Source organism: Phocoena phocoena, chromosome 3, assembly GCF_963924675.1.
Source record: "Phocoena phocoena chromosome 3, mPhoPho1.1, whole genome shotgun sequence".
NCBI classification, from domain to species: Eukaryota; Metazoa; Chordata; class Mammalia; order Artiodactyla; family Phocoenidae; genus Phocoena; species Phocoena phocoena.
Genome location: NC_089221.1, coordinates 43,377,796 through 43,449,684, shown reverse-complemented (window position 1 = coordinate 43,449,684; position 71,889 = coordinate 43,377,796). Strand labels below are relative to the sequence as shown.

At 43.2% G+C, this 71,889-nt stretch overlaps 1 protein-coding gene across 1 annotated transcript; it reads right to left on the bottom strand.

Moving 5' to 3' along the window:
* Window positions 1-41,650: 41,650 nt before the first annotated feature.
* Window positions 41,651-70,917, bottom strand: IL31RA (interleukin 31 receptor A). The gene is given in 12 exon segments (XM_065873646.1): window positions 41,651-42,100; window positions 43,409-43,490; window positions 44,676-44,769; window positions 50,638-50,778; window positions 52,801-52,874; window positions 52,876-52,945; window positions 53,891-53,992; window positions 54,969-55,151; window positions 59,420-59,591; window positions 59,593-59,637; window positions 61,487-61,566; window positions 70,863-70,917. Coding segments are annotated over 12 exon segments (1,548 nt in total).
* Between the last annotated feature and the right edge of the window lie 972 nt (window positions 70,918-71,889).

Below are 71,889 nucleotides of genomic sequence, written 5' to 3'. Positions count from 1 at the left end.
GGGAAAAGTGAGTTGGGCTTCCAGAGTTTAGCACTAAACTCACTTTCGCATTTATGTTATTCCCTACCCACCACGTTTGACAAGGAGGCAGGGGCTAAAAACTAGGAGCTGAGTAAGTAAGAAGAAATTGTCATGTGGTTGACTACTGCTGTCAAGTAAGTTTGTGTTGTTTTTCTGTCATATTTAATTTACAGAAACCAAGCCAACTTAAAATAGTTTGTAGAGGTTATTGAAGAATAAAAGGCTGAGAAAAATTAGTACACATTTACAGTTGAGATGTAACTCAACTCATTACTCTCTCAATATTGTTCACATTAGACTTGCTGTTATGCTTTATCCCTTGTATTCTTGCCTGATACTTTTCAGAGTTCTTTCTCATATATGGTCTTTGCGAGACAGAGCAGATGCTTTATTCTGATATATCCTGTTCTACTTTAGGCAAAACCAACATGAGATTGGTAGAATGTCAGAATTAGTAGTAGATGAGGAAAATTAGGCACAGACAGGTCAAGTTGGAACAGAGAGACCCCAAACTCACACACACTACACACTACAAGGTAATAAGCATTACCACCGTTTAAGTTGGTCATCAAAGGCTGGTCCAAATCAGGACAAGATTTATCTTGCTAAACGTCAACAAATTTATATCTATTACATTTTTCATTTCCTCAAAATAAGTAGTCATGTTGTTATAACCATGTTTAGCTCTAACCTTCCTCCTAACAAATAGCAGTGATGTGGAGAACATTTTAGTGTGGAGATTGTACATGGGAGGTGGGCAGTTATAAAATGTGAACTCATGATCTCTGGGAATCAGAACAAATAGTTATTTAAGAAAGGATATCATATAAGCAAATTTGTATGTTGAAACTTGTATAGAACATGGTGCAGTGAGTGAATGCCCCCCAGCCACAAAAGCACTTTAGGCATATTAAATGGATATAGTTACTGTGCAAAAATTCATTCAGGAAATAAATATATTTATGTAATATACATCTTTGCCCCAAAAAAGAAAAGCAATCATGAAACTTAAGTACAAAATTACTTTCATAAGGCATGTCTTAGAATAATCTGTCTTGATATATGTAAATTATATTTTAGGTAGGCCCAGAAACAAATCCAGTTAATTTATGTGAAAATTAGACTATGTTTAAGATAGTGGATAAACTACTCATTAAATATATAGTATCCAAAAATTTGATGCAGTTGCCCTCTTGCAAGATTAAAAAAAAATAAGCATATGTTACATGTGTTGTTACTGTAATTTGATTGTTACTGGTGTCTTTGGTATCCTACCCTCATCCTTCATAAAGGCATGAGGCTAAATAACTGTTGGAAAACTATCAGACTTCAAACCCACTAAAATCTAAAAGTTTAATTCTTTTTTAACATGGATCATTCAGCACTAGGGAACATACCCAGCATGTGAGCAGAAGCAAGGGAAAAAGCAGAATCATTCACATGTTTTGTGTTCACATCTGTTCTGTGCCTAGTTGTTTGTTTAATTTCAACCTTTTTCTTTGATAAGAGATTTTTTTTTTACGCACGAAGTCATCCAAGACCCTAGTTTATTGTGAAGTTTAGGGTTAATGAAGTTGAAATATACTTTTAAAACATATATTTATGAAAAGTCAAATTTAAAGTGGAACATCTAAAATAGCACTATAAATAGAAATCAAATTTAAAAGATGTCTTTTTTCTACTCACGTAGTTTAGTTAAAATCATGACATAAATTTAGAAATAGAATAACTATATAGTAGAATTCCCTAAAATATTTCTGTTAACTGGCATGTACTGACCAACTATAAATTAAGTAGGAGAACTCTTCCTAGTCTATTCCGTTATATTCCACACCAACCTCCTCCTCTCTTTGGTGTTAGGAACAAATTTCTATACCATACATTTCTGTTTCAGTAGTTTTTTTGTTGAAATGGGTAAAATGTCAAAATAATAAGCTACATAAAACTTAAAGTTCAATTGTTTAAAAATATTGGGATAGCTTTCTGTTGGAGGTCGTGTTAGATTCTATTGCCCAGGTAAGATTACTTTAAAAATTTCTTTGCACTTTTGTAAATTAAAAGAATATGAAGCCATAAAATGGCAAGATATTTAGGTTTAAGAAATTTTAAACTAGCAAACTTACAGCCTAATTCTATAAACTGGTCCTTGGTAGCCGTTCCTTTTCAGGCTATTTATAAACAGAATTTAGATGTATGTCAAAACAAAACTTTCCAAAGCTAAATGTATATCTTTTGGGTTAATCTATTTTTTTTCATTGTATATACTACTTGTATGTGTATCCCCACGATATTCTAATATACATTGCATTAAAAATAAAAAGGCAGCTCTGGATGAGCTCTTTTGTTACCTATTTCTAAATTTTTTAACAAGGCTTTTTGTAGTCAGTTCCTTAAAACGGGTTAAACTTCATTACACAGTTCTTTAAAGTTGATAGATCATGATGAAAATGAATTTAAGGCCAATGGTGATAGATGTTACAGACCTTTTATCCCTTAAACATAAGCTTTGAGAATGATAACTACATGCTTCAGATGCTGTTACATGAATATCAAAATGTGATGTGTCAGAAATAAAGGGATAGTTTAAAGGTGGATATTTGAAAATTCTTTAGTCTTAGTATATATATATATATATATATATATTGAATAGTATACTCTAAAAATAAGTGTGCAATTTGCTAGTACTACAGTACAGTGAGTAGCATTAGGTATGTCTCCTATTTATACCCTATGTCCCATTTAATTGTAAGTGCAATCCTTTTAAGTTCACTTGCTCTTCTACCCCGACCTAATCTAACTTCATATAGAAGGCTTGTCTAGAAAGACTATTGTATGTATTTTCACTTTTGCACACTGAATTGCATGAGCAACTTGTAACCACAGCTATTGTTTTTATGTTGACATAACTCTAAATGTTCTCTTATATATCAGCTTGCATCCTTTAAGTAAATTTAATAAATTCTTAACTCAGTTTTTTTCTGGGTGTGGTCACTACCAGATGTCATTAAACATAATGTTTAAGGTAACAGTATTTATACGTGTTGGGCCTTTGTGTAAACTAGGTGCTTTTTGAGGGTTCTGTGGCTTTTTAAATGCTCATTTAGCATAATGGATAGGGTTTAGAAGAAAATCAATACCCTATCTCGGCCTTAATAAATACAGACTTGGAGGTGGCAAATTCATTTACCATTTTTCTGGATTTACTAAGATGATTTCTGGAATCCCAGCATCTTACCTCCCAATGGATATTTTTTAACTGGGTTGCCAGGGGACCAACCAAGTACAGAGGTGCTGTGCCATCCTGTGGCCTGTCTGTGCCCACACTCTACTAGAGTCTTGTCACAGTGAGGCACGAAGCGGATTGATCCATAGCATCCCACTGCTGCCCCCTGAGGTTGCTGAGTAGTAGTGTATGAAAGTAACAGTTCCACCTGGAAGGAAATCTGAACTACTAGATTTGTGTCTTCACATTGTGATTTTATCTTAAATATGCAGTAAATGAAAAATCCACAAACACACAAGTTAACTTCATCCCTTCACATATATACTAAAGGTTGTAGAAATAGCGTCTTGGCTTTGGGCTATGTGTTTGTTTAAAATCTTTGGCTGTGGCTCTTACAGGCTCAGCCTGACTTCTTTGTGTTACCTCTTGTCTTACGCTAATTTATATTATGGATCCAATCCATCCTACTGCAAAAAGATTACAGAGTTCCCTCGGCATTCAGTTTCCCTAGCCCAGAGACAGAGAAACAATTTTAACTTCTGGTTTAAACTTTTTTCTTTTTAAATTAATATAAAACATTCCTTCCATGCTTTCAAAATATAAAGAAGAGGACAACAAACTGTGCTCTTACATAGATGTTTAAGTCTAGTTAAACATGCTCTGGTTACTTAATAGAGTACAGGAGAGAAGGAGAAAAAGAGACCTGAGGTGGAAAGAGAAGTGTGGAGAAGCAGAGGGAAGCAGGTAGTGAGTGACCCCAGGTCAACAGCCCATGCCCCCATTGCTGCTCCTTTAGGTTGGCTGCTGGCCAACCTAGAAAGACCTTCGAAAGGCTACTTGGTTCCTCAACAGCTTAAAACAGTTCTATCTACTCTGAGGGAGAAAAACCTACCTTTAAATTCAAAGTTTAAAATTTTTTAGATTATAGTTATTTTTTCCCAATTGCTAAAGGTTTCAAACATGGGAAGGCATAGCTTAGTTTTAGAAATCTCTGGACATTCAAAACCCAGTTCTTTTACATTTATCCCTTGTGACTCTGATTTTGTCATTTTACATGTCAGAAAAGTATAACTAGAATTGTCTTTTCTCATTCTTGAACATTTTAAAAAAAACATTAAATGGTTTTTATTTATACATTTATGCATTTGTTGAAATTAGAATCCTTCCAGGATAATGTGGTGAGATACATAGTGGGAATCCTCACACACAAAAAAGGGGAAAAAGAAGACAACTCAGATCAAGCATTTCTCGCTCCGGCTACCTCATCAGCTAGGGCTGTGGATGGTCCTTTTGATAGAGTGGCCAGATTAACCAAGTGGTCAAAAGTGATTTATTCCTCAGAGCACTGCTTCAAACACTGAATGAGATCCCACCCCTTGACTCAGTCCAGGCTTCCTTTGCTAGAAGAATCTTTTTTTTTTTTAGCATCTTTATTGGAGTATAATTGCTTTACATTGTTGTGTTAGTTTCTGCTTCATAACAAAGTGAAATCAGCTATACGTATACAGATATCCCCATATCCCCTCCCCCTTGCGTCTCCCTCCCACCCTCCCTATCCCACCCCTCTAGGTGGTCACAAAGCACCAAGCTGATCTCCCTGTGCTATGCGGCTGCTTCCCACTAGCTTCCCACTAACTGTTTTACATTTGGTAGTGTATGTATGTCAGTGCCACTCTCTCTGCTAGAAGAATCTTAACGGTTAAAGATAAAACTCATAAGTACACACCTGGATCCTGTCCTTATAGGAATTTGTTTTCCCTACAGTTTTGGCTGAAGTCAGAAAAAGCCTGTTGACTAGTGATAGCTTTTAAATGAATTAATATCAACTTCTCTGGAATTGGTTCTGTACGCTTCCAGAAAGGGGATCATGGTTTTAAATAAATGGCCTGAAAGAGAATGTTTAAGTAAAAAGGTACTCTAAGGCACTGAGATTCTGACCACAGAAAGAACTCTGCAGGAACATTTAAAGAATGAAAAGGCAGGGACTCCCCTGGTGGCTCAGTGGCTAAGACTCCACGCTCCCTGGTCAGGGAAGCAGATCCCACATGCATGCGCAACTAAGAGTTTGCGTGCCACAACTAAGGAGCCCAAGTGCTGCAACTAAGGAGCCTGGGACCCGCAACTAAGGATCCCGCCTGCCACAAAAAAGGGGCCCACGTGCTGCAACTAAGGAGCCCGCTTGCCGCAACTAAGACCTGGTGCAACCAAATAATTAATTAAAATGAAAGAAACCCCCCCAAAAAAGGAATGAAAAGGCAGCCACTCTTCACTATAGGTCAAAGTCAGTGTGGATTTTGCCCAATGTTCAATCTAGACTGAGAAACACCTGAGTTACCAGCAGGCATCAGAGCTCAGGAAAGGACCTCTGAGAACATCTAAGTTCCACGTTTAGAACTGTGACTAGAAATTGTTGGCTGCTCATGTTGCTGCGGCGAGGGGCCCTTGCCCAAGACATTTCTGATCACCTACTGGGGGCCATGCTGGTGCAGGGTGTATACAGGTTAACAAATGCACACCATCTATGGAATGTTCACTTGGGGTCATTAAATCCTTGAAAAACTCTTAAGAGGGAGATACCAGAACCATTTAGACTCGTAGGCTCAGAAAAGTTGAACAACTCACTCAGGGTCTTATGGTTGACAGAGAGGAGAAGGGGCTCCAACTCCAGCCTGACTGCAAAGCCTATATTCTCTGCCATGTATACCAACTGTACCCAACCACTCTTAGCAAAACCCTGGATGGTGGGCATGCTGGAAGGCCAGCTCGTACAGGAATGCACTTCTGTTTCCCAGACCTTGCTAACTTCTTTCTGAGTTTCTGTCCCCCTCCTCGTCCTTTCCTCCCTACCCCAGCACCTCACGGTCACCCCCTCCCCGACGGACCACTTCAAAGCGTCCTAACTGGGCCTTGAGCCCAGAGTACAGTTCCTTAATCAGGATCTCTCCCCTTATGCCCTCATCTGAGTTAGCTCTGAAGCCTGCCTTCCCTCCCCACAGCACATGCATTTATAGGAACACCTAAAAGAGAGGTAAAGATGTCACACTTTCCTGAGCAGAATGCATGTTGACACAACTCCTACAATCTCATTATTTGGGGGCAGGGATGGGGGGGAACCTCTAACGGTGGGATCTGGCGACTGCAGCCGGTGACGAAAGGATCTGGGGGCAGGGCATATTTCCTGCCTGAGTGCTCAGATCACGTGTCCCAGGTGGTTCTGCCACAGACTTCCCGGGTCTGCTGCCGACCGCAGGGACCCACTTCCAGCCTGTCCACCTCTGGGGCCTTCCCTTTAACATGGTTCCCAGCGGCTCCTGCCCATCTCCTGCTGCTCCACTAGGGGGCAGCATTGGCAGCATGAAGGGCCTGCTGAGGTCCTGCTACTCTGACCAAACTGCCAACATTTGCATTTCAGGCTCCATCTTCTTTCCTGGTCCTGCTGGGCCTCTCTTTCCAGCCTCATATAGCCCCCTCTCCAGGTACACACTCCCTCGTTTCCGGACTATACTGTGTTTCTTCCTACCTCCCAGCCCATGCATATGATTTCCTCTCCTAAAATGTTCTCCTGCCCCCAGTCTGTAGCTCAGCTGGAAAACTTACCTACTCACCAGTAATAGCCTCAAACAGATCCTCCTGGGTGAGACCTTCCATTCTCCTCCTCTTTCCTTCCCTGCAGAGTTAAGGGCCTTCTGTGTCCTGAGACCAGACTAATGGCCAGTGTTTGTCTCTCTCTGACTTAGGAGCTGAACCCCCTGGAGGCAGGGTCCCTGTCTTATTCATCTCTGAGTCCCTGGCACCTAGCACAGTGTTTGGTATTTACAGGTGCTTCATAAATCTTGTTTATAGAAAGAGCTGGATGGATGAAGAGACAGAACAGACTTTTTAATTTGCTATTGAAACTTTTCTTTTTTTAATTTTTAGCATGTGTCTCAGATTTCATTTTACCCAGAGTTGCATAGTGCCATGGCAAGTTAGGAATCCGCCCTCTCTTCACCTCCAACATGAAAGCATCTCCTGATTCCCATCCCCAGCACACTTCCACCCCCACCAAGGGCAAAAGCTTTTTTAAAGCAACACATATACTTGGTGAGTCAAAAAACAAAAATTCAAGGACTTCCCTGGTGGTGCAGCGGTTAAGAATCCTCCTGCCAGTGCAGGGGACACGGGTTTGAGCCCTGGTTCGGGAAGATCCCACATGCCGCAGAGCAACTAATCCCATGTGCCGCAACTACTGAGCCTGTGCTCTAGAGCCCACAAGCCACAACTACTGGGGCCGTGTGATGCAACTACTTAAGCCCGCATGCCTAGAGCCTGTGCTCCACAACAAGAGAAGCCACTGCAGTGAGAAGCGCGTGCACCGCAACGAAGAGTAGCCCTCCTGCTCACAGCAGCTAGAGAAAGCCTGTGTGCAGCAACGAAGACCCAACGCAGCCAAAAATAAATAATTTTTTTTTAATTTCAAGAAAAATATTAAAGCCAGTATGGATCCTTACAAACTAGCTTATTCAATCTTATCATCCTGCAGACAAGGAAAATGAGAAGATGAATGAGTGAACATTCCAACACCTCAAGAGGAAAAAACTCGATCAGGAGGGTTCTAATAGAAAAAGAGGACAGCCCTGCCCTCAGAAGTCATTGTCTGGAAAGAAAGATGAAATAAACAGGCTTATCCTTAAAAAAGAACACATCAGGGCTTCCCTGGTGGCGCAGTGGTTGAGAGTCCGCCTGCCGATGCAGCGGACACGGGTTCGTGCCCCGGTCCGGGAAGATCCCACATGCCACAGAGCGGCTAGGCTCGTGAGCCATGGCCGCTGAGCCTGCGCGTCCGGAGCCTGTGCTCCGCAACGGGAGAGGCCACAACAGTGAGAGGCCCGCGTACCGAAAAAAAAAAAAAAAAAAAAAGAAGAACACATCAGAAAAGTCAATTAAATCCAAGCCATGCACCAGGCTCTGAGTTATCTCCTGGCTAAACGATGAGACAGCCCCAAATGTAAAGTAATACCCCAATTTCTAATGAGAAGATCCTAAAGAAAAAAATGTGGACACCTTGAATGTTTAAATTTCAGAGATGTTGATTAAATAGTCAGATGTCTAACTACAGTCCATATTTTAAGTCAGACTATATAGAATATAGGAATATAGACTATTGATTTTTTTCACTCATACCTTACGAAATAATTCTATCCAAATCTTTGTATGCTCTTGGACAGCAAGACCTATCCTTGTCATCACAAGCTCCCCTTTTTGAATCATCAGCATATTTTTCCAGAGCTCAGCCCATCTAGTTGTTTGAGACACCGCATGATGAAGCTGCCAATGGAAACAGCATTCCAAGCCCTAAGTACCACTTGTGTAATATTAACACAGTTTCCCCCAATTATCTTAGAAATGCCTATGTATCATCTCTAATGTAACCTCTTATCATTTTGTTTTTTAAAGGAGTCTTTTAAAAATTTGTTTACAATGAAATCTAACACATTAAAAATTGAGATCTTACTGCAGGAGTTACTTATTGCTAAATCTTTGGGGTTTGCCTTTGGTTCCTTTTATGGAAATTCTCCTGGTGATCTCCACATGCTTTCTAAACTAGTGTGAATTTTGATGAATGGGTTTTTCCTAAACATAACTTATTTTCAAAGTAATTGAGAGAGAACCTGTAAAATGAGAAATCTTATAAGAAATTTACTACTGGGGGATTCTTCCTTTTCTAGGAAATGATTTTAAGGGAAACACTCATTTTCTATTCAGGCAAAAAGCTGTATTCATCAGGCATGCCTTCCTGGAAGAAAATAATTTTCTGTGGAATTTTGAACAAGTAATGGGCATGAACTGGTGAAAAGGAGAGGGAGTAGTATGTGCAAACTGTTCTCATATTAATGTTGCCTTGGTTTTTGGGGTCAGATTGAACTATAATTCTTTTTGTGATGTATGATTTAAATTGCAGAATTGGGCAAAAGAATTTTTGTTAACCTCTCTGAGCAACATCCAGATATTACCTGCCCTGCTTCCAGCCCTTGGCCAAAAGTAATCAAGGATCCCAGTTGTCACATCTCCATTTTTCTCAGCCTGGCCACAGTCAGGTTGATCTACAACCCGCAGTCAAGTACTAGGGGGAGGGAATCCCAAGACAGAAATAGAAATGCCCAAGATGACATCTAATCAAAAATCTCTGACCTCGGGGCTTCCCTGGTGGTGCAGTGGTTAAGAATCCACCTGCCAATGCAGGGGACATGGGTTCGAGCCGTGGTCCAGGAAGATTCCCACATGCCGTGGAACAACTAAGCCCATGTGCCACAACTACTGAGCCTGTGCTCTAGAGCCCGCGAGCCACAACTACTGAAGCCCATGTGCCTAGAGCCCGTGCTCTGCAACAAGAGAAGCCACTGCAATGAGAAGCCCGCTCACCGCAACGAAGAGTAGCCCCCGCTCTCCACAACTAGAGAAAGCTTGCGCCCAGCAACGAAGACCCAACATAGACAAAAGTAAATAAATAAATTAATTTTTAAAAAAATCTCTGACCTAAATTAAGGAAAGTTCAATAGAAACATCCAATCACCACATTTTTACTGAATTTGAGGCAGCATGGAGCAGGTTTCTCTCTTCTCCAATAGAATCATGGAAAGCAAGCCATTCCCATTTCCAAACAAGGAGGGCTTGTGCAAACAGTCCTGCAGGTGTCAGATTCTCTCCTGATCCCATGAAAAATGAAATGTCATGACTCCATGATGTCAGAGACCTCCCCAGGGCCTCCCATAGCACAGAGGGAATAGTAAGAAATAAAGTGAGTGGGACAGACAGGAGCTTGGTGAGAGGGCTGATGCTCAGATGAGGCCAGCGAGGTGCCCAGTGCACAGAGCCAAAGGAGACATTCAGTGCACATGCTCAACCCTGGGGGTGAACCCCACCCTGCTTGGTGACCATGTACCCAGCTGGGAGCCAGGTTTCCTGTCATCATATGAGGTTGCAAGTTGTCCAGGTTCTCCAACTGGGCAAGTGGGATGACTGAGAAGATTATTCTAGCACTTGAGTGAGGAATGGACAAGAGAGGGTAAAGCCTGGAATGAGAAACTGTTAAGGAGAGTTTCTCTGATGCTCGTGAAAACTGAAGGGGGCTTAGACTAGGAGGAAAACAGGAAGGCAAAAGCAGCTCACAAGACATTTAAGATGCCACATAGCTGGTCAGGAAAGAGAGAAAGGAGCTATATCTGGATAAATGAGCCAGGGAGGCAAAGGAAAAGCTACCCTACTTTTGACACTGTCTCCAAAGAGAGACATCCTGCAGACACTTAGGGAAGCCTGAGGTCCTAGGTGCTTGTCATAAGACACCAGGTTCCATCCTCCCTCTTTAGGACTGGCAGATTTCTGTCCTGGGGAGGCCAATTTGTTGGTTTCAGGGCCCCATGTTCATGCCATGTCTCTGGCTGTACCTATGAGCTGGGGAGGGTGGGTCCAACAGCAAGGGAGGACTTCCAGGGTATGACTAGACAGGGAATGTCACAGGGGTGTCTCCAGGCAACTGCTAATGGCAAAGAGCTGAGAAATACCTCATTTCCACTTTCAAGACAATTGTAGTCAATACCACTGCCCAATCAATAAAGGAAGCCTTTATCCCTCCTTCCTATATTCCAGTGCCAACTACCTAAACTCCCCAGGACACTGCCCTGTGACTTCAGGCCTCATCTGAGGTTCTGTCTGTGAAGAGCATCGAGCACAATGGCACTGATAGGGGGTAGGAAAATGTGGGACTTCTGCCCCAGACCCTCTCCAGGTTCTCAGTAAAGCCAGGTTTATACCCCATCCAAGTTCAACTCTTCCCAATTACACAGATAGACCCACAGACAAATGAACAAACAATGCAAGGTTACCCATTAGAAAAAGCGTGGGCTTTGAGGGAAGACAAAACTGGCATAATTTCTGTGACCGTTATTTACCTCATCTGTAACAATAACAGCAATAAGCACACCACCAACAAATTGGACAACCTACAAGAAACTGATAAATTTCTGGAAACACACAACCTACCGAGACTAAATCATGAAGAAACAGAAAGTCTGAACTGATTACTAGTAAGGTTATTGACTCAGTAAACAAAAGTCACCCAACAAACAAAAGCCCAGGACAAGATGGTTGCACTGGTGAATTTTTTTTTTTTTCTTTTTTTTTTTTGCCGTACATGGGCCTCTCACTGTTGTGGCCTCTCCCGTTGTGGAGCACAGGCTCCAGACGTGCAGGCTTAGCGGCCATGGCTCACCAGCCCAGCCGCTCCACGGCATGTGGGATCTTCCCAGACCAGGGCATGAACCTGTGTCCCCTGCATCAGCAGGCGGACTCTTAACCACTGCACCACCAGGGAAGCCGTGCACTGGTGAATTTTATTAAACATTCAAAGAAGAATTAATACCAATTCTTCTGAAACTCTTCCAAAAAAATAGAAGAGAAGGGAATATTTCCAAACTCATTTTACAAGGCCTGATATCAAAATAAGACAAGGACACAAGAAAATAATATTACAGGCCAATATCCCTGATAAACATAGATGCAAAAATCCTCAATAAAATATTAGCAAACCAAATCCAATAACACTTAAAAAGGATTATACACCATGATCAAGTTGGATTCATTCCAGGATGCAAGGATAGTTCAACATACATAAATCAATGTGATACACCACATTAATGAAATGAAGGATAAAAAATCATATGATTATTTCAATAGATGCAGAAAAAGCATTTGACAAAATTCAACATCCATTTATGATTAAAAACTCTCAACAAAGTAGGTATAGAGGGAAGGTACCACAACATAATAAATGCCATACATCGCGAGTCCACTGCTAACATTATATCCAACAGTGGAAAGCTGAAACTTTTTCTACAAGATCAGGGAAAAGACAAGGATGCCCACACTTGAAGCTTTTATTCAACATAATATTGGAAGTATTAGCCAGAGCAATTAGGCAAGAAAAAGAAAAAAAAGGCATCCAAGTTGGAAAAGAAGTAAAACTGTCACTATTTGTAGATGACATGATATTATATGGAGAAAGCCCTAAAGACTCCACACACAGAAAAACTGTTAGAACTAATCAACAAATTCTGTAACGTTGCAGGATGCAAAATCAATATACAAAAAAATCAGATGTGTTTCTATGCAGTAATAACACTATCAGAAAAAGAAATTAAGAACACAATTTCATTTAGAATTACATCAAAAAAATAAAAAACCTAGAACATGGTTCCCCAGCTGCAGTGTCAGGGCAGCCTTTTGGCACTAGGAACTCTGGTCTGAAGGGCTAGTGCAAGGCCTCTGCATGCAGTCCCCTGTGAGCAACTGAAACTAGATGAAGCATGAAGGAAAAGAAGAAAAAGATGGGAAAAAAGAATACCAGAAGAGAGTGAGCAGCCTGCCCAAGGTCACACACAAATAATCAGAAAGAGAAAATTTCCAACCCAGATCTCCCCCCAATTTTTTAAAACATATATTAATGAAATAAAATAGAAGGGAGTTAAATTTGAATAAAAGTTCAAGGTAAAGAGAGGAGCAAGGTCCACCCAGACCTGGAACCTCCTAGGCAGCCTTAGCAGTAGTATATTAGTATAATGTCTAAAAATCAAAACAGTTAACATTTGCCCTCCTCTCACAAAAACACCAAAATCACCACTAACTGCTGAACAACCATCGACAAAAAGACTGGAACCTACCAAAAAAGATATTCTACATCCAAAGACAAAGAAGAAGGCATGATGAGATGGAAGGAGAGGAGCTTTTGCAATATAATCGAATCTCATACCCACCAGATGGGCAAGCCACAAACTGGAAAATAATTACATTGCAGAGGTTCTCTCATAGGAGTGAGAGTTCTGAGCCCCACATCCGACTCCCCAGCCTGAAGGCCTGGCATCAGAAGGAGGAGCCCCCAGAGCATTTGGTTTTGAAGGCCAATGGGGCTTGAGTGCAGGACTGGGGGAAAGAGAGACTCCGCTCTTGGAGGACACACAAGTTGTTCTTTGCACTGGGACCCAGAGCAAAGCAATGACTCCATAGAAGCCTGGGCCAGACCTACCCACAGATCTTGGAGGGTCTCCTGGGGAGGTGGGGGTCAGCTGTGGTCCACTGTGGGAACAAGGACAGTGGTGGTGGAGGCCCCAATAGTCATTGATGTGAGCTCTACCAGAGGTCGCCACTTTGGAACAGAGACCTGGCCCCACCCAACAGCCTGCAGGCTCCAGTGCAGGGACACTTCAGGCCAAACAACCAACAGGGTGGGAACACAGCCACGCCCATCAAAAGACAGGCTGCCTAAAGTCATCCTGAGTGCACAGATACCTCCAAACACACCAGAGGGACAAGACCCAGCTCCATCCACCAGTGGATGGGCACCAGTCCCTCCCACCAAGAAGCTGAACAAGCTCCAGGACCAACTTCACCCGCCAGGGGGACAGACACCAGAAGCAAGAGGAACTATGATCCTGCAGCCTGCAGAATAGAGACCACAAACACAGAAAGATAGACAAAATGAGACAGCAGAGAAATATGATCCAGATGAAGAAACAAGGTAAAACCCCAGAAGAACAAATAAATGAAGGGGTGATAGGCAATCTACCAGAAAGAAAATTCAGAGTAATAATAGTAAAGATGATCCAAGATCTCAGAAAAAGAATGGAGGCACAGACCATGAAGATACAAGAAATGTTTAAGAAAGAGCTACAAGATTTAAAGAACAAAGAGGGATGAATAATAAAATAACTGAAATGAAAAATACACTAGAAGGTATCAGTAACAGAATTAATGAGGCAGAAGAATGAATAAGTGAGCTGGAAGACAGACTGGTGGAAATCATTGCCATGGAACAGAGAAAAGAGAAAAGAATGAATAGAAATGAGGACAATCTCAGAGACCTCCAGGGCAATATTAAACGCATCAACATTCACATTATAGGGGTGCCAGAAGGAGAAGAGAGAGAGAAAGAGACGAAAAAAATATTTGAAGAGATAATAGCAGAAAACTTCCCTAACATGGGAAAGGAATCACTCAAGTCCAGGAAACGCAGAGAGTCCCATACAGGATAAACCCAAGGAGGAACACGTCTAGACACATATTAATCAAACTGACAAAAATTAAAGACAAAGATAAATATTAAAAGCAACAAGGAAAAAGCAACAAATAACATACAAGGAAACCCCCATAAGGTTATCAGCTGATTTTTCAGCAGAAACTCTACAGGCCAGAAGGGAGTGGCACAACATATTTAAAGTGATGAAAGGGAAAACCCTACAACCAAGAATACTCTACCTACCAAGGCTCTCATTCAGACTCGACAGAGAAATCGAAAACTTCACATACAAGCAAAATGTAAAAGAATTCAGCACCACCAAACCAGCTTTACAACAAATGCTAAAGGAACTCCTCTAGGCAGAAAAGGCCACAAGTAGAAACAAGAAAATTACAAATGGGAAAGCTCACCGGTAAAGGCAAACATACAGTTAATGTAGGAAATCATCCACACACAAGTACAATATCAAAGCCAACAATAATGAGAAGAGGAGAGGACAAATGCAGGATATTGGAAATCCCTTTGAAATTAAGAGACCAGAAACTTTAGAACAATCTTGTATACATATAGACTGCTATATCAAAACCTCATGGTAACCACAAACCAAAAATCTACAATAGGTACATACACAAAAAAGAAAAATCAATCCAACATAATGCTAACGATAGCCACCAAATCACAGGAGAAGAGAACAAAAGAGGAAGAAAAAAGACCTACAAAAACAAATCCAAAATAATTTTTAAAATGGCAATATGAACATACATATCAATAATTATCTTAAATGTAAACAGATTAAATGCTGCAACCAAAAGACATAGACTGGTTGAATGCATACAAAAACAAGACCCATATATATACTGTCTACAAGAGACCCACTTCAGATCTAGGGATGCATACAGACTGAAAGTGAGGGGGTGGAAAAAGATATTCCATACAAGTGGAAATCAGAAGAAAGCTGGAGTAGCAATATTCATATCAGACAAAATAGACTTTAAAATAGACTGTTACAAGAGACAAAGAAGGACACTACATAATGATCAAGGGATCAATCCAAGTAGAAAATATAACAATTGCAAATATATATGCACCCAACATAGGAGCTCCTCAACCTATAAGGCAAATGCTAAGAATCATAAAAGGAGAAATCAACAGTAACACAATAATAGTGGGGGATTTTAACAGCCCACTTACACCAATGGACAGATCATCCAGACAGAAAATCAATAATAAGGAAACACAAGCTTTAAATGACACAATAGACAAGACAGACGTTACTGATATTTATAGGACATTCCATCCGAAAGCAGAATACACTTTCTTCTCAAGTGCACATGGAACATTCTGCAGGATAGATCACATCTTGGGTCACAAATCAAGCCTCAGTAAATTTAAGAAAATTGAAATCATATCAAGCATATTTTCTGACCACAATGCTATAAGATTAAAAATCAACTACAAGAAAAAACCTGTAAAAAACACAAACACGTGGAGGCTAAACAATATGTTACTAAACAACCAATGGGGGGTCGGAGGGGAAGACGGCGGAAGAGTAAGATGTGGAGATCACCTTCCTCCCCACAGATACACCAGAAATACATCTACACGTGGAGCAACTCCTACAGATCACCTACTGAATGCTGGCAGAAGACATCAGACCTCCCAAAAGGCAAGAAACTCCCCACGTACCTGGGTAGGGCAAAAGAAACAACAGAGACAAAAGGATAGGGATGGGACCTGCACCAGTGGGAGGAAGCTGTGAAGGAGGAAAGGTTTCCACACACTAGGAAGCCCCTTCACGGGCACAGACTGTGGGTGGCGGAGGGGGGAGCTTCGGAGCCATGGGGGAGAGCACAGCAACAGAGGTGCGGAGGGCAAAGCGGGGAGATTCCGGCACAGAGGATCGGTGCCGACCGGCACTCACCAGCCCGAGAGGCTTGTCTGCTCACCCGCCGGAGTGGGCGGGGCTGCGAGCTGAGGTTCGGGCTTTGGTCTGAGCGCAGGGCGAGGACTGGGGTTGGCGGCGTGAACACAGCCTGAAGGGGTTAGTGCACCACGGCTAGCTGGGAGGGAGTCCGGGAAAAGTCTGGAGCTGCCGAAGAGGCAAGAGACTTTTTCTTCCCTTTTTGTTTTCCGGTGCACGAGGAGAGATGATTAGGAACGCTGCTTAAAGGAGCTCCAGAGACAGGCGTGAGCTGCGGCTAAAAGCACGGACCCCAGAAACGGGCGCAAGCCGCGGATGAAAGCACGGACCCCAGAGACGGGCGGGAGAGTCTAAGGCTGCTGCTGCCGCCACCAAGGGGCTATGTGCGAGCACAGGTCAACTATCCACACCCCTCTTCCGGGGAGCCTGTGCAGCCCGCCACTGCCAGGGTCCCGGGATCCAGGGACAACTTCCCCGGGAGAACGCACAGCAGGCCTCAGGCTGGTGCAACGTCAAGCCGGCCTCTGCCGCCACAGCTTCGCCCCGCACTCCGCGCCCCTCCCTCCCCCCGGCCTGAGTGAGCCAGAGCCCCCAAATCAGCGGCTCCTTTAACCCTGTCCTGTCTGAGCAAAAAACAGATGCCCTCCAGCGACCTACACGCAGAGGCAGGGCCAAATCCAAAGCTGAGCCACTGGGAGCTGTGAGAACAAAGAAGAGAAAGGGAAATCTCTCCCAGCAGCCTCAGGAGCAGCGGATTAAAGCTCCACAATCAACTTGATGTACCCTGCATCTGTGGAATACCTGAATAGACAACGAATCACCCCAAATTGAGGAGGTGGACTTTGAGAGCAAGATTTATTATTCTTTCCCCTTTTCCTCTTTTTGTGAGGGTGTATGTGTATGCTTCTTTGTGAGATTATGTCTGTATAGCTTTGCTTCCACCATTTGTCCTAAGGTTCTATCTGTCCGTTTTTTTGTTTTCTTAATAATTATTTTTTAATTTAATAAATTTATTATATTTTACTTTATTTTATTTTACTGTATCTTCTTTCTTTTTCCTTCCTTCCCTCTTTCCTTCCTTCCTTCCTTCCTCTCTCCCTCCTTTCCTTATTTCTTTCTTCCTTCCTTCCCTTCCTTCCTTCCCTCCTTTCTTTCTTTCTTTCTTTCTTCCTACTTCTACTAATTCTTTCTCTCTACTTTTTCTCCCTTTTATTCTGAGCCATGTGGATGAAAGGCTCTTGGTGCTGCAGCCAGGAGTCAGTGCTGTGCCTCTGAGGTGCGAGAGCCAACTTCAGGACACTGGTCCACAAGAGACCTCCCAGCTCCACATAATATCAAACGGTGAAAATCTCCCAGAGATCTCCATCTCAACACCAGCACCCAGCTTCACTCAACGACCAGCAAGCTACAGTGCTGGACAACCTATGCCAAACAACTAGCAAAAGAGGAACACAATCGCACCCATTAGCAGAGAGGCTGCCTAAAATCATAAGTCCACAGACACCTCAAAACACACCACCAGACGTGGACCTGCCCACCAGAGAGACAAGATCCAGCCTCATCCACCAGAACACAGGCACTAGTCCCCTCCGCCAGGAAGCCTACACAACCCACTGAAACAACCTTAGCCACTGGGGACAGACATCAAAAACAACTGGAACTACGAACCTGCAGTCTGCAAAAAGGAGACCCCAAACACAGTAAGATAAGCAAAATGAGAAGACAGAAAAACACAAAGGAGCAAGATAAAAACCCACCAGACCTAACAGATGAAGAGGAAATAGGCAGTCTACCTGAAAAAGAATTCAGAATAGTGATAGTAAAGATGATCCAATATCTTGGAAATAGAATAGACAAAATGCAAGAAACATTTAACAAGGACCTAGAAGAACTAAAAATGAAACAAACAATGATGAACAACACAATAAATGAAATGAAAAATACTCTAGATGGGATCAATAGCAGAATAACTGAGGCAGAAGAATGGATAAGTGACCTGGGAGATAAAATAGTGGAAATAACTACTGCAGAGCAGAATAAAGAAAAAAGAATGAAAAGAACTGAGGACAGTCTCAGAGACCTCTGGGACAACATGAAACGCACCAACATTCGAATTATAGGGGTTCCAGAAGAAGAGAAAAAGAAAGGGACTGAGAAAATGTTTGAAGAGATTATAGTTGAAAACTTCCCTAATATGGGAAAGGAAATAGTTAATCAAGTCCAGGAAGCACAGAGAGTCCCATACAGGATAAATCCAAGGAGAAATATGCCAAGACACATATTAATCAAACTGTCAAAAATTAAATACAAAGAAAGCATATTAAAAGCAGCAAGGGAAAAACAACAAATTACACACAAGAGAATCCCCATAAGGTTAACAGCTGATCTCTCAGCAGAAACTCTGCAAGCCAGAAGGGAGTGGCAGGACATACTGAAAGTGACGAAGGAGAAAAACCTGCAACCAAGATTTCTCTACCCAGCAAGGATCTCATTCAGATTTGATGGAGAAATTAAAACCTTTACAGACAAGCAAAAGCTGAGAGAGTTCAGCACCACCAAACCAGCTTTACAACAAATGCCAAAGGAACTTCTCTAGGCAAGAAACACAAGAGAAGGAAAAGACCTATAATAACGAACCCAAAACAATTTAGAAAATGGGAATAGGAACATACATATCGATAATTACCTTAAATGTAAATGGACTAAATGCTCCCACCAAAAGACACAGATTGGCTGAATGGATACAAAAACAAGACCCATATATATGCTGTCTACAAGAGACCCACTTCAGACCTAGAGACACGTACAGACTGAAAGTAAGGTGATGGAAAAAGATATTCCATGCAAATGGAAACCAAAAGAAAGCTGGAGTAGCAATTCTCATATCAGACAAAATAGACTTTAAAATAAAGACTATTAGAAGAGACTAAGAAGGACACTACATAATGATCAAGGGATTGATCCAAGAAGAAGATATAACAATTGTAAATATTTATGCACCCAACATAGGAGCACCTCAATACATAAGGCAAATACTAACAGCCATAAAAGGGGAAATCGACAGTAACACATTCATAGTAGGGGACTTTAACATTCCACTTTCACCAATGGACACATCATCCAAAATGAAAATAAATAAGGAAACACAAGCTTTAAATGATACATTAAACAAGATGGACTTAATTGATATTTATAGGACACTCCATCCAAAAACAACAGAATACACATTTTTCTCAAGTGCTCATGGAACATTCTCCAGGATAGATCATATCTTGGGTCACGAATCAAGCCTTGGTAAATTTAAGAAAACTGAAATTGTATCAAGTATCTTTTCCGACTGCAATGCCATGAGACTAGATATCAATTACAGGAAAAGATCTGTAAAAATTACAAACACATGGAGGCTAAACAATACACTACTTAATAACGAAGTGATCACTGAAGAAATCAAAGAGGAAATCAAAAAATACCTAGAAACAAATGACAATGGAGACACGATGACCCAAAACCTATGGGATGCAGCAAAAGCAGTTCTAAGAGGGAAGTTTACAGCAATACAAGCCCACCTTAAGAAACAGGAAACATCTCGAATGAACAACCTAACCTTGCACCTAAAGCAATTAGAGAAAGAAGAATAAAAAAACCCCAAAGTTAGCAGAAGGAAAGAAATCATAACAATCAGATCAGAAATAAATGAAAAAGAAATGAAGGAAACAATAGCAAAGATCAATAAAACTAAAAGCTGGTTCTTTGAGAAGATAAACAAAATTGATAAACCATTAGCCAGAAACGGAGAAGACTCAAATCAATAGAATTAGAAATGAAAAAGGAGAAGTAACAACTGACACCACAGAAATATAAAAGATCATGAGAGATTACTACAAGCAACTCTATGCCAATGAAATGGACAACCTGGAAGAAATAGACAAATTCTTAGAAATGCACAACCTGCCAAGACTGAATCAGGAAGAAATAGAAAATACGAACAGACCAATCACAAGCACTGAAATTGAAACTGTGATTAAAAATCTTCCAACAAACAAAAGCCCAGGACCAGATGGCTTCACAGGCGAATTCTATCAAACATTTAGAGAACAGCTAACACCTTTCCTTCTCAAACTCTTCCAAAATATAGCAGAGGGAGGAACACTCCCAAATTCATTCTATGAGGCCACCATCACCTTGATCCCAAAACCAGACAACGATGTCACAAAGAAAGAAAACTACAGGCCAATATCACTAATGAACATAGACGCAAAAATCCTCAACAAAATACTAGCAAACAGAATCCAACAGCACATTAAAAGGATCATACACCATGATCAAGTGCGGTTTATTCCAGAAATGCAAGGATTCTTCAATATACGCAAATCTATCAACGTGATAAACCATACTAACAAATTGAAGAAGAAAAACCATATGATCATCCCAATAGATGCAGAGAAAGCTTTTGACAAAATTCAACACCCATTTATGATAAAAACCCTGCTGAAAGTAGGCATAGAGGGAACTTTCCTCAACATAATAAAGGCCATATATGACCAACCCACAGCTAACATCATCCTCAATGGTGAAAAACTGAAAGCATTTCCACTAAGATCAGGAACAAGACAAGGTTGCCCACTCTCACCACTTTTATTCAATATAGTTTTGGAAGTTTTAGCCACAGCAATCAGAGAAGAAAAGGAAATAAAAGGAATCTAAATGGGAAAAGAAGAAGTAAAGCTGTCACTGTTTGCAGATGACATGATACTATACATAGAGAATCCTAAAGATGCTACCAGAAAACAACTAGAGCTAATCAATGAATCTGGTAAAGTAGCAGGGTACAAAATTAATGCACAGAAATCTCTGGCATTCCTATACCCTAATGATGAAAAATCTGAAAGTGAAATCAAGGAAACACTCTCATTTACCACTGCAACAAAAAGAATAAAATATCCTAGGAATAAACCTACCTAAGGAGACAAAAGACCTGTATGCAGAAAATTATAAGACACTGATGAAAGAAATTAAAAATGATACAAATAGATGGAGAAATATACATATATATATGTCCTTGGATTGGAAGAAGCAACATTGTGAAAATGACTCTGATGAAAGAAATTAAAGACGATAAAAATAGATGGAGAAATATATATGTTCTTGGATTGGAGGAATCAACATTGTGAAAATGACTCCACTACCCAAAGCAATCTACAGATTCAATGCAACCCCTATCAAACTATGACTGGCATTTTTCACAGAACTAGAAAAAATTCACAATTTGTATGGAAACACAAAAGACCCCGAATAGCCAAAGCAATCTTGAGAACGAAAAACGGAGCTGGATGAATCAGGCTCCCTGACTTCAGAATATACTACAAAACTACAGTAATCAAGACAGTATGGTACTGGCACAAAAACAGAAAGATAGATCAATGGAACAAGATAGAAAGCCCAGAGATAAACTCACGCACATATGGTCACCTTATCTTTGATAAAGGAGGCAGGAATGTACAGTGGAGAAAGGACAGCCTCTTCAATAAGTGGTGCTGGGAAAACTGGACAGGTATATGTAAAAGTATGAGATTAGATCACTCCCTAACACCATACACAAAAATAAGCTCAAAATACATTAAAGACCTAAATGTAAGGCCAGAAACTATCAAACTCTTAGAGGAAAACATAGGCAGAACAGTCTATGACATAAATCACAGCAAGATCCTCTTTGACCCACCTCCTAGAGAAATGGAAATAAAAACAAAAATAAACAAATGGGACCTAATGAAACTTCAAAGCTTTTGCATGGCAAAGGAAACCATAAAGAAGACCAAAAGACAACCCTCAGAATGGGAGAAAATATTTGCAAATGAAACAACTGACAAAGGATTAATTTCCAAATTTTACAAGCAGCTCAAGCAGCTCAATAACAAAAAAACAAATAACCCAATCCAAAATTGGGCAGAAGACCTAAATAGACATTTCTCCAAAGAAGATATACAGACTGCTAACAAACACATGAAAGAATGCTCAACATCATTAATCATTAGGGAAATGCAAATCAAAACTACAATGAGATATCATCTCACACTGGTCAGAACAGCCATCCTCAAAAAAATCTAGAAACAATAAATGCTGGAGAGGATGTGGAAAAAAGGGAACACTCTTGCACTGCTGGTGGGAATGTGAATTGGTACAGCCACTATGGAGAACAGTATGGAGGTTCCTTAAAAAACTACAAATAGAACTACCATATGACCCAGCAATCCCACTACTGGGCATATACCCTGAGAAAACCAAAATTCAAAAAGAGTCATGTACCAAAATGTTCATTTCAGCTCTATTTACAATAGCCCGGAGATGAAAACAACCTAAGCGCCCATCATCGGATGAATGGATAAAGAAGATGTGGCACATATATACAATGGAATATTACTCAGCCATAAAAAGAAACGAAATTGAGCTATTTGTAATGAGGTGGATAGACCTAGAGTCTGTCATACAGAGTGAAGTAAGTCAGAAAGAGAAAAACAAATACTGTATGCTAACACATATATATGGAATTTAAGGAAAAAAATGTCATGAAGAACCTAGGTGAAAGACAGGAATAAAGACACAGACCTACTGGAGAATGGACTTGAGGATATGGGGAGAGGAAAGGGTGAGCTGTGACAGAGTGAGAGAGAGGCATGGACATATACACACTACCAAACGTAAGGTAGATAGCTAGTGGGAAGCAGCCACATAGCACAGGGATATCAGCTCGGTGCTTTGTGACTGCCTGGAGGGGTGGGATGGGGAAGGTGGGAGGGAGGGAGATGCAAGAGGGAGGAGATATGGGAACATGTGTATATGTATGGCTGATTCACTTTGTTGTAAAGCAGAAACCAACACACCATTGTAAAGCAATTATACCCCAATAAAGATGTTAAAAAAAAAAAAAAACCAATGGATCACTGTAGAAATCAAAGAGGAAATCCCAAAAAAATTACCTAGAGACAAATGAAAACGAAAACACAAGGACCCAAAACCTATGGGATGTGGCAAAAGCAGTTCTAAGAGGGAAGTTTATAGCAATAAAATCTTACCTCAGGAAACAGGAAAAATCTGAAATAAACAACCTAACCCTACACCTCAAGCAACTAGAGAAAGAAGAACGAACAAAACCCAAAGTTAGTAGAATGAAAGAAATTAGAAAGATCAGAGCAGAAATAAATGAAGTAGAAGTGAAGAAAACAATAGCAAAGATCAATGAAACTAAAAGCTGGTTCTTTGAAAAAATAAACAAAGTTGATAAACCTCTAGCCAGACTCATCGAGAAAATAAAGGGAGAGAGCTCAAATCAATAAAATTAGGAATGAAAAAGGAGAAGTTACAACAGACACTGCAGAAATACAAAGGATCATAAGAGACTACTACAAGTGACTATATGCCAATAAAATGGACAACCTAAAAGAAATGGACAGGGCTTCCCTGGTGGTGCAGTGGTTACGAATCTGCCTGTCAATGCAGGGGACACGGGTTCGAGCCCTGGCCTGGGAAGATCCCACATGCCGCGGAGCAACTAAGCCTGTGCCCCACAACTACTGAGCCTGCGCTCTAGAGCCCGCAAGCCACAACTACTGAGTCCACATGCCACAACTACTGAAGCCCTCATGCCCAGAGCCTGTGCTCTGCAACAAGAGAAGCCATGACAATGAGAAGCCTGCACACCGCAATGAAGAGTAGCCCCTGCTCACCACAACTAGAGAAAGCCCGTGCACAGCAATGAAGACCCAACACAGCCAAAAATAAAAAAAGAAATTTATAAAAAAAAGAAATGGACAAATTCTTAGAAAGGTACAATCTTCCAAGACTGAACCAGGAAGAAATAGAAAATATGAACAGACAAATCACAAATACTGAAATTAAAACTGATTTTAAAACTTCCAACAAAGTCTGCGACCAGATGGCTTCACAGGTGAATGCTATGAAACGCTTAGAGAAGAAACACCTATGTTTCTGAAAGTCTTCCAAAAAATTGCAGTGGAAGGAAAACTCCCAAATTCATTCTATGAGGCCACCATCAACCTGATGCCAAAGCCAGACAAAGATATCACAAAAAAGAAAATTACAGGCCAATATCACTGATGAATATAGATGCAAAAGTCCTCAACAAAATACTAGCAAACAGAATCCAACAGCATATTAAAAGGATCATACACCCTGATCAAGTGGGAATTATCCCAGGGATGCAAAGATTTTTCAATATACACAAATCAATCAGTGTGATACAGCACATCAACAAATTGAAGAATAAAAACTATATGATCATCTCAATAGATGCAGAAAAAGCTTTTGACAAAATTCAACACCCATTTATGATAAAAACTTTCCAGAAAGTGGGCATAGTGGGAACTTACCTCAACATAATAAAGGCCATATACAACAAACCCACAACTAACATCATACTCAATGGTGAAAAACTGAAAGCATCTCCTCTAAGATCAGGAACAAGACAAGGATACCCACTCTTGCCACTTCTATTCAACATAGTTTTGGAAGTCCTAGCCACGACGATCAGAGAAGAAAAATAAATAAAAGGAATACAAATTGGAAGGAAAGAAGTAAAACTGTCACTGTTTGCAGATGACATGGTACTACACATAGAAAATCCTAAAGATGCAAACAGAAAACTACTAAAGCTCATAAATGAATTTAGTAAAGTTGCAGGATACAAAATTAATGCACAGAAATCTCTTCCATTGCTATACACTAAAAAAGAAAGATCAGAAAGAGAAATTAAGGAAACAATCCCATTCACCATCACATCAAAAAGTATAAAATACCTAGGAATAAACTTACCTGAGGAGGCAAAAGGCCTGTACTCTGAAAACTATACTACACTGATGAAAGAAATGGAAGATAACACAAACAGATGGAAAGATATAGCATGTTCTTGGATTGGAAGAATCAATATTGTCAAAATGACTATACTACCCAAGGCAATCTACAGATTCAATGTAATCCCTATCAAATTACCAATGGCATTTTTCACAGAACTAGAACAAAAAATTTTTTAATTTGTATGGAAATACAAAAGACCCCGAATAGCCAAAGCAATCCTGAGAAAGAAAAATAGTGCTAGAGGAATCAGGTTCCCTGAGTTCAGACTATACTACAAAACTACAGTCATCAAAGTGTATGGTATTGGCACAAAAACAGATATAATATATAATATTTTATATTATATATAAAATAGATAATCAACAAGGACCTACTATATAGCACAAGGAACTCTACTCAATATTCTGTGATAACCTATATGGGAAAAGAATCTGAAAAAGAACAGATATATATATATATATATGTATATATATATCTGAATCACTTTGTTGTACACCTGAAACTAACACAATATTGTAAATCAACTATACTCCAATATAAAATAAAAATTAACTTTAAAAAGTTAATATTCAAAAAAAGGAATAAAATACCTAGAAATAAATTTAACCAAGGAGGTGCAAGAACTATACACTGAAAACTATAAGACATTGATAAAAGACACAAATAAATGAAAAGATATCCTGTACTTGTGGATTGGCAGAATACTGTTTAAATGTCCACACTAACCAAAGCTACCTAAGATTCAATGCAACCCCTATCAAAATTTCAGTGGCATTTTTCACAGAAATAGAACAAACCTAAAATCCTAAAATGTGTGTGGAATCGCAAAAGACCCCAAGTAGCTAAAGCAATCTTGAGAAAGTACAACAAAGCTAGAGACATCACACTCCCTGATTTCAAGCTACATTACAAAGTTATAGTAGTTAAAACCATATGGTGCTGGTATAAAAATAGACACATAGATCAATGGAATTGAATAGAGAGCCCAGAAAAAAACCCATGAATTTATGGTCCATTAATTTATGATAAAGGAACCAAGAATATATAGTGGGGAAGGACAGTCTCTTCAATAAATAGTTCTGAAAAAAACTGGACAGCCACATGCAAAAAAATTAAACTAGACCACTATCTTAAACCATACACAAAAATTAACCCAAAATGAATTAAAGACTTAAATGTAAGACCTGAAGCCATAAAACTCCTGAACTAAATTCACATTAAGCTCCCAATCCACCCTGCAAAACACTGAAATTTATTGTGACGATAGAGGCATTAAGTGTATTAAGAACACAACTTTCTCAAACAGACCTGAATTTTATTGAATCCTAGTTCCATCGCTTTCTAGTGATATGACCTTGGGCAATGTCATCTCATTAGCTCTATTTTTTTTTTAATGAGAATAATAATTGAGCCTACCTCACAGAGTTGTTTTGAGGCTTAAATAAAATAAGACCCATAAAACTTTCGCATAGTGACTGGTCCATAGTAAGTACTCAATAAATGGCATTTAGCATTAGTAAAATGATATGAAAAGTACGAAGAAAGAACACAAAACCTGAATTTCTAAGTTTTCTTTTCCTTCCCAATATACCTCAGGAAGACTAGGCTTCAATTAAAGGACACACAATGGATGGGAGTTTTAATTTATCAGGAGATTAGGAAATGTTCCACCACTGTTGTCCCAAACATAATCTAAGCTTACTAGGTAGGAATATAACTCAAAGAGTTAAAAGACCACTTTGTCTTCAAGGGGAAGAAATGCTTGGGTATAATGTGGGATGTGAAATCAGAGGCAAGGAGAGCAGTGGAGAGGCTGTGGCTCTAATTCTGGGAGAGACTTGAACAGTGACAGGGTCAGGAATACAAAGAGGAAGGAATGGATAGTTGAGGGTCTTAATGGGGTAGGATCATTAGTATGTGATCAATTGATTAGATATGGTAGGTAAGGGAGCGGGCACTCTAGCTGCTTTACCAAATGTGAGAGGAGAGGCAGTCAAGTGGGAAGAGAATGCATTGGGGAGAGTCAAGTTGGCTTCAGAAATACATATGCAGCAGGTGAAAAGAGGAGACTGGGGCAGAAAAGATACCTGGGCTAGAGGCGAAGGCTTGAGAGTCATGAGCAAAGGTGTGTGGACTAAGAATGTCACCGGCCACATCAGTAAACAAAGGATGTTGTGGCCATCAGGCCGTCAGCCACTGCAGCTGCCCCCTACCAGAGAGAAATTCAGGATGGAGAAAACAGGAACCTGGCCCTAGGTAGTTAAGATGTGTACCAAAGGAATGATTACAATAAGCCCAGAGTATTGCATCTTCCCATACATAAAAAAAGCATTAAATTAATTAACTTGGGATGTCTGTTTTTTGTGATTCACAGTAATCTTTTGATGTTCGACTATGTAGGTGTTTTTTGGTTTTTGTTTTCCATCCTATATATCCCGGCTCCTCCCTTATCTCTTTGGAACAGTTCCTCAGAGCTTTCTGAGAGGCAGTCTCCCAGGCTATAGTCCTCAGTAAGACCACCGACTAAAACATCATTCTCAGCTTTTAAGTTGTGCATTTTTTTCAGTTGACAGCTCTTTCAAATTTTTTTACAAAAAAAAAAGAGATATCAGTAATTGCTTTTGAAGACCTGACAAATACTGAGTGAAAAGAAGACACAAAGTGTTGAGGCGGGACCCCCAGGTCTGAAGCAGACAACCCACCTGGCTTCCGGGTTCCCCAACCTCAAAATCTCCAGAGCACTTCTGCTCCTCTCCCTCCCCTCAGCCACACAGTCTCCCCTCCCCTCCCAACTCACCCCAACATGCCCACAGGAAACCCTCCATTTCAACAACTAACATGCCCCTCCTTTCTCTATCAGCTTTGCCCACCTTCACCCTCATCAGGACCCTGCAGGTGTCTCTCCCTCCATCACATTCATCTGGAGGTCTACACCCAGGATAAACCTACTTACCTGTCTCTCCTCCATGCAAAATATTTTTGGGCAGACCAGCACCATGACCAACCAATCACAAATGTAAAATTATTCTTTCACCACTGCAAGAACTATTTCTTACCTTTCCTTCACTGCTCAAAACTTCCATCACCATTTACTCTCCTGTGAGATAAGCCTGCCTCACATTCAAAACGCTATTTAAAAAAATTTTTTTAAACACACAACAATAAGCATATCTCTTATTCACTGGGCATTTACTATGCGCCAAGCACTTTATTCAGCTCAGAACAATCATCACTTCATTTATCTCCCCTTAATTGAATCCCATGATACTATTTCCCCTGCCCCCATTTTATAGATAAAGAAACTGAGGCTTAGGGAGGCTAAGGAACTCATGCAAGGCCACAAGTGAGCAGGCAGCAAAGCTTGGGGTCAAAAGAGGTCCGCCAGCAATGCTCTTGCTCCAAGCACCAAGCTCTAGCCTAAATATTGGGGGTCACCCACCCACAGGCGAAGGCCACAGGGGAACATTAAATGACATAATCTTTGACAAACACACATAGCACAGTACTTGGTATATGTTAAATAAACACGTGCTCTGTATATTTAGCTGCTAAAGGTGGCCACCCTTCCAGGGTGCCACGGTACCTACCCATCCAGCCAATTGTCCAGGCGTTGCTTCCTGCCCCTGTCCCTGTGGCTCCTCTTTGGTGGGCAGCTGGTGTCCTCAGCTTTCACACACAGTCAAAAGCGCCTGGAAAATTACACATCCAGTGGGGATGTGAAGCCCGTAGCAATGACCGAGGGGTTTAAGAGCACAAAAGCCCAGGCCCCTTGCCTTGGTTGGGGACACACTCTGGGGACCCAGACAATTACCTCCAGCATCTTCTAGGGGTCAGGCGGGGGCCGCCCTCCTCGGGACCACGTCTGAAATCCCACCCTCCTTGGCTTCTTCCCGTTTCCCATCAAGCTTCGCTCACTCCTTTCCCAGTGCCTCCTGGGAACGCGCTGCAGATAAATTTGTTACACTTAGTGTCTCAGGGTTTGCTTTGGGGAAATTAACCTAAGGTACCCTCCCTCCCAGCACCCTGCACAGAGGCAGCTGTCACTGCTCTGACCATAATGGGCCCAGGCTTGATCTGGGTTGAGAGCGGACAGGTGTGCAAGGAGGGCCCAGGTGATGGTCGGAGGCTGACTCACTCAAAGGGTCAGACTCTCTCGCCTGGCCGCAGCCTACCAAACTCAGAAAATGCCCATCGAATGGCCTCTTCATGCATTCCTTTTAACAGCCGGACGCCACTTGGAATAGGGGGAGACTGCTGCTCGATCCTGTCAGCCCTACAGGTGCTGCCCTGCTTCTCCACCCACAAGGAAAGCTGAGCCCTGAGCCGGCCCTCCATGTGGACCCACCCTGCCTCTGAGGAAACAGCCTCTCCCCCTTCCACTCCATGCCCCATTTTGAAGGTGCTGGCCTCACAACAGTTTCTGATTAGCAGGCAGTTTGGCGTTTTGAGTTATTCTATACTCTGGCATGAGAGGTGGGTGAGTTTTTCAGGGATCTAAGAAAATATATGTGACCTGAGAAAAACAATTACTGGCTAAAAACCAAGAAAAGAAAATTTCAAGGTTATGTAAGTAAGCTGATATCAAACATAACATGAAATAAACTTCATTATTTTGGAATTCAGAAAAAATGTTATTATGTTTGTAAACAAGTTGCAAATTATATTAGAATAGATGGATTTTCTCAGTTCACAAGAATCCCTATAGATGCAGGATGACTGCTGAGAAATCACAAAACAAAGTTACAGTCAAATAATTTTAAAAAACCCATAAAAACCTTTCCAAAATTTTTATGGCAAAAAAAATTATAGTTAATGTGGAAATTTCAATATACTTGACAGTATGTGGGCTTCCTGGGGCCCACGAAAGCTTTCAGCGTGCCCAGCTTTCAACATACGCTGTACCATCCCCACCTACTTTCACCAACCAACGTGCCCCAACTCATCAGCCACAACTCTGGCAGACCAGCCAGAAATCACCCTATTCTCCATTGTGTTACAAGGGCCTGGGACATTTGGCCAATGTAATCTGAGGCGGCTGGTCGGAGCCTCAAAGTGAGGACGAGGATGGACACAGCAGTCTTTGCCAAGAGCCTGGCAGGGCTCTGGTCCACCGGGAGAAGCGGATACTTCTGTGACACCAGTGTCCCTCAGGGAGGATGGGATGGCCTGTGTATAAAGCCCAGGTCATCCTAGGAGACGGGACAGAGCAAACCCTGAGGTCGGCAGTCCCACACCCACCTGGCTTGATGGCAAAATCACTTAATGGTTTAATGGTTAAAAGATGGATGGGCCGCAGGGGTGAAGCCAGGAGACAGTCCAGTTTGTTGCTGTTGTAAGAAAAGGAATGAGCGTTCATGGGCAGTCCTCTGTGACGTGACCAGGTGTACTGAGGGGCCAGCTGGGGTCATGAGGAGCGTCATGGGAACTGGGAGGGACCCTGGAGCCTGACTGGAGGTTGATGGACCTCCAAGGAGTGGGGAGCAAGGGCCACCTTTACACTCCAGCTTGTCCAGTCAGGGGACAGGCTCCCTGAGGGCATCGTTGCAGGGCACAAGTTGGCTGATGGTCTGGGGACAGCTGGACCATCACACTCAAATGCCAGCCCGAGGACATAATCTTAAAAGAGGGGACAGGCCCAGGGGCTGCAGCCTAGGGTTACCCCATCCTGGTTTGCCTGGGACTTTCGAGTTTTAGCGCTGCAGGGCCCACATCCCAGGATACCCGTCAGTCCTGCACAGCTGAGCACCCTACCCACAGCCAGGGCTGCATACAGCCCCTCAGGAGCTGGGGGCACAGCAGACAGTGGGAGGGAGAAGCAGGTAGGCATGTAACCCTAGAAAAGAGGGCTTTGTTGCCAGCGTTCTGTAGTCTCGCTGGTGAGAATAAGCCAGAGAATTCCTGGTTTGTTATTGGGTCTGTGTCCTAATCCTACCAAGGGTGTGGCCCTTGGAAGCTAGGGTACTGAAACCAAGCAGGACCCCATGTAGCTCCTGAGTCCCCCATTTCTAGTTTGTAGGGAAGAGACTCCAGCCTCCATGACCTTCCCTGAGTTCCAAAGGGCAGATTTGAACAGTTACTAATCAGGGAAGGGAAGGTGTGCAGAGACAAGGGAGGGGCAGACAAGAAACTATAGCGCAGACTTGGGGTCTTTGTTCCACCTCAAGGGATACGCATTAACAATATCTTTGAGCTCTTTATAGAACTAAAACCCAACAAATGGAAGATGTTAGCATTCTTCATACCAGAGTAGACCACCTGAGGCCAAATTAAAGGAAACAGAGATGCTCATCAAGAGACCACCTGAGACCAGATTAAAGGAGTGCAGGCCCTGCACACACCCTAATCCTGTCAGCAACCCCACCCTTGAACTACTGCTGTAAAACTCCTCACCTATCCTTCCAAGTTGGGACACACTGTTTTCGAGGGCAGGAGCCCACTGTGTCCCCCTCTGCCTGGCAAAGCAATAAAGTTATTCTTTTCTGCTTCACCCAAAACTCTGTCTCCGAGATTCGATTCGGCACTGGTGCACAGAGGCTGAGTTTTCGGCGTCAGTACCAGAGTTCAAACACCTGTAGACTTCACAGTCATTTCCTCCCGGCTGCCCCTCACCGGCAAAGGCGGCCAGGCACCAAAGGCAGCAAGGAGTGGAAGGAAGCTGGGGTGCCCATTCATGAGCCCTGAGGCTGGCTCTGCCACCACCACCCCAGGTTTGGTCCCAACTCCCATGTAGCGGTTCTGATCCCAGACACCACCGTGTGCTGTCCCCAGGCTCTCGTGGAGTCTGACTGCTTTCCCGGCCTAAGAAGTCAGGAATGTGTCCATCTGTGGGCCTGCATGTCTGCTATGCTGTGGGCAGCATAGCCATGGGTCTCCAATGCCACCCTGTCCTCACCTGAGACTGCAGACCTCGGAGGGACCCCCCCCACACACACACAAGCTCATTTGCTTGGACTCTCCCATCCAGGGAGGGCAGGGGGAGCACAAAGGATGATATTCAGACAGTAGGAGCCCTGGGTTTCGTTTTGTTGTTTTTCTTTTGGGTTTGTTCTTTTTAGAAGTTTTTGTTTCGGGTTTTCTTTTTTTTTAAATAAATAAATTTATTTATTTATTTATGGCTGTGTTGGGTCTTCACTGCTGTGTGCGGGCTTTCTTTTTAGTTGCGGTGAGCAGGGGCTACTCTTCATTGCAGTGAGCGGGCTTCTACTGCAGTGGCTTCTCTTGTTGCAGAGCACGGGCTCTAGGTGCACGGGCTTCAGTAGTTGTGGCTCGCAGTCTCAGTAGTTGTGGCTCACGAGCTCTAGAGTGCAGGCTCAGTAGTTGTGGCACTTGGGCTTAGTTGCTCCATGGCATGTGGGACCTTCCCAGACCAGGGGTCGAACCCGTGTCCCCTGCATTGGTAGGCAACTGTGCCACCAGGGAAGCCCATGTTTGGGGTTTTTTTGTTTCTGGTTTTTGTGTGTTTGTGTTTGTGGTATTTTTTTGGTTTTGTTTGTTTTGTTTTGACAGGGAGAGATGGAAAAAATTGCTTTGGGTCCAAGGGATGCTGCCTTTGGGTGGAGCATTTTCCCTTTGGTTAAAGTATCATGTGTTCTCTGGAACCAGCCCTGAGATGTCACGGAATTGTCAGTTTAGAAGGCTGTTTAGGAAATCAGCATCCAACAACCCTAGAGGCTTTTTTCCCGGAACTCATATTTTTTTCCTGAAAGACAACAAAGGCTGGCTGATAAAACACATCTTGGGAGGGGCTTGAGTTACAGATACATGCTGACTCCTCCAGAGAAAATGTTCAACTCAGCTTCTAAGTAAATATTTGCTATTTATTTGGAAAGGCAAAGGGAAGATTTTTTGTCCTTTGGGTTCATCCCTGTGAAGGAAGATCTGGAATAAAGAAGCTCTGAGATGCGTACATATCACGGCATGGTTTTGACTCCCCAGCACTGGGGGTTGTCCACTAGTTGGGGTGTGCTGCCATGGAATGCCAAGCCCTGCCATGTCCTGAGCGTCAAGTTAATACTTGGAATTCTGAACAGAAGTTTGTTTGGCCCGGCAATACCTCCCCTTGTCCTCTCCCAGGGCCTTGCCCTTGTGGTTCTTATAAGCCAAGACCCCCAAGGGTCCCGTCAGCTGAGGGCAGCCCTAGGTCTGCTTTCTCGGCCTCTCTCTCTGGGAGCCAGCCCGTCTGGAGGACAATGCGCCCTGGTCAGTCCTCTGCCCCACAGGAGTGGGGCCTGTCCCTGCAGAGAGAGGCCTGTGGAGTCCAGCTGAGCTTGAGACCCGGTGTGTCTAATTCTGGGGTGACCATTAGCAAGCCCTCTGGGTCACACATCTAGGGCCAGGCACTCTAGGCAGCTGTGCTGGCAATGAGATGGTATGGATCTCTGTCTGGGAGTGGTCCACATCCAGCTCCCACTGGGCTCTGGTCTCAGACAAGTCTGGTCCATGGGTCAGGAACACTAAAAAGTAGACAAAGTTAACAGATGCAGAGTGAGGCTTTGGTTGGGGCCTCACCTGAATGGTACTACCCTTCAGGCCTCAGGCAGAGCTCAGCCCCAGCGAGCAAAGGGAGACAGGACTCCAGAAGAACCATCAGAGAGATGCAACAGTGCTGGCTGTGTAGATGGAAGAGAGGGCCACAAGGCAAGGAATAAAGGCTGCCTCTAGAAAAGGCACGGAAACAGATTCTCCCCTAGAGCCTCCAGAAGGAACACAGCCCTGCTGATGCCTTGATTTTAGCCCTGTGAGATGACATTGACCTTCTAACCTACAGAACTGGAAAATAATAATTCATGTCATTCAAGGCACTAAATTTGTGGTAATTTGTTACAGCAGCCATAGACAACCAATACCTGTTATCTCTTAGTAGCACATGAGTAAATAATTTAAAAGAAACCCCGCCCATTACTATGCTAAGGAGTTTGGATGTTACCTGTGGACTATTCCATCAGGAATTAGGAAGCAGGCAAGAGATGGAACCAGATCTGTGTATAAAATCATTCTGGAGGTAATGTGGAGGATGGGTTTGTGGGTAGAAACTAGGGCTGCAGGAAGGAAGACCAGTGAGGCATCTGCTCAAAGGTCCAGATCAAAGATGACCAAGCCAGGGTTGGCACGGGATTAGAGGGAATGGAGTAGGGAGGGCTGATGGGGAGAGTTTTGCAGAGAGGAGTATGAGGATTTGGTGACCCACTGGATGCTGGTGACGAGGAAGGAGCTTCAATGACTCCAAGTGTCCAAGTATGAGAATGGAGAAACAAGGTCTGAAAGAGAAGTACATAGGTTGTGGATACACATTCTTTGTCTTGGACGTGTTCATTCCAAGTGGAGATATCCAGTGAGCAGTTGGAAGTGTGGATCCTGGGCTCGATGCAGATGGAGATTTGGGGATGACACAGATGCAGCTGAAGCCTGGGTGTAGATGATGGAGAACTTGTGGAGCCATCTGTCCACCAGGGACTCAACCCCAGGGAACTCTGAGGTTCAAGGGGCAAGTCAGCCAAGAGGAGTCTGAGAAACAAAGAACAGAAGAGTGAGGGCTGTCCTGGTGGCTCAGTGGTTGAGAGTCCGCCTGCTGATGCAGGGGACACGGGTTCGTGCCCTGGTCCGGGAGGATCCCACATGCCGCGGAGCGGTTGGGCCCGTGAGCCATGGCTGCTGAGCCTGCGCGTCTGGAGCCTGTGCTCCGCAGCGGGGAGAGGCCACAACAGTGAGAGGCCCGTGTACCGCAAAAAAAAAAAAAAAAAAAAAAGAACAGAACAGTGATTAGGGAGGAGTGGAAAGAAGGGATTAGTGGGAGGGGAAAGTCATGTGCAGAGCCCTGTTCCAACTGTCATGGGAAGTCCCCTCTTCCACCAGACTTCCCTTTGCCCTGCCTGAGGTCCCAGGGTGCTCCCAGAGTCTATCACTCTGTGGTGGCACCTCATCTGGCTTCTGCAGCTTCCCAAGCCCATCCCGAAGCTCAGGCTCCCTGGGTCTTCTCCCTTCCTCTCATTCCCTGTGCTGAGAACATGGACATGGTGCCCGCCCCCAACCCTACGCACTCCTGGATCTGAAACCAATCGCAGGGGTCCTAGCAGGCAATGAGAGTGAGGAAGGGTCTCCAGGCCCAGCCAAGAAGAGATTCTCAAGGGCCCTCCACACCTTGGAGTCTCCACTCCCCTTTAACTCTCTCTGACCCCAGGAGCCAACTTGTTATTGACCTGAGGCAGAGTAGCACAAGAGGAGCTGGGAGGCTGGGTTGCAACCCACCACTCCCTGGTTGCAGAACCTTGGCCAAGTCACTTAAGCCTCTCTGAGCTCAGTTTCCTCGTCTGTAAATTGGATAATGGTACTACCCTATCTATGGTCCCCACCCTTCTGCAAGTTGGGCAGTAGTACCTCACAGCACTGTGAGAATTGCTGGATAATGCACAGAAAGCCCTTAGCACATGCCTGGTACACAGCAAGTGCTCGTAAACATTAACTGTGGGCGAACTTAGTGATGAACAGAACAAAATCTGGTAACCGCCCCACTCCAGCGTTTCTCCAACAAGAGTGGGCACACGTGTGCCTTATACTTGGGTACTTAAGAGGCCTGTCTGGTGCCCTTGTACCCTGTTCCAAAACTGTCTGCTCCTGAAGCACTTGCTTTCTATTCCTCTAGAATATTCTAGCAGTGCAATCTTCTCACTACCAAAATAAGAAAAAGAAAAGTTCAGCCACCTGGAGAAACTGCTACACTAGATGTGGCCCTTTCTACCCAAAAGCACAGGCCGGGCTGCAGGGTCACAGGTAGAAGAGGCAGGTGAAGATCAAGGTGCATCCTTTGTTCTCTTTTAAGTTGGAAGCAACCAGAGCAAGTTTAGAGGCCGAGGGGAAGGAACTGCTGGAGAGGGAGAACTTGAAGGTACAGGAGAGGCCAAGGAAGGGATGGACGAGAACAGGGCCACCTCTGCCTCTGAGACCCTGCCGGAAGAGAGACGGGCCGGCAGCGCATCCTCCATGAGCGGGGGCCACGTCACCTGCTGAGAGCAGTGAGGGGAGACCTCGAGGGAGCTCGAGGATCTGGAAGGAGTTTGAAACGCTGCCACGAGGAATCAAGCAGGAAGACAACCACAGCTCGGGCGTGAGGCCCGGCTGGCTCCTTGGTGGGAGGCGTGCAGGGGTAACTGCTGGCGTCTGATCCCTGGTCACCTGGAGCTCTGGTGCTTCCCACAGCCACAAGACCCTTCATGTCTAACAAAGCTAGCCTTTTACATTTTTTCACATCTCATTTTAAACATCTGAGTGGGTACAGCTTTAAAATGGAAATATAGCATTACATAAAAACGGTATTACAGCTTTATTATTTGAAAGATCAAAACATAAGTGCACTTACAATAAAGCATTTGAAAGGCTATTCTCATTACAATAACATGTCTTCATACTCTCCTTAAGACAGAGAACTTTCTTGTACATGCGTTACGTGTTGCATCGACATATGAACAGTATGTGGAAAAGACAGCAGGCACAGCCCACAGAGAGGCGTCTCTCCTGGTACACGTGGTCAGCCTTCCTCGTTGCCATCATCATTCTGGTTTGCACATCTTGATTTCTGTCTCCAAGTCCAGGCCTCAGGACACCTTCCTGGCATTTCGCCGTACACATATAGTGAAGTTGGGCAGGACAGAGAATTCCATTCCTACAAAGGGAATCAGCACCTCGATTCCCTTGAACAGCCCCCTGCGGCTCAGGGCCGGCTGGCTGTGAGCTCTCCTGGAGGGGTCACCTCCCACCCCCCGCCTCTCCCGCACCTTTCTCAGCAGCAAGGGGACAGGCATCTGGACAGGACGGCCCAGCAGGAGCTCAGCGTGGAGGGCAGGGGAGGTCTCCAGGCCCTTGCAAACGTGGACTGCAGCTGTTTGTGCTTCTGAGCAAACTCCCCCTGTTGACCCGAGTGTCCAGTAAGAGCTGCAGAGGGAACAAGGCCTGCTAATGACCCTTGTCACTCCGCTCCGGACCTCCTACCCAGCAAGAGCGCAAGACACGGTAAAGCCACATACTTTGATTATAAATATAAATAATTGGTATTAAGAGATTTTTGTCGTCGATGTTGTTGTAAAGTTGAATCCAAAACAAAATTTAAATTTACAAAGAAAAAAAAGAGTGCCACCTAGAGCTCTGTATGGAGGCTGAACAGCACCCATGGCAAGGGACGTGGGCCCAGGGCAGAGGTTAGCTCGGATCCTCAGGCATTGCCAAATGGGGGACGGGAGATAAAATGACCTGGGTCAAGGACCACTGGAGTAAGTGGTAAGTAGCCATCAAGTCTCCAGCTTGGCTATGGGCAGCAGGGACAGTGACTGTGAGGGCTCTGGCGAGCCAGGGATGTGTGCCCCTCTAAGCGGGCCGTCCCTATCCTGTTAGAAACCCAGGATGACACAGTCTGATTTTTTTTTTCTCATTAGCAACCATTTCCAAGTTAAAGTGCTTTGTGCAGTCTGAGCCCCAGGTCTGTGGGCTACACAGGGGTGGGCCAGCAAACTATTTCTGTAAAGGGCCAGATGGTGATCATTTTAGGTTCTGTAGGAGAAACTCTCTGTCACAACCACTACTCAGTTCTGTCTGTGGGTAGCAGCCGCGGGTGACACATAAAGGATGGCGTGGCTGTGCTCCAAGTAGGCTTCAGCGGTAGACACTGAAATTTGAATTCTATGGAATTTTCACACCTCATTAAAACGTTACTCTTCCTTTCACTTCGTTTTCTAGCCTTTCAAAATGTCAGGATCATTTCTGGCTCATGGGCCCACAGAAACAGGGCCCACACTGGGCCTGAGGGCTGGCTGGCTGAGCCCTGGGCTGAAGCGTGCCTGCAGCTGCAGCAGTGAGTGGGGCGCGGGCTCCCTGCCCGCCCGGCAGGCCACACGGGCTTTCCCCGCACGAGGTAGGAGCGGCCTGGGGACGGCTGGGGCCCTTTTCAAGCCACGGCCCTCCCCACCTGGACCCGTCCCCCACCTGGTGCTTTTACTGTGTTTTACTGCAGCCACCGGAGAAAGAATGAAGGTATCATCTCTTTTTTAACCACAGACTGGCTTCTCTGCCATTCTTTAACATTTTTTTCCCTGATATTATTGTAAAAGAAAGGCTATTGATAGGGCACTAACGGAGCTGTTTGCATGGTTCCCAGAGCCCTAGAAAACTCTAACGGGAATTTTATCAGTTTTTAATGACCTTGCTAAAACACAAGTTTTCCTGTTTGTGTCCTCTCAACGTCTCTCTGACAGTTAACAGAGAAAACGCAGATGACCTTCTCCAGTCACAGAGGCAGCGCAGGACACTGGGAGTGGAGACAGTTCATGACTCGATTCCAGGAAAGTCACCACTGCCTTCTTTTAGGCCATGTCCTGTGATCTGCTCTGGAGAGCGAAGTGTGTGGCTTGCAGAATGCGCTTCTGGGCTTCCTGCCCCTCTTACTAGAGGAGATGCTGACTCCTATGAAACTATCTTGGACCGTCTAGAACAGAACAGAGGACCCTGATTTCCCTAGCCCTCAAAGGTAGCAAAAGTAAATTTGGAAATCAAACAAGCGGGGCTGATGGGAAGGGGAGAAAGGACTAAAAAGAAAAGAAACAAGAAATAGGAAAAAAAAAAAAAAAAAGGAAGTGTTAAAAAGATGAGAAGCTGCTGGGAGTCGTGGGAAAAAAGAAGCAGAAGACAGGAGGCAAGAAGGAAAGTGAGAAAAGGGAAGAAGAAATGAAAAGAGGAAGGGCCAGAGTGTGGTATTTGCAAACTATTCATTCAGGCTTTAATGAATAATTAAGGGGAGGAGAGAAGAGGGTAACATCTTCATCTCTGAAACCCACTCACAGAAGCCACCTGTGACCTTTTCTTCTCCCCAGCCATCAAATTCTTGGACTTCAGGTTCAAAAGCCTCACCCAGGTGTGAGACAAACAAGATTAGAGGGGCTCCTCCGCCCCCACCCCCGACCGTCCCTCAGCTGGAGGTGGCAGAGGGTCACAGGAGGGAGGGAGGAGTTTTGGGACACCAAGCTAGGACCTCCTGTGAGTTCACAAATCAGAAGCAGGCGGAAAGGGCCCCGTCTGGAACTCTGAGGGACTGGCGGCTCACAGAAGTGCCCACATCACAACAGTCGGGGGTGGGGGAGGTATCAGGGCAGAGAGAACCCACCACAGCCGGGACCCCATGTATCCCCTTCGTTTGGTCCCTTTCCACTCCCAGGACACAGGTTCCGCAGAGCCCTGCTCCAGGCCCCCCTTATTCCTTGATTTATCAGTAGTTGCTGTTCTGTAAACTAGGAGTGACGAATTTGGGGGGTGGGAGGGTGCTACAGACGCTGGAGATTTAACGAGGAGAGCTTTGGGAAAGCATCCCCCCTGCTCGTGCCTGTGATAAGGATGCAGCAATTGGCTGAGGACAGTGGCAGGCGGCGGGGAGGTGGGGAGGCACATCCCTGCCCAGCGCTGGGCAGCAGACTCCGTGCTGCTCTCCTGAACATCCGTTGGCGTTCAGAGCCAGTCCCAGGGTGGATGGGGCACAAAATCCCCGTGAGACCGAGTTACAAACCTGAGGCGATGCAAATCACTGCACTGGGCCATGGCCACTTCGAAAGGCCAGGGGCTTGGGCCAGAAATTAAGTTTAGTTCTAGAAAAGTAAAGTGATGGTTTTGCACACCTGAGTCGGTGGCTTGTGAAGTCTGTGCCTGCTACACAAGCACTGACTTCTCAAGCACTCAGGAAAATTACTGTCAGCCTTTCTCTCTGGCAAATGCTGGGCTCACTGTGCCCTGCTGCCCCCATCTCACCAGGCTCTCAGCGACCTCCCCTGATGGCCAGGTGAGTCTTAGCCACACGTCAGGAAGTCATGTGATGTCACTGTGCTCAGGGTAGGAGCCCAGTGCCAGCCATAAGTTCCCAGGTATCTGCCATTAGCACTTGAGCTAGAGGCTCCAGTCACGGTTGCAAGCCCTGGGCTTTGCCGCGCGAAGGCAGAGTCCTGGTGTTGGAGCAGCACAGGTGCTAAGCATTCCATGTCCACAGGCCCTGCTCAGCTGCTTCTGGGAAGAGGCCTTTGAAGGGTGTGTTTAGTAAGCATTCCTGGGCTCTGAGCCAGTGTGAGGGGACAGAGTGCCTGTAAAAAGCTGCTGCAGTCTTTGGTATCTTTCTATTCCTAGGCTTGGGTGCAAGATAGAGGGGCAGCGAGGGCCTCCAGGAACTGTCTACAGGACTGGGCAGTGGTCTGGACAGTGGTGTGGACCTGCCGGCCCAGCGAGAGTCCATTCCCCAGCGCGCTGCCAAGGCCCTCCCTCGTTCCTCCATCCCCAGCCATGCAGTGGACCAAGGGCAAGAGCCCTGGGCGGGGGTTTTGCTACAGACACTTGAGATTTAATGAGGGTAATGAGGCATTTCAGGCACACCAACAGGAGGGCCACACCACCTCCCACCCTTATGTTGAGAGAGAGACTTAATCTCTAAAGTGGTGTCAGCGCTACCTCAGAGGTATAGCCTGGAGCCAGGGAGGTCAAGGTGGAGGGAGAGAGCCTTGCCTCCTGGCATACCACCCAAGTGCCAACTAAGCAACTGTCCTTTGGCAACAGGGAAAGTCTCTCTTGGAGCTGCGAGGAGTGGTCCCAGCAAAGACTGTGCCCATAGCCCAATTCCTCAGGAAGGCCAGATATGACCGCCTCTGGTGTCCACTGCCCCTCCAAGTCAATCCGTCAGAGGCTTTAGCGAGAGCTTGTTATCTGAACAAGAGAAAATAAATTGCTTTTCCTCTGCAAAGTGCTCAGGCTGATCACCATCCTTTCTTTTTAAATTTTTTTTTTTGCGGTAGGCGGGCCTCTCACTGCTGTGGCCTCTCCTGCTGTGGAGCACCGGCTCCGGAATGAAGAAGTAATTTTTTTTTTTTTTTTGTGGTACGCGGGCCTCTCACTGTTGTGGCCTCTCCCGTTGCGGAGCACAGGCTCCGGACGCGCAGGCTCAGCGGCCATGGCTCACGGACCCAGCTGCTCCGCGGCATGTGGGATCTTCCTGGACCGGGGCACGAACCCGTGTCCCCTGCATCGGCAGGCGGACTCTCAACAAGTGTGCCACCAGGGAAGCCCTTAAATCTTTATTTTTAATTTATTTATTTATGTTTGGCTGCGTTGGGTCTTCATTGCTGTGCATGGGCGGAGAGTGGGGGCTACACTTCGTTGCAGTGCGCAGGCTTCTCATTGCGGTGGCTTCTCTTGTTGCAGAGCATGGGCTCTAGGCATGTGGGCTTCAGTAGTTGTGGCACGTGGGCTCAGTAGTTGTGGCGCACAGACTTAGTTGCTCCACGGCATGTGGGATCCTCCCAGACCAGGGCTCGAACCCGTGTCCCCTGCATTGGCAGGCGGATTCTTAACCACTGCGCCACCAGGGAAGTCCACCATCCTTTCTTCTCAAGCAAGCTACACGTCTGGGTCAGCCAAGCTCAACGAGTCACTCGGGGGTGTGCGAAACTTTTTCTAACACAAGCGGGATGGGGAGACGCCAAGGAAGCTCTTGTAGCCAAGTCTTCTCTCTGTGAGTCATGCACACTGAGATGTAGGGGGATTCAAGCCGTGGCGGCATTTAGACTTCTCTTTGGGTTTGGTCCAGAAGTTTTTCAGACATGAGAAATTCTCTGGTTGTCACTGAATTTTTCAAGTATGGGTTTGGTGCTCCTTCCCCACAGAGATGGTCTGGCCCTAAACCTTGGGTAGGAGGGAGAGGATGCTCTTTGGCTTCTGAGCAGATCCCCTCTGGCGTTCCAGGACATAGGTGTTGCGATTCTCTCGGTGGAATCTCGACTGAAACTGAGGGACAATAAGTCCCATATGGGGAGGTCGTGTACTCATTCTTTTCCCCTCCCAAGATATTTTCCTGACCCTTTTCAGGTTCCTCTGTGGAAACCACTTCCAGAAAATTCTCAAAATTTACCACCAACCTGTCAATAAGGTCACTGGGGGCAGAACATGGTTTTAGAATCCCATCTTCTTCTGTGTTCACAGAGTCATCAAACTCCTTCAGATTTAGTTTATCCTGGAAAAGAGAAAGGGACACCCCAATGGTCATTTGGGGGCCACATATGATGTAGCCAAAAGCTATTAGGCTTGGGACAGCCAAAGCCCCACCTCTGGACCAGCCCCCCTCTTAGAGGCCAGAAGTGGTGCCCTTCCATGGGAGGTTAGCAAGAGTGGTCCATTTCCTGAGAAGAATGCAGTGTATTCAAACAATTTCTTCTTCTAGAGAGCTCAAGGCTATTTTCCACATAATCATATGCTCATAAAATCCCAGTGAAGATGGAAGCATCAAAATTAGAATTATCACAAAGACAAATAACTTGTCCAACATCACCAGAAAATCAAAGGTGGCCTCCTGGTGGGGGTGGTGTCCGACATCTTTGTATCCCCAGAGCCTAGCTCACTGCCTGGCATATAGTGAGTGATTAATAAGTGACTGCTACAGAGGCCAGACCTACAGATGATTCAAAAAACATTTTAGACATCAGACAAGACTGCCTATGAATTAGTTCACTCTCTTAATAATTTTTGGTAAGCAGGAAATGAAATAAGGTAACATATGAATGATAGAGAAGAAAATAGAAACAACCAAAATTTAATTAAATAAATAATAAAAATAATTTTCACGTCCGTGTTAAAAAAAAGACTTCTGAGTTGAAACAGGGGCTAATATTAAAAATTCCGTATCAAGGAATACAGTCTTTCAATAACAAGGATTTAAAGGTTATATTTGATTGGGCTTCTTTCTACTTAACCGAGAAATTAAACCTTAAAATTTCAGAACAGTTTTCAATTTAAAAATGTATGAAAATGGGAGGTTTCTATTATGGATAACTCCCTAGAAAACCCCATTGCCAATGTCTCCAATCGGAGAAAAACAATTTGATGCAGCCTGCCCCAGCCTCTGGACAGAAATGCACGTTAGCGGCCCCTCGGGTCCCCAGGTGGTCTCTAGATTAACTTGCTCTTGGCTGCTTTTTAAATGGTCTCCAATCTTATAGCTGGGTTCTCCTGCTTTCTAATTAGACAGTCAGGTCCTTAAGGGTAGGGCCAGTGTTTCTTCCGTGGCACCCTTTATAGGACCAGTTTTATGCCCGGCGAACACTGGGTCCTATGAGCCTAGTAAAGCCCTTTCCTCTTGTCCAAAGAATGAGGTCAAAGTCATTCCAGGAAGGCTGATTCCACCTGTTCTGCCAGCCATTCCCTGGGACTTTTTAACCTCGAGTTCTCTTTATGTGAACCCTATGCAAACTTCAGTCCATCACCCTGTCCACCTCCCACAACCAGCCTGCTCAACAATCTCCTTAACAAACACAGGAGTGTTTACCTTTAAATCATCTCCACGCCACGTGGCTATACTGCTTTCAGCAGGGTTGGGGACACTGGGCCAACATAGGTGCTTTAATTTGCTAATAAGAGATAAGATTTTAAAATAGGAAGTGAGTCCAAGAAGCATTTTACTTCTACTGCATGGCCAAGCCAAAAGAGCAGGGCTTCGATGCAGGGAATCGTATGGCTCCCTATTGAATAAGGGCAAGCTCACAGCCTCCTGACAGAAAATGGGAAAGCAAAGTACTTTGGGGAGTGAAATTGCAAGTCAACTATGGGACGTGATGGGAGGAGACCTTTCCCCAGGCAAAGCTTTTCTTACTCTTCCCTGCTCTCCCACCCCTGCATCTCCACCCCCTGGTTCTGATGCCGAAAATCACACCATCACAGAGCCATTTCCTTGAGATTTATTCCCCAGGAAAGGTAACACGCTAAGCCTTACAAGACACCCACACTTCAGAGCAGTGATTCTCAAAGTGTGGTCCCAACCAGCAGCATCAGTACCACCTGGGAGCTTGTTGGACGTGCAAAATGTACGAGAACGTGTGCTGATGACTCGCTTACAACCCAAAGCTGACTCAGGTTGACATTAGCTTGGCCATAACTAAGCACAGCTGCTTGGCAGAGAAGGCCCACGACTGTGTAAGTCTGGAGAGAGCGGTCTAATGGGGAGAGAGCCCTTGACCTTCAGGGTAGAATGAGGCTCTCCGGAGAGAGAAAGCACAAGACCCTGAAGACAAGCTTCCTTCCCTACAGTGGCCAGAGCAGGCAGGACAAATGGCCCTCAGCGAGCCCTCCGACACTGCGCCACAAGCAAGGACCCGCCTGTGCTGGGCATACGCTGGCCAGTGCTCTAACTCCATGGGCACCCTGCTCCCTGCTCTGCCTGGGAGAGAGGCTGGTGGCCTTGAGGGCCCTTGCTGCTGCCACGGGTGCCCTCTAGACACACAGAGAGAGGATCTTCTCCTCAACTCTAGTCTCAGATGCCGAACACAGCAGACAAGGCCTGTGGGGCAGCTGGCACTTCCCTGGCTTCAAAAAGCCCTAGGCCCGGTGCACAGTGCTGTCGGGGGTACAAGTCCTCCTGTTTGGTTAGAATTCTGATGTGCCACAGTGTAAGGCATACAATAAATTCAATACATATGTATCAACTCAATAAATGAATGGACACCCCTTAATGGTAGTGTGCCCTCTTCCACCCATGGTGTCTTCCACCCCTTTCCACCCCCGATTTTGAGGGCCCACACTGTTGTCTACAAACTCACTCGGGTTTTTTGAGATCATATGCCACCGTCAGGATGATGAGAATAAGAAGGCCACCTCCAACCAGAGAAGTTATAATGAAAATCTCAAAGACACCTTTGAGAAAAGGAGAACAAAAGTCAGTAGCAGGTTGAGCCCCTTACTTTCTTGACAAAAATCAAAGATTAATGTTTTCTTCCAGTAGCTTCAGCAACATATACCCTAAACGTTTTCTTTCAATTTAATTCAAATTCATTCAATTTCTCTTCTCCCTGAATAATACTGACAGAAATTGTGTTCCCCATGTTCATCCTCCAACTTCATTCATCTGGTAAACATTTTCTGAGCACTTACAATTTGCCAAACACTCTCTGGGTAATAAAATAAATAGCAAGAAGCAAGAAACACAAGATCCCTACTCTCGAGGAGCTTACCTTCTGGCTCAAGAATTCAGACAATAAATAACCTAAGATTATTTCAGATAAAATGGGGTGATACAGAGTAGGGTAAAGTGGGTAGGAGGTTAGCACCTTTAGATAGGGTGGCAAAGGAAGACTCCTTGGAGAAGTGAAATCTGAGCTAATGTGAATAATGAGAAGGAACTGCCCACATTCATGCTGGGGAAAGCATTCCAGGCAGAAGGAAAAGCATAAATGGGAACATAAACGGGAAGTGGTGGGAGGTGAGGTCAGGAAGGGACAGATAAGGAAGGGTCCTGAAAGCAATGGGAAGGAGTTTGGATTGAATTCAAAATACAACAGAAGCCACTGGTGGGTTTTAGGCAGGGGGTCTAGGATTTTAAACTCTGGCTGCTGTGTGGAAAACAAATGGTAGAGGATCAAAGACAGAAGCAGGGAGATCTATAAGAACCAAGAGTAACAGACCCATCACGAGTAATGAAATTGAAACTGTGATTAAAAATCTTCCAACAGGGGCCTCCGTGGTGGCGCAGTGGTTGAGAGTCCGCCTGCCGATGCAGGGGGACATGGGTTCGTGCCCCGGTCCAGGAAGATCCCACATGTCGCAGAGCAGCTGGGCCCGTGAGCCATGGCCGCTGAGCCTGTGCGTCCGGAGCCTGTGCTCTGCAACAGGAGAGGCCACAGCAGTGAGAGGCCCGCATACCGCCAAAAAAAAAAAAAAAAATCTTCCAACAAACAAAAGTCCAGGACCAGATGGCTTCACAGGTGAAATCTATCAAACATTTAGAGACAAGCTAACACTTATTCTTCTCAAACTCTTCCAAAAAACTGCAGAGGGAGGAACACTCTCAAAATCATTCTGCGAGGCCACCATCATCACCCTGATACCAAAACCAGACAAAGATGTCACAAAGAAAGAAAACTATAGGCCAATATCACCGATGAATATAGATGCAAAAATCCTCAACAAAATACTAGCAAACAGAATCCAACAGCACATTAAAAGGATCATACACCATGATCAAGTGGAATTTATCCCAGGAATGCAAGGATTCTTCAATATATGCAAATCAATCAATGTGATACACCATATTAACAGATTAAGGAATAAAACCCGTATGATCACCTCAATAGATGCAGAAAAAGCTTTTGACAAAATTCAGCACCCATTTTTGATAAAAACTCTCCAGAAAATGGGATAGAGCGAACCTACCTCAACATAATAAAGGCTATATGTGACAAACCCACAGCAAACGTCATTCTCAATGGTGAAAAACTGAAAGCATTTCCTCTAAGATCAGGAACAAGACAAGGGTGTCCACACTTGCCCCTCCTATTCAACACAGTTTTGGAAGTCCTAGCCATGACAATCAGAGAAGAAAAAGAAATAAAAGGAATATAAATTGGAAAAGAAGAAGTAAAACTGTCACTGTTTGCAAATGACAGGATACTATACATAGAAAATCCTAAAGATGCCACCAGAAAACTACTAGAACTAATCAATGAATTTGGTAAGGTGGCAGGATACAAATTAATGCACAGTAATCTCTTGCGTTCCTATACACTAACAATGAAAAATCAGAAAGAGAACGTAAGGAAACAATCCCTTTCACCATCGCAACAAAAAGACTAAAATACCTAGGAATAAACCTACCTAAGGAGGCAAAAGATCTGTACTCAGAATACTATAAAGCACTGATGAAAGAAATCAAAGATGACATAAACAGATGGAGAAATATACCATGTTCTTAGATTGGAAGAATCAATATTGTGAAACTGACTCTACTACCCAAAGCAATCTACAGATTCAATGCAATCCCTATTAAATTACCAATGGCATTCTTCACAGAATTAGAAAAAAAAATTTCACAATTTGTATGGAAACACAAAAGACCCCGAATAGTCAAAGCAATCTTGAGAAAGAAATGGAGCTGGAGGAATCAGGCTCCCTGACTAATCTACACTACAAGGTTACAGTAATCAAGACAGTATGGTACTGGCACAAAAACAGAAATATAGATCAATGGAACAGGATAGAAAGCCCAGAGGTAAACTCACTCACATATGGTCACCTAATTTATGACACAGGAGGCAAGAACATACAATGGAGAAAAGACAGCCTCTTCAATAAGTGGTGCTGGGAAAACTGGACAGCTACATGTAAAAGAATGAAATTAGAACATTCCCTAACAGCATACACAAAAATAAACTCAAAATGGATTAGAGGCCTAAATGTAAGACCAGATACTATAAAACTCTTAGACAAAAACATAGGCAGAACACACTTTGATATAAATCACAGCAAGATTTTTTTTGACCCACCTCCTAGAGTAATGAAAATAAAAACAAAAATAAACAAATGGGACGTAATTAAACTTAAAAGCTTTTGCACAGCAAAGGAAACCATAAATACGATGAAAAGACAGAACCTTCAGAATGGGAGAAAATATGTGCAAACGAAGCAACAGACAAAGGATTCATCTCCAAAATATATAAACAGCTCATGGAGCTCAATATCAAAAAAACAAACAACCCAATTAAAAAATGGGTGGAAGACCTAAATAGACATTTCACCAAAGAAGACATACAGATGGCCAAGAGGCACATGAAAAGCTGCTCAACATCACTAATTATTAGAGAAATGCAAATCAAAACTTCAATGAGGTGTCACCTCACACTGGTCAGAATGGCCATCATCAAAAAATCTACAAACAGTAAATGCTGGAGAGGGTGTGGAGAAAAGGGAACCCTCTTGCACTGTTGGTGGGAACATAAATTGATACAGCTACTGTGGAAAACAGTATGGAGGTTCCTTAAAAAACTAAAAATAGAACTAGTATTTGACCCAGCAATCCCACTACTGGGAATATACCCTGAGGAAACCATAATGCAAAAGGACACATGTACCTCAATGTTCATTGCAGCTCTATTTACAATAGCCAAGACATGGAAACAACCTAAATGTCCAACAACAGATGAAAGGATAAAGATGTGGTACATATATACAATGGAATATTACTCAACCATAAAAAGGTATGAGGTTTTGTTGTTGTTGTTTTTGTTGTTGTTGTTTACATGATAATATTTATCTTTTATTATATATATTACATATTCCCAAAAATATATAAAATCTTCCAAGAGAAAATACCAAAACCTATTGATTTCAAGGTAAGCAACATAATCAAAACGAAAGCAAAGGATTTCTTCCAGACAAAGGAATGTGAAAACATTTCAGCACAAATACAACAAAGACATGGGAAGGTAACTACAATGTTTTACATTTTACAGCATTTTGTTTTAATCAGTATTTGTAGAAAACAAGGATGCTGAGTTCTCAAACACTGTAGTTACAACCGCAAATTAAATTTTCGGAAAAAAAAATAAGAGAAAGTAATGAACTACTGAACATCTGCAATAATAAACGTAATAAAACATAAGCAAACAAATATGCCACTGAGATCACAACTGAAGTGTATGATTTTTAGTGTGTGCCAGGGACACTAAATTATTTAATCAGTTCTTGACCACAACCCAAAGCAAAATCATCCTCTCTTCATTTCCCTGATGATTTATTCTAAAAATAAAAAGCAGAAACTTGCTGGTAAAAGAGAATTTCTGCTTGACCTGTGAGCAGCCGGTGGCAACACACACTGAATAAGACCCCAACCAAACACGGGACAGATCCATCTCAAACAACCGGGAGTGGCAAGACCACTATTATTGCAACAAGATTTTTTAATTTCAATTGATCAGAAATCCCAGAACAATTAAGCACACCCGCTTAAACCACAGAACACAGTGAACTCCTATAGGAAGGTTTTATTGGGTATTTGTAGTGAGGTGGGATGGACCTAGAGTCTGTCATACAAAGTGAAGTAAGCCAGAGAGAGAAAAACAAATATTGCATATTAATGCATAGATGTGAAATCTAGAAAAATGGTACAGATGAACCTATTTGCAGGGCAGGAACAGAGATGCAGATGTAGAGAATGGATATATGGACACAGGGTGAGAAGGGGAGGGTGGGACTAATTGGGAGATTAGGACTGACATATATACACTATCATGTGTAAAACAGATAGCTAGCAGGAACATGCACAGGAAGCTCAGCTCGGTGCTCTGTGACGACCTAGATGGGTGGGAATGGGGGGGGTGTGGGAGGGAGGTCCAAGAGGGAGGGGAAATAGGTATATATATAGTTGGTTCACTTCATTGTACAGCAGAAACTAACACAACATTGTAAAGCAATTATACTCCAATAAAAAAAAAAAGAAAAACAAACAAAAGAACCAAGGGTAAGAAACTTCTAGTCTCCAAGGCAGGCTCTTGCCTTCAATCTGACCCATAGAGAAAATTCCATCAGATAATGCAATTTGTGCCTAGTGCTGTGAAAATATAACATGATTTTAAAAGACTTTAAAGAGCAATATCAAAAAGAACTCCCAAAAGACAATGTTAGTCAATAAAAACAGAACATGTTTTCTGTGTAAAAACACATGTTTTACTCACATTTTCCAGAACCACAAGCTATTTTTATTCTTTTGGATGTGTGAAGATGAACAGGAGACTTTCAAGAATACTTAGACTATTTATAGCTTTTATTGAAAATTTTGCAATGTTCCTTCACTTCTAAGCTTCATATTTTTTTAAAGTGTTAGTATATCCTTAAAATCAAACCTCTGTCATTCAGAGATTTCTGTTTCTCCCATTCTATTTCTCTGTTTTCTCCCATTCTCCTTCCTTCTTTCTTCTTCATTTCCCTCTTCAGCCTGTCTTCTTTCCCTTTTGAATATTCCCCATAACCATCGTATGAATCACATTATATTTTACATTATTGTTGTATTTATTAAATTTTTCTTGCTCCCATTTTTTTTTTTTTTTTTTTTTTTTTTGGCGGTACACGGGCCTCTCACTGTTGTGGCCTCTCCCGTTGCGGAGCACAGGCTCTGGACGCACAGGCTCAGCGGCCATGGCTCACGGGCCCAGCCGCTCTGCGGCATGTGGCATCTTCCCAGACCGGGGCACGAACCTGTGTCTCCTGCATCGGCAGGCAGACTCTCAACCACTGCGCCACCAGGGAAGCCCTCTTGCTCTCATTTTTTAATATAAAAGCTGATCAGTAGAACATATTATACACTTTTTTACTCAAAAAAACTCCACAAACAATGAGGTTAAGTGGGCCAATGGTGCTTGATCAACCAAGGCTTTCCCTTGTTTGACACACAGGGACTGGTGACTATGAACTTGGGGATAGCCTTGAGGTGGGAGCTGGTTTGGAGTGACAGTGAAGTTGGCATTCACTTGATCCCTCCTCCCTAAGAAGATTCGGGGCTACCCAGGAAGAAGCAAAATGACCCATCTTTCCAAATTCAGCTCTCAATTTTCCTGCTCTCCCTCCTCCCTCCTCACCCATATGTTTTCCAGGAAGGCCAATGAGTCAGAGAGCAAATGGTTCTTCTCACTTCTCCCTTTCATCTGCCTTCCCCCTGCCTTTGGGAAACATCATCTGTGACTAGCCTAAAGGAAAGGCCAAGGAGACATTCCCAGGGACTGAAGGAGTACTCACTAATTGACAATGTCTTGAAGTTTATCCTGGTGCCACTAGTTCCCCCAGCACTGGTGCTGGCCATGACCTGAACAGTGTAAGAGGTCTTTCGTGTCAGGGACTCCAGGCTATACTGCAAATTGCTGGAGTTGACTGTCTTGACTAAAGGAAAAATATAAATGTCAAACACCACAGCCAAACCCAAGTGAAAACTGTGCTTTAGTGGCACTGAAATAAAAGCATTGGAACCTGGGCTTCCAAGCTTGGCCACCTCATACCCCAATCTCTCTATTCATGTTCTGATTAAAATCAGCCTATCAAGATGGATCAAAGACCTAAATATAAGAGTTAAATCTATATGACGCTTAGAAAACATAGGATAAATCTATATGTCCTTGAATTTGGCAATGATTTCTTAAATATGACACCAAACACACAAGCAGCAAAAAGATTAAACTGAACTTCATCAAAATTAAAAGTTGTTGTGCATCAAAAGACACTATCAAGAGAGTGAAAACACAACTTACAGAATGGGAAAATATTTGCAAATCATATATTTGATAACGAATCTGTATCCAGAATATGTTAAAAAGAACCCCACAAAACTCTAACAGCTCAACACTGGAAGACAAACAACCCAATTAAAAAATGGCAGGGCTTCCCTGGTGGCGCAGTGGTTGAGAGTCTACCTGCCGATGCAGGGGACACGGGCTCGTGCCCGGGTCCGGGAGGATCCCACATGCCGCGGAGCGGCTGGGCCCATGAGCCATGGCCGCTGGGCCTGCGCATCCAGAGCCTGTGCTCCACAACGGGAGAGGCCACAGCAGTGAGAGGCCCACGTACCGCAAAAAAAATAAAAATAAATAAAAATGGCAAAGAGTCTGAAAAGACTTTCTCCAAAGATACACAAATGGCCAAAGAGCAAGTACAAAGATGCTCTACATCATTAGTTATTAAGGAAGTACAAATCAAAACCACACTGAAATAACACTTTACACCCACTAGGATAGCCACACTTTTTTTTAAATGGAAAATATCCAGTGTTGGTAAGGATCTGGAGAAATTACAATTCTCATATATATTGCTGGTAGAAATGTAAATTGGTGTAGCTGCTATGAAAAGAGTTTGGTGGTTCCTAAATAAGTTAAACTAGAATTACCATATGACCCAGCAATTCTACTCCTAGTAATACACCCCAAAGAATAAAAAGCAGAGATTCAAACAGATAGTTGTACACCAATGTTCATAGCAGCATTAATCACACTGGCTAAAAGATGAAAACAACCCAAATGTCCCATCAACTGATGAATGGATAAACAAAATGTTTATCCATATAATAGAAAATTATTTAGCCATGAAAAGGAATGAGGTGCTAATACATGCTATAACATGGATGAACTTTGAACACATTATGCTAAGTGAAAGAAGCCAGGCAAAAAAAGGCCACATGTTGTATGATTCTGTGTATATGAAATATCCAGAAAAGGTAAATCCATAGAAACAGAAAGCAATTTTGTGGTTGCCAGGGACTGTGGGACAAGGGTAAGGTAGTGACTGAATGGGTACAGGGTTTCTATCTGGGGTGGAAATAGGTAGTGGTAATGGTTGCACAACATTATGGATGTACTTAATGCCACTAAATTGTACACTTTCAAATGTTTAAAGTGGTAAGTTTTGTGTTATATGTATTTTACCGTAACAACAACAAATTAGCCTAAATGGGAATCCAAGCCTAGCCCAGAACTTAGGATGTTAGGCAATATTGTAGACGCAAGAAAAAAGCAGTGGACAGTAGGAGTCATGGTAAAGGGTCCTGCACTGAAGTAAGTGCCACCAAACAGGGTCTGTCCCCCTCCAGCGTTTAATCCAGGTTATGCTCCACTCTGGAATAAAGGTCAGGAAGCTCCCAGAAGGCCCACCTGTTCACGGCCTGACAGGCACAAATTATATCAAGCCCTCTGGTTCCTACCGGACTCTCAGGTACAGTCATTTCACTCTCACCTGACTCTAAAAACTCAAGAGGTGGGTGCCCTTGGCCCCATTTTCAGAGAAGCTCAAAGAAGCTGAGTGATTCCTGCAAGGTGGCAGGGCACCAGCCATGGGAGTCACCCCTATAGCAGGTCTATCCATAGCATCTATCTGGGGCTTGGGGTTCTCTTTCAACTTGTCTATAAGCTCACTTACAGAATTCCTTTCCATCTTAAGCTTGGTAAAATATGGTACAGTTGTTGATGAAACCATTTCTCTGACTCTTGGGACTCCTTCCATGTAATTGTGACTGTCTCCACACCAATGTTCTCTGCCTTTGTCATGGGACCTGCTGATGGACCTTTATAGGACAGGGAGATAAATAATAAACACCGAATTACACCCCAGCAGATCCTTGCCCCACAAAATCTCTGGCGAGTCCTCAGACTAATCAGTGCTGGGGGTGGGAGGTGGGGGAAGAGTAGGGAACGGATGAATTGGTTTGTTTGAGAAAATTGTTGTCTAGAATCATCCATCTTGAACAGGAAAGGAAGCAGTGTCCAAGACCAGAGAACAAGACCTCTCACTCTGATTTGGAGCCCAGCTCTTTCATTCATACCTGTAATAGCTATTATCAAACAATTAAAGAGTATGCCTCCATGGGCTACCTCTGAGTGACAGGATATATTTCCTAAGGTTGAATCTGGAAGATGTTAACTTTCAAAAAGATAAAGTCTGAGTGGTTTGCCAATAAAACCCTGGCTTATCACTACACAATTAAAAATAATTTTTTAGCATCTCCAAGTTACGAATAACTCTCAGGGTTCCTAACTTGGTCTTAGCTAAATGTTGTTTCTGCTTACAGTGCTATTTGCACTAAGTTTCTTTGTGACTTTGGGCAAGTTATTTCACCTCTCTGAGCCTCAATTTTCCATTTGTGAGATGAAGGGCTTGGACTTGATGATCTCTAATGTCTACTCCAGCTTTAAAATTCAGTGAATCCAGGGACTTCCCTGGTGGTCCAGTAGTTGAGACTCCACGCTTCCAATGCAGGGGGTGCAGGTTCGATCCCTGGTCGGGGAACTAAGATCCCACATGCCACACAGCGCAGCCAAAAAAAAAAAATTCAGTGAATCCATACCGTGACCACAACTGGGTCAAACATACATAGCTTACTATGAGCTAAGGTGCAGCATGGATGGGCACTAAAGCAACTGTGAACAAGCTACAGGCCTTCACAGCCTTGTGTAAATGTTGGACAGGCCCCAGTGTTTCCTTTCCTCAACAGAAACTTGTCCATACATACCACCTTCTTTGACATAAGCCTGGATAGAATATGGCTCACCCACTCGATCTTGCAACATTGGATACACAGAGATATTATAGCACCGGGAAGGTTTTAGTTCATCTGTGGAAAAAGGGGAGGGGGGAGAGAGAGAGAGGGAAGGTTGGGGAGGGAGGGAGATGGAGAGGAAAGGAGAGGAAGAAAGGGGGGGGGACAGAGAGAGTGGGAAGAGAGAGAAACAAGCATTAGGTGCAGAGCATGGCATAGAAGAAGGAAAGCTAGACTAAGACTTATGGCCTATGACTTACAGAAGATATTTTATTTTTCTATAGTTTCCATATATGGAAAATAAGGAAGTTAGGTTGGATGGTCTCTAATGTCTATTCCATTTCTAACATTTTAAAATTAATTATTAGAACTAAACCTGCACCACTCTGACAAAATGACAGAGCCACCCAGGAAAGGAGAAGTAAGAGCTCCAGTCTCTCCTCCATCACTGATTTTGTTACATGATTTGGGGGCACTACAGAATAAACTTAACCCTTCTTTCAATAGCGTATCACCCTAGAGAACTCAGGTACCATAAATTGTACCTCTTCTGTCTGCATCCCTACATAAGCATAACTCTTCATGTGGATGTTATTAAGAAATGGTTGGAGAGTAAAGCCTCACTTATGTGTCTTACATGGAGCAGGGGCTTTCTTGAAAAGAAGGCTACTCCCTGTATCAATCACCTGGGGAAGGGGCCTAGATCTTAAACAGGCAACCAGAACTGAAGGAGTGCCCTGGGTAGGACAGATGGGATACAAACTCTGGTGTTATCCACGTGATCAAGATATCTGGGAAGAGCTCTCTGATGGTGGGTGTCAAGATGGTGTTTTCCACCTGGAAACACGCCAGATGCCTGGTCTGATACCTATGGCTTCCTATTCTAGTATTGCTGGGAAATGTCAAGAAGTACACTTCCTTAAGCTTGCCCTAGCTTGTCAAATTCATTACTCACATTTACAGTTTTGAAGCCAAAGTTAAGGATTTAAAAACTGATGAAAATGAAACTGAATCCTACACAGAGGGAATTTGTGGGCTCCGCACTGGCTACCCTGCTGGATTGTCCAGTTCCTGGTCTGAGACACAGATTCCCAGGAAATGGTCGAGGACTCTGTGTCCAAATCTGGGACCCACTCAATCATCCATGTATCTACCTCCAGAGCAGAGCTTTGCCACTCCATCACCAGCTGGTCCTGAGTGAAGCAGGTCTGCATGGCCTCGATGCACTGAAATGCTGAAAGGAGAAAAGAGGACTGCTTCACAACACCTAACATCCTCCAAATGCACCAACAACATTAACATCCCTTCACTGCCCAAAGTGTAAAGAAGGTCAAAGTACAGGATCCCCACTGCAGCCTTCCCCTATGATACTGTTTTTACTGCTTTTATTGTGTCCCTTTTCCTTACCCTCAATATTTGATGAACTGCCTTCTTCATGTTTTGTTATCTTCCCCAATTTTACCTATTTCCAGCAAAGAATCTTACTAGAAGGTTGATGACTAAGATGACTTACAGGGTAGCTCTCGTATCTCTGCAAGTCAAAAGGAAAGCAAGCCTGAGACAAAGAATGAATCTCTAAAGGTAGAATTTCAGGCACCTGTAATTCTGTGGCTGGGAAGCTGGAAGATGGTGACCCTAAAATCATACCAGGGTGATGGTTTCAAATTTCAATTGTCTAGGCTGGCGCTATACAACCTGGCTACGGAGTCCTATTCTCAAGGTAGAAAGAATTGTGTCTGTAGCAGAAAGACACATCCATCCAAAGCACCTAGGTGTGGACCAATATGTAAATGACTATGTTTTCTGCAGGCCTAGCAAAAAACGCAGGTGGGGAAACAGTCCGCAGGGTTCCTTTAATAGAAAAGTTGAACATGTGGCTTCAAATCCCTTACCAGGGATTTAATCAAATCAGAGAGCTCCCTTATTGGCAATGTTCTGAACACACAGAAGAGAGGACTATTGGAGGTGTAGGGAAGCAGGGAAGGAGGGCATGAAGGAGTGGGGCTCAGAAGACCACAACCTGTGGCTCTTTCCTTCATCTACTCCTCACCACCTACAACACACCTGAGCCTACAAAATTGAAATCCACAGGAAGTATGTTTAAATGAACATCAAAGATGGTCCTGGGGCTTCCCTAGTGGCGCAGTGGTTGAGAGTCCGCCTGCCGATGCGGGGGACGCGGGTTCATGCCCCGGTCCAGGAAGATCCCACATGCCACGGAGCGGCTGGGCCCATGAGCCAGGTCCGGAGCCTGTGCTCTGCAATGGGAGAGGCTACAACAGTGAGAGGCCCCGTGTACCAAAAAAAAAAAAAAACAACAAAAAAAAGTATAGTCCTGGATGAGGGCAGAAGAGGAGACGGAGTCCCTCAAAATAACCAAAATTCCTCTTGAAGCTGGAAGCCTAGGCAAGGGCAGAGATTTGATGTAGGGGGCCGGGGGGTACTGAATTCCGCTATTTCTATGCAGCAAGCCCCGGTGGGGTGTGTGTATATTTAGGAGCTTCTGTTCCTGAAGGCCACAGTTGGCGGAGCCTTTCCCCAAACCAGGCCTTTATGAGAGACTCCAGCTTCTGGTCTAGAAGTAAGGCCAGAGAATTTGTCTACCTGAAAGGGTAGCTCTGAGGAAGGGCAACTGCGGCATGGGGAAAATGTGAAGCTGGAGCGGGGGCAAGGAGCACAGAGCCAGGAAATCAACCCCACCTGAGCCTTAGGGCTCCTGCTTTCTCCTCCCTGCCCTCCCCTGCTCATAGCCTCTAAGCAGCCTTAGTCGCTGTTCCAGTCAGGCTGAAAGTCTGATTTCACAGCAGTTCACACAAACGAGCAGAACACACACACACTGACCAGTTCAGTGTCACACAGCCAGATTTCTAAGTCACTTTATTAATACCAAGTCCAAGGCTCTGGATAAAGTACATTGTACAAGTTTGGAATCATGCAGACCTGGGCTTGAATTCCACTTGAGAGACTCTGAGCAAATTACTAAGCTTTCCTGAATCTCAGCTTCATCAGCTATAAAGTGAATCTAATAGCACCTACCCCATGGGTCATTTCAAGGCTAAAATCAGATTAACCTATACCATCTTAGCACAATGTCTGATATATCCTAATGGACAATATTGGATAATTATACTTACTTAATGATTGTTAAACTTACAATTATTATTATTTTTATAACTATTCTCCAGTTGACTCTACTTTATTAAACAAAATTCTGTAGAGCATTACTTTCTTATATATGTCTAGGACCAGGACCTGTAAAGAGGTCTATATAGGGCCAAATATAAACATTTTAGGTTTTGCAGGCCTCTGTTGCAACTACTCAGATCTGCCATTGTTGCACAAAGGGAGACATAGACGATGTAAAAACGAATAGGTGTGGTTGTGTTCCAATAAAACTTTATTTACAAAAACAGGTGTCAGGTCAGGTTTGACCCACAAGCTATAGTTTGCCTACACTTGGTCTGGAACCATTATAACTGATGATTGTGCCAATACTTATGACATAAAGCAAATACCTTCAGAATTGGGAAAAATAAAAAACGCTGTGTGAATTTAGCATAATCTTAATGTGTATTTTATGATATTTTTAAAGTTGGTAATCCATGTCTAATAGAAATTCAATTAGTTAGACATTTTGCTAAGAATCACAATAGTAATAATTAGCACTAGACAAAGCATTCTATACACAGTCTCATTTAATATTCACAGTAGCCTTATGAGGGAGGTATAACTAAAAGCCCATTTAATAAGTAGCTAAGGTTTAGAGAGGTTAGATAATTTGCCCAATGTTTATGGTATCTAGTGAAAGAGCAAAGATTTGAATCCAGAGCTGCTAGACTCCACAGCCCATGTTTTTATTCCCTACCCTTTCCTGCCTCCCACTACAGGGCCACACCAGGAAACTACGATTACTATTCATCAGTGCCTCTGTTAACACAGAATGTGTGTTCAGTGACACACACATTTGTCGGAAACTTCATCACCAGGGGTATTGGACAGGCAGGAACTAGGATGCCAGGAACTAAGGGCTGTGGCAAACACTGACTAAAACAATATCAAATACTGACTGTAGCTCAAAACACACACACACGAAATATATATCTAGGAGTTCTAAAATGAGGCAAAAGAAGACATGGGTTAAGTTTAAGAAGAGAAAGAAGAGGGACTTCCCTGGTGGTCCAAGTGGTTAAGAATCTGCCTTCCAATGCAGGGGGTGCGGACTCGATCCCTGGTCAGGGAACTAAGATCCCACATGCCATGGGGCAACTAAGCCAGCACACTGCAACTACTGAGCCTGCGCACTTTGGAGACTGCTCACTCGCTACAACTAGAGAGAAGCCCGTGCACCGCAACGAAGAGCCCACGTGCCACGACGAAAGATCCCACGTGCCTCAACTAAGACCCAACATAGCCCAAAACAGATAAATAAATATTTAAAAATTTAAAAATAAATAAAAATAAAAACTACTATGATTAAAAAAAAGAAGAGAAAGAAGAAAGCACAGGCAGACAAGTTTAGCGCTGGTAGTGTAAATGCCTGATATAATTCTAGATCTAAGCAAACAGAGCGAGATGGAGAATTGGAGAGTGCATTCCCTAGCTATGGTGTGTTTCAACAAATAGTTACTGAGCATCTTTTCTATGCCAACTGCTCTGTGTTTATTCTAGATTTTGGAAATGGAGGAGGAGGAGGAGAGGAGGACCAGGAGGAGAAAGAAAATGAGAAGAAGAGAAAAAGAGACCAAAAAGAAAAATCTCTGCTCTCGTGGAACTTGCATCCTATTGATGGAGAGATAGGTAATAATCAAAATAAATGAGAAAATCTATAGAATGAGGAATAGTAAGATCTATAGAGAAAAATAAAGCAGGGAAGAGGGAATCCATTGCTTGCAATTCCTTGACTAAGACTCAAAGAAGCTATTTTATTCCAAAACAGAATACAAAATATGAGTTTACCTGGGAGCAGTAACATTCCTAAAATTACTTAATTAAAGGTGTAACGAGCAATTTATTGGAAAGTATAAACATTAGAAATTTCCCTAACTTGATAGTCAAATGGAAAGGAGAAAAGGAAGAAAACAGGAGTGAGCAAACCACGCCTGGGGTGCAGCCAATCCTGTGACGGGAAGATTTCAAAAGAGAGGTTTCAGCCACTGAGGATAAATGTGGCAGATGTGACAGATTTTTATGACTTAACCCAGCTTACACTGACTCAGAACAAAATAAATACAGGCTGCATGTAGAACTTCTAGGCTCATGACTTTGTATCATATGATTCATGAAGTCTCTGATTTTCAACACAGGCTTTGTTCCAAAGGAACTTTATTTCAACAGGTTCGTGAATTACTCAAAGATTATGATCGCTCCCCCATAACCTAAAAAGTCCTCACTTCAGAATCATTTTGACTCTAGAGAAACAGCAGCCTCTGAGAGGACAGGGAGTACTCCTTGGACATTTGGATGGGGTCAGGCATCTAAGTAAGAAGTTTATGTTATACTTACACTTTTCATCAATAGCTGGAATCCTAAGCGTGGCCACTGGAGACTCCCCAAGAGAATTGTAAGAAATCACATATAGCCGGTAGGTCTTGCCTCCCAGATACAATTTAAGCTGCTGGTTAGTGGTGTTCATTGTCTCTGTGAGGTTAGTGTTGTTTTCTGGAAAATACCATATGTTGGTAGCCAAGAGTTTTCTCCAGGACCGGGGCTCCTTTTGCCTTCTGAACACAGAGGAAACAAAATTTATTGCCAAAAGCAAAGAAAGAAAGGCATTGAGACAGTCATAAATGGTGGGAATCGGGTTGGGAGGTAATAGTAACTATAAGGTGCTAAACTACAATCAGGTAATTACCTTTCCAGGATGCATAACATACCCTGTGCCAATAACAGCTTTATTGAGATATAATTCACACACCAGAAAATTCACCTTTTTGAAGTGTACAATTCATTGGCTTCTAGTATATTCACAGAGTTGTGTAATCATCACCACTATCTAATTTTAGTCCATTCTTTTTTAAGCAGCTCTAATTCATAGAAAACTCTCCTATTGAAGCAAAAGGAAGACCAGCCCCCAGGCGAGGGGAAGGAGGGCATTGAAGTCCATCTCACCTACTTCACAGGTTGGCCTACTTGACCCACGTGGGTCTGGCCTCACGCGGTACGTGCCACTGTTTACTTTCCTACCTCAAAAATATGTTGACAGGGTTTCTCTGGTGATGCAGTGGTTAAGAATCCACCTGCTAATGCAGGGGACATGGGTTCGATCCTTGGTCCAGGAAGATCCCACATGCCACGGAGCAACTAAGTCTGTGGCCACAACTACTGAGCCTGCTTTCTAGAGCCTGTGAGCCACAACTACTGAAGCCCATGCGCCTAGAGCCCATGCTCCACAACAAGAGAAGCCACAGCAATGAGAAGCCCACGCGCCACAACAAAGAGTAGCCCCCGCTCACCGCAATTAGAGAAAGCCTGTGTGCAGCAATGAAGACCCAACGCAGCCAAAAATAGATAAATAAAAATAAAATCTATATAAAAAATACGTTGACAGAATCATTCGTTTCCACACTTGATAACTGAGAAAGAACCCACAACATCTGGGATTGATTCTCAAAGATTTCCCAATGCCACTGGCTATGCTTTCCCTTGCCTGCTGCCTCTGAGGGTGCCCCTCAGCCCTTGGGGTGGGAAGGGAAAGGAGAAAGGTAGAAGAATGCTCCAACCCTGAAGTGATTGGGATTGGAATGTCATTTGGAAAAACAGGGTGATTTCTCCATTTTCAAAAGGATTTTAAACTTGCCTGAACTTGAGCAAGTATGAGATAACCCGATGAGTATTACCTGAGAATTCTGGAGACACACCAAAGAGTTTTGGCATCTCTTTGCTCTCCTCCCTCTCTTCTTTCCCCCAGCTCCCTACCTCCTCTCTCCTATTTCCTGGCTGCTTTTTCCCTCTGTTTGCCCTTTTCCTTTCCTGCTTCTTCCCCTCCTTTTCTGTCCTTTTTCTTACCATCTCCTCTCATCTCTTCCTGCTCGCTCATCTCCTCTGCATTACCCACCTGGCTCCTCCTTTGTTCCTCACTCCCCGGCCTCCATCCTACAAAGGACGCTTCTTCTATCCTTGCACCCCACTATCCCAGTACTCAGGAAGTCACTTGTGCAGTATACGTTGGCAGTAACTTCAGGACACACCAGTAAGCTCACCGCAAGTCAGTGCTCTTCTCCACTGTGGCGGTGGGGCTATATATTACATTGCCTTCTAGTGGAGGCCAGCCAGTGACAGTCTTCTCCAGAAGGTCAAGGTGCCTCCTGCACTTACACTTTGTACCTGCCCCAAATGTTAACATTTCAGACCAAATAAGAGGGGCCAGGGTCTGTAATTCACATTTAGGTCATCTACAAAATGACTTATAGGGCTTTTTGGAGATGGGAAACCGTTGTGAGATTTGGGGCATCAAAGCCTCTAGGGAAGGAAATTAAGGAGGTAAAATGCCAATAATCACAGTTCTTGGAGGAGTAAGAGACCAAGGCTTTTAAACAGAAACTGTAAACAAATAACCCAGAGGGAGGTCACCTTCCACAGCAACTGCACTGGCCTTCTTCCATCCACCTCGGCTAGTCCCAGGACTCGCCACAGATCCAGGCCATGTGGAGCTGGAAGGAACAAGAGTGAGGTGCTCAACACAGACTGGAGGCAGTTGCAGCAGTAGATGGTGACATGAGCTAGGCTGCCTGTTTAGAAAATGCAGTTGGAAAGGATTTGCTCGAGGGAGGCAGCAGGAGTGAGGGGCAGAGTGGCGGGATGGCAACATTGCAATGATGTCTTCATTTCGTGACTGAAGGACTGGAATCAACCAAAGGTCAAAAGTAACTAGCAATCTATAAAATCAGTATCCTATATATAAATCATTCCTCCCCTCCCAATGAAAACACTGGGATTTTCTTGTGTTAGAACACTACTGTAATGTGGTGCAAAGCTTTGTACTTTGTGAAAAAATAAAATCTCAATTATTTAGTGCAAAAGTAAAAATAAAATAAAAAAATAAAACTTCCCTTGGATCTGATGACTAAAGGTAATGTAAAATAAAACTACAATAGACCCCATCATAATATAATTTATCACTCAAATCTGGATTGGAATGTGACATCTCATGTCCTCTAAGATATAACATTCACATATATTAAAGCTGGGAATGACACAGATAACTGATAAAGAGATTATATAGAGAGGAACCAAGATGGCGGAGCAGAAGGACATGCTCTCACTCCCTCTTGTGAGAACACCAGAATCACAACTAGCTACTGGACAATCATCGACAGGAAGACACTGGAACTCACCAAAAAAGATACCCCACATCCAAAGACAAAGGAGAAGCCACAGTGAGACGGTAGGACGGGTGCAATCACAGTAAAATCAAATCTCATAACTGCTGGGTGGGTGACTCACAGACTGGAGAACACTTATACCACAGAAGTCCACCCACTGGAGTGAAGGTTCTGAGCCCCACGTCAGGCTTCTGAACCTGGGGGTCTGGCAATGGGAGGAGGAATTCCTAGAGAATCAGACTTTGAAGGCTAGCAGGATTTGATTGTAAGACTTTGACAGGACTGGGAGAAACGGAGACTCCACTACTGGAAGGCACACGGAAAGTAGTGTGTGCATCGGGACCCAGGGGAAGGAGCAGTGATCCCAGGGGAGACTGAACCAGACCTACCTGCTAGTGTTGGAGGGTCTCCTGCAGAGGCAGGGGGTGGCTGTGGCTCACCGTGGGGACAAGGACACTGACAGCAGAAGTTCTGGGAAGCACTCCTTGGTGTGAGCCCTTCCAGAGTCTGTCATTAGCCCCACCAAAGAGCCCAAGTAGGCTCCACTGTTGGGTTGCCTCAGACCAAACAACCAACAGGGAGGGAACCCAGCCCCACCAATCAGCAGAGAAGCAGACTGAAGTTTTATGGAGCTCTGCCCACCAGAGCAACAGTCAGCTCTACCCACCACCAGTTCCTCCCATCAGGAAACTTACACAAGCCTCTTAGATAGCCTCATCCACCAGGGGGCAGAGAGCAGAAGCAAGAAGACCTACAATCCTGCAGCCTGCAGAACAAAAACCACATTCACAGAAAGATAGACAAGATGAAAAGGCAGGGGGCTATGTACCAGATGAAGGAACAAGATAAAACCCCAGAAAAACAACTAAATGAAGTGGAGATAAGCAACCTTCCAGAAAAAGAATTCAGAATAATGATAGTGAAGATGATCCAGGACCTCGGAAAATAAATGGAGGCAAAGATCGAGAAGATGCAAGAAATGTTTAACAAAGACCTAGAAGAATTAAAGAACAAACAGAGAAGAACAATACAATAACTGAAATGAAAGTTACACTATAAGGAATCAATAGCAGAATAACTGAGGCAGAAGAACGGATAAGTAACATGGAAGACAGAATGGGGGAATTCACTACTGCAGAACAGAATAAAGAAAAATGAATGAAAAGAAATGAAGACAGCCTAAGAGACCTCTGGGGCAACATTAAATGCAATAACATTCACATTATAGGGGTCCCAGAAGGAGAAGAGAGAGAGAAAGGACCAGAAAAAATATATGAAGAGATTATAGTCAAAAACTTCCCCAACATGGGAAAGGAAATAGCCACCCAAGTCCAGGAAGCGCAGAGAGTCCCGTACAGGATAAAACCAAGGAGATACACGCTGAGACACATAGTAATCAAACTGGCAAAAATTAAATACCAAGAAAAATTATTGAAAGCAGCAAGGGAAAAATGACAACATACAAGGGAACTCCCATAAGGTTAACAGCTGATTTCTCAGCAGAAACTCTACAAGCCAGAAGGGAGTGGCATGATATACTTAAAGTGATGAAATGGAAAAACCTACAACCAAGATTACTCTAACCAGCAAGAATCTCATCCAGGTTCGATGGAGAAATCAGAAGTTTTACAGACAAGCAAAAGCTAAGAGAATTCAGCACCAGCAAACCAGCTCTACAACAAATGCTAAAGGAACTTCTCTAAGTGGGAAACACAAGAGAAGAAAAGGACCTACAAAAACAAACGCAAAATGATTAAGAAAATGGTAATAGGAACATACATATTGATAATTACCTTAAACGTGAATGGATTAAGTGCTCCAACCAAAAGACACAGGCTTACTGAATGGATACATAAACAAGACCCATATATATGCTGTCTACAAGATACCCACTTCAGACCTAGGGACACATTCAGACTGAAAGTGAGGGGATGGAAAAAGATATAACATGAAAATGGAAATCAAAAGAAAGCTGGAGTACCAATACTCTTATCAGATAAAATAGACTTTAAAATAAAGAATGTTACAAGAGACAAGGAAGGACACTACATAATGATCAAGGGATCAATCAAAGAAGATATAACAATTATAACTATATATGCACCCAATATAGCAGCACCTCAATACATAAGGCAACTGCTAACAGCTATAAAAGAGGAAATCAACAGTAACACAATAATAGTGGGGGACTTTAACACCTCACTTACACCAATGGACAGATCATCCAAAATGAAAATAAATAAGGACACAGAAGCTTTAAATGACACAATAGACCAGACAGATTTAACTGATATTTATAGGACATTTCATCCAAAAACAAGAGATTACACTTTCTTCTCAACTGCGCACGGAACATTCTCCAGGATAGGTCACATCTTGGGTCACAAAGCAAGCCTCAGTAAATTGTAAAAAATTGAAATCATATCAAGCATCTTTTCTGACCACAATGCTATGAGATTAGAAATCAATTACAGGGGGAAAAAAGCAAAAGCCACAAACACATGGAGGCTAAACAATACGTTACTGAAGAACCAAGCGATCACTGAAGAAATCAAAGAGGAAATCAAAAAATTCATAGAGACAAATGACAATGAAAACACGACAATCCAAAACCTATGGGATGCAGCAAAAGCAGTTCTAAGAGGGAAGTTGATAGCTATACAAGCCTACCTCAAGAAACAAGAAAAATCTCAAATAAACAATCTAACCTTATATCTAGGAACTAGAGAAAGAAGAACAAACAAAACCCAAAGTTAGCAGAAGGAAAGAAATCATAAAGATCAGAGCAGAAAAAAATGAAATAGAAACAAAGAAAACAGTAGCAAAGATCAATAAAACTAAAAGCTGGTTCTTTGAGAAGATAGATAAAACTGATAAACCATTAGGCAGTCTCATCAAGCAAAAGAGGGAGAGGACTCAAATCAATAAAATTAGAAATGAAAAAGGAGAAGTTATAACAGACACCGCAGAAATACAAAGCATCCTAAGAGACTACTACAAGCAACTCTATGCCAATAAAACGGACAACCTGGAAGAAATGGACACGTTCTTAGAAAAGCACAGCTTTCCTAGACTGAACCAGGAAGGAACAGAAAATATGACCAGACCAATCACAAGCAGTGAAATTGAAAGTGTGATTAAAAATATTCAAACAAACAAAAGCCAAGGACTAGATGGCTTCACAGCCAAATTCTATCAAACATTTACAGAAGAGCTAACACCTAACCTTCTCACACTCTTCCAAAATATAGCAGAGGGAGGAACACTTCCAAACTCATTCCATGAGGCCACCATTACCCTGATACCAAAACTACACAAAGAAATAAAACTACAGGCCAATATTATTGATGAACATAGATGCAAAAATCCTCAACAAAATACTAGCAAACAGAATCCAGCAGCATATGAACAGGATCACACACCATGATCAACTGGGTCTTACCCCAGGAATGCAAGGAAACTTCAATATATGCAAATCAATCAATGTGATACACCATATTAACAAACTGAAGGAGAAAAACCATATGATCATCTCAATAGATGCAGAAAAAGCTTTCGACAAAATTCAACACCAATTTATGATTTAAAAAATTCCCCAGAAAGTAGGCATAGAGGGAACCTACCTCAACATAATAAAGGCCATATATGACAAACCCACAGCCAACATCATTCTCAGTGGTGAAAAACTGAAACCATTTCCACTAAGATCAGGAAAAACACAAGGTTGCCCATTCTCACCATTATTATTCAACATAGTTTTGGAAGCTCTAGCCACAGCAATTAGAGAAGAAAAAGAAATAAAAGGAATCCAAGTTGAAAAAGAAGTAAAACGGTCACTGTTTGCAGATGACATGATACTATACATAGAGAATCCTAAAGATGCCACCAGAAAACTACTAGAGCTAAGCAACGAATTTGGTAAAGTAGCAGGATACAAAATTAATGCACAGAAACCTCTTGCATTCCTATACACTAATGATGAAAAATGTGAAAGAGAAATTAAGGAAACACTCCCATTTACTATTGTAACAAAAAGACTAAAATACCTAGGAATAAACCTACCTAAGGAGACAAAAGACCTGTATGCAGAAAATTATAAGACACTGATGAAAGAAATTAAACATGATACAAAGAGATGGAGAGATATACCATACTCTTGGATTAGAAGAATCAACATTGTGAAAATGACTATACTACCCAAAGCAATCTACAGATTCAATGCAATCCCTATAAAACTACCAATGGGATTTTTCACAGAACTAGAACAAAAAATTTCACAATTTGTATGGAAACAAAAAAGACCCCAAATAGCCAAAGCAATCTTCAGAAAGAAAAACGGAGCTGGAAGAATCAGGCTGCCTGACTTCAGACTATACTACAAAGCTACAGTAATCAAGACAATATGGTACTGGCACAATAAAAGAAACATGCATCAATGGAACAGGATAGAAAGCCCAGACATAAACCCATGCACATATGGTCACCTTTTCCTTGATAAAGGAGGCAAGAACATACAATGGAGAAAAGACAGCCTCTTCAGTAAGTGGTGCTGGGAAAACTGGACAGCTACATGTAAAAGAATGAAATTAGAACACTCCGTAACACCATACACGGGCTTCCTTGGTGGCTCAGTGGTTGAGAGTCCACCTGCCGATACAGGGGACATGGGTTCGTGCCCCAGTCCCGGAAGATCGCACATGCCGCGGAGCGGCTGTGCCCGTGAGCCATGGCCGCTGAGCCTGCATGTCTGGAGCCTGTTGCTCCGCAACAGGAGAGGCCACAACAGTGAGAGACCTGTGTACCGCAAAAAAAAAAAAAAAAAAACATAACACCATACACAAAAATAAACTCAAAATGGATTAAAGACCTAAATGTAAGGCCAGACACTATAAAAGTCTTAGAGGAAAACATAGGCAGAACGCTCTACGACATAAATCACAGCAAGATCCTTTTTGACCCCCCTTCTAGAGAAAGGGAAATAAAAACAAAAGTAAACAAATGGGACCTAATGAAACTTAAAAGCTTTTGCACAGCAAAGAAAACCATAAACAAGACGACTCAGAATGGGAGAAAATATTTGCTAACGAAGCAACTGACAAGGATTCAACTCCAAAATATACAAGCAGCTCACGCAGCTCAATATCAAAAAAACAAAAAGCCCAATCCAAAAATGGGCAGAAGACCTAAATAGACATTTCTCCAAAGAAGATATACAGATTGCCAACAAACACATGAAAGGATGCTCAACATCACTAATCATTAGAGAAATGCAAATCAAAACTACAATGAGGTGTCACCTCACACCAGTCAGAATGGCCATCATCAAAAAATCTACAAATAATAAAAGCTGGAGATAGTGTGGAGAAAAGGGAACCCTCTTGCACTGTTGGTGGGAATGTAAATTGATACAGCCACTATGGAGAACAATATGGAGGTTCCCTAAGAAACTAAAAATAGAACTACCAAATGACCCAGCAATCCCACTACTGGGCATATACCCCAAGAAAACCATAATTCAAAAAGAGTCATGTACCACAATGTTCATTGCAGCTCTATTTACGATAGTCAGGACATGGAAGCAACCGAAGTGTCCACCGCCAGATGAATGGATAAAGAAGATGTGGCACATATCTGAGTAATAGAATGTTACTCAGCCATAAAAAGAAATGAAATTGAGTTATTTGTAGTGAGGTGGATGGACCTAGAGTCTGTCATACAGAGTGAAGTAAGTCAGAAAGAGAAAAACAAATGCTGTATGCCAATGCATATATATGGAATCTTAAAAAAAAAAGAAAAAAGAAAAAAACGGTTCTGAAGAACCTAGCGGCAGGACAGGAATAAAGACGAAGACGTAGAGAATGGACTTGAGGACACAGGGAAGGGGAAGGGTAAGCTGGGACGAAGTGAGAGAGTAGCACTGACATGTATACACTACCAAATGTAAAATAGATAGCTAGTGGGAAGCAGCTGCATTGCACAGGCAGATCAGCTCGGTGCTTTTTTACCACCCAGAGGGGTGATATAGGGAGGGTGTGTGGGAGATGCAAGAGGGAGGGGATATGGGGACATATATATACATATAGCTGATTCACTTTGTTATACAGCAGAAACTAACACAACAATAATTGTAAAGCAATTATACTCCAATAAAGATGTTAAAAAAAAAAAAAACAGGGGGGGCTTCCCTGGTGGCGGAGTGGTTAAGAGTCCACCTGCCAATGCAGGGAACACGAGTTCGTGCCCTGGTCCGGAAAGATCCCACATACCGCGGAGCGGCTGGCCCCGTGAGCCATGGCCGCTGAGCCTGTGCGTCCGGAGCCTGTGCTCCACAACGGGAGAGGCCACAACAGTGAGAGGTCCGTGTACAGCAGAAAAAAAACAATAAAAAAAAAACAAAAACAGGAGTACTGGCAGTACTGCTCAAGACTGCCAAGGTCATGAGAAATAAGGGAAAACTAAAAAAGTGTCACCGACCAGAAGTGACTAAGGAGACATGACAGTTCAATGCAGTATGCTACCCTGAATTAGATCCCGGAACAGAAAGAGAACATTAAGGAAAAACTAGTGAAATCCAAATAAAGTCTGGAATTTACTTGATAGTCGTGTGCTAGTATCAGTTTCTTAGTTTTGTCAAATACACTATGGTATTATAAAATAATAACAATGAGGGAAACTGGATGAGGGGTATATAAGAATTCTCTACACTATGTTCACAATATTTGTGTAATATTTAAAATTAAAACAGAATGTTTGTTTTTTAAACATGGACAACTGAAGTCTAGATTTGCCCCTCTCACACATCTATCTTTCTCTCCTTAAGAAAAAACATATAACCATATTTCTACATTTCTAGAAATAACTATTTCCCCTATTTTTAGAAATAAGGAGAAATAGTCATAACTTTCCTGTAAGAAAGATAAGGATAATGTTCTTGCTTATCAGAGAATTTCCCACATGCAAAAGGAACATTTTTCAAAATTAAAAAGCTGTTCTTGATCTCCCTTCTTCCCGCTATGCTCGTTATCACTTCGGTCCTGTTGTAAAGTTAGTGTTTGTTCTGAAAAATGTCTTGAAATAAAAGAAGGGCAAGGCTGAGACCAAGCGAAGAATAGTCTAGAAGGGAAGTAGTGTGGAAATTGGAGTCAGTTATGTAGGAAATTATTAAGTGAAACATGGTAAGAGAAGACAAAGATCTAAGATCAAAAAAGACAAGTCGAGGGGAAAGGTGTCCTGATCCTCATCACCAGAACTTTAAATTGGATTAACTGGGAGCAACTGTTGATTTCTGAGGTGGCCAAAAGAGGCTGAATGAGACAGAGAGACACAGGTCTACCTGCCTGTATTATCTACAAAGCTCTGGAGTGACACATGTGTAACTCCAGGGAGCTGCAGGGCAGGCCAGGCCAGGACAGAGGTCTGCAAGACATTCTCATTATCTCCAGATCACAACTGCCTTCTGGGTGACCCCCAATTACTACATGTTATGGGCTGAATTATGTCCCTCCCCTCAAAACTCACATCTCTCTGCCAGTACCTCAGAAGGTGACTACATTTGGAAATAGGGCATTTAAGGAGGTATTAATTAAAATGAGGCCATTAAAGTGGGCCCTAATTCAATCTGACTGGTGTCCTTGTAAGAGGAGATTAAGATACACAGACGGATGACCATGTGAAGAGGCAGCAAGAGGATGGTTATCCACAAGCCAAGGAGAGAGGTGTCAGAGAAAATCAACTCTGTAGGCACCCTGACCTTGGACTTCCAGTCTCCACAACCGTGAGAAAATAAACTTCTGTTGCTCAGGCCACCCAGTCTGTGGTATTTTGTTATGGCAGCCTCAGCAGACTAGTATGTATTCTACATGTCTTCTCTACTTCCCCAGTGCCCAATCCCCACTTTTTTTAATCTGGTCTTAATTTTTTTTACCATAATATGTGATCAAAGTAATACATCTTAGACCTGCAAGGTGTCGTATGGGTATTAGGCCCATAGTTTTGAGTTGGACCATTGTAGGTATATGGTGTCTCATTTCCCTTTTTATCCTTGAAATTTACGGCAAATGGTGTGAAAATGGTATTTTTTAATGTGTGCGTCTTATATGAAACCAATGCACTTAACACAGAAATTATCAAGGTAAGCACCAACCATTACTCTAAAACAGTGAATCTTAATCATTTTTTTGGGGGAGGGGCGGGCGGTACGCAGGCCTCTCACTGCTGTGGCCTCTCCCGTTGCGGAGCACAGGTTCCAGACGCACAGGCCCAGCGGCCACGGGCCCAGCCGCTCTGCGGCATTTGGGATCCTCCCGGACCAGGGCACGAACCTGCGTCCCCTGCATCGGCAGGCAGACTCTCAACCACTGCACCACCAGGGAAGCCCAAATCTTGATCTTTTGGAGGGTTGTAGCTCCCCTTGAAAATATGATCTTGCAAAATCTGCACATGCATAAATATATATCAACATGCATACAGACCCCCACGCAAATTCAGGGAGCCCACAAATCCCCCAGTGTTCATCCATGTGTGCCTATATCCAGGTGTCGTCCCTTTGTTCTCAAGTTAACAATTCTTATCCAAAGAACGCAAAAAGAATCACATAATCCATAAAAGGGCACAGGCTGACCTACCTGCCAGGCCAAATTTGCAGAGTAGAGGGAGCATCCACAGTGTCCAGCCCCACATTGTCCCCAAGTTAATGCAGGGAGGCTGGGAAGAAAACTGAAAATATCATCAGTCAAGACTGAGTTTGCTTCCTATCTCTTTTCAACAACTCTATTTCCAGTGACAAACAGATTCTGGGAATTTTGAGGGAAGGTATTTTATTTTATATATTTTATATTATATTTTATTTTGTTTTATTTATTTATTTGGTTATCATCACCCAGATCCCTTCATAATTACTCCATTAACCCCAGTCAACATTTTATTTCGTCCACAAGTCATTCTACTATATAATAGCGGAAGTGCACCAGCCACCAAGAATATACTCCAGAAAGAGTACAGTCCTCCAGTTTCTGCTTCAGTTCCTGAGCACTCCAGCCAAATGGGACATCTCATAATTTCCCAAAAGCACCCTGCAATTCCGCATCTCCACACTTTGTCCATGTGGCTCCTTCTGCCTAGAATGTCATTTCCTCCTTATTCCTGAAAATTAATCCATCCTTCCAGACCCAGCTCAAGGCTAACCTCTAAATGCCTTCCCTCAACTCCCAGATGGACTCGGCCAGCCAGTCCTCCCGTGTCCCACCCACCCTCCATGCCATCTGTAGTGTGGCACACGGCACACAGAATGGCGTTCAGTAGTTTATCTGTTGGCTTCTCTACAGATAGAGAGCTTCTGAAGAGTGGAGCTTCTCTAATGCCTCTATGAAGCCTTAGTGTTGAAGGCAGTGCCTTCAACGGTAGACATTCACTACTGTTCGTGGAATAATTAGAATAAAAGACTATTGGCACTGGCTCCTCATCTCATCCCAGATGAAACGGTGAGATAGTCTCAGGATATAGCAAATGTAAAAGCAATACCTCCCTTTCAGGAAGAAATAAATGCTACATTTTCAGCTGACATATCATCATGGGGGGAACAAAGGAGAGTGCTCAACAAAATAAATCATTTTAGAAAAAATCCCATGCAGCACTTCTGGACAAAACCACAGG